This window comes from Bombus vancouverensis, unplaced genomic scaffold, assembly GCF_051014615.1.
Source record: "Bombus vancouverensis nearcticus unplaced genomic scaffold, iyBomVanc1_principal scaffold0037, whole genome shotgun sequence".
NCBI classification, from domain to species: Eukaryota; Metazoa; Arthropoda; class Insecta; order Hymenoptera; family Apidae; genus Bombus; species Bombus vancouverensis.
This window is the reverse complement of record NW_027468928.1, coordinates 542,580-614,668: the sequence shown is the minus strand read 5'-3', so window position 1 is coordinate 614,668 and position 72,089 is coordinate 542,580. Positions and strand designations below refer to the sequence as shown.

At 36.0% G+C, this 72,089-nt stretch overlaps 1 protein-coding gene and 5 long non-coding RNA genes across 8 annotated transcripts; 2 read left to right on the top strand and 4 right to left on the bottom strand.

Moving 5' to 3' along the window:
* Positions 1-12,285: 12,285 nt before the first annotated feature.
* LOC143304488 (uncharacterized) lies at positions 12,286-14,580 on the bottom strand. The gene is made up of 5 exons (XR_013061154.1): positions 14,089-14,580; positions 13,781-13,876; positions 13,426-13,704; positions 12,925-13,350; positions 12,286-12,762 (listed from the first exon to the last, which is right to left on the bottom strand). It is a non-coding gene; the product is annotated as an uncharacterized LOC143304488 (long non-coding RNA).
* A 7,407-nt stretch (positions 14,581-21,987) lies between these two features.
* LOC143304485 (uncharacterized) lies at positions 21,988-30,111 on the top strand. Its single transcript, XR_013061151.1, has 3 exons — positions 21,988-23,426; positions 24,619-25,731; positions 30,025-30,111. It is a non-coding gene; the product is annotated as an uncharacterized LOC143304485 (long non-coding RNA).
* A 31-nt stretch (positions 30,112-30,142) lies between these two features.
* Positions 30,143-31,080, bottom strand: LOC143304484 (uncharacterized). The gene is made up of 3 exons (XR_013061150.1): positions 30,752-31,080; positions 30,469-30,597; positions 30,143-30,221 (listed from the first exon to the last, which is right to left on the bottom strand). It is a non-coding gene; the product is annotated as an uncharacterized LOC143304484 (long non-coding RNA).
* A 694-nt stretch (positions 31,081-31,774) lies between these two features.
* Positions 31,775-47,287, bottom strand: LOC143304482 (omega-amidase NIT2-A-like). Of its 3 annotated transcripts, none has more exons than XR_013061147.1 (5): positions 47,143-47,287; positions 35,064-35,248; positions 34,494-34,662; positions 33,986-34,219; positions 31,775-33,834 (listed from the first exon to the last, which is right to left on the bottom strand). XR_013061147.1 is itself a non-coding variant. In XM_076626970.1 (4 exons), the coding sequence occupies exons 2-4, from the start codon at positions 35,145-35,147 to the stop codon at positions 34,086-34,088; spliced, it is 387 nt and encodes a 128-aa protein (XP_076483085.1). In that variant the 5' UTR covers positions 35,148-35,248; positions 47,143-47,287; the 3' UTR covers positions 31,775-34,085. The 3 variants fall into 3 exon arrangements, 1 of the variants encoding a protein (XP_076483085.1); XR_013061148.1 differs by having other exon boundaries at positions 31,775-32,245; XM_076626970.1 differs by having other exon boundaries at positions 31,775-34,219.
* On the bottom strand, positions 36,554-43,835 carry LOC143304490 (uncharacterized). Its single transcript, XR_013061156.1, has 2 exons — positions 38,558-43,835; positions 36,554-37,366 (listed from the first exon to the last, which is right to left on the bottom strand). It is a non-coding gene; the product is annotated as an uncharacterized LOC143304490 (long non-coding RNA).
* Positions 47,288-47,549: 262 nt separating the features above from the next.
* LOC143304483 (uncharacterized) lies at positions 47,550-49,705 on the top strand. Its single transcript, XR_013061149.1, has 6 exons — positions 47,550-47,889; positions 48,102-48,197; positions 48,274-48,552; positions 48,628-48,896; positions 48,980-49,076; positions 49,239-49,705. It is a non-coding gene; the product is annotated as an uncharacterized LOC143304483 (long non-coding RNA).
* The last annotated feature ends 22,384 nt before the right edge of the window (positions 49,706-72,089 follow it).

Genomic DNA, 72,089 nt, shown 5'->3' with positions numbered 1-72,089 from the left:
GGGAGTCTCCTACCATCGTGGTGGATAGATGACTGTGTGCGTGAGAAAAACCTAGCTTGTTTTATTACAGGGCTATTCGGATTTTCCTAATGGGTGCATACCCGCTTTCTCCGTGTTTTAAGTGCGACTAATAAACCCAAGGACCTCTCTAAAAACCGACTGTGTTTCGAGAATATTTTTAAGCTTTAGAAATTCTTCAAGACAAACGGATTGAAGACACATGGCGAAACAATACAGGGAAGTGAAAGTTATGGTGGGTCCTTATGTTTATTGAGGGTCGAAGTGACGTTACGCAGGTCGGTTGTTGTCCGGTCGCGCGGGCTGGCGTGCAGATGTTTTAGGCGGCGTAACACATTGCGTATTACAATATTGATGTTAAAATATTATTATAGAAAAACATGTTAGCAACTTAATTTTCTATTTGTTCGTTTCTCTGTTTTCCTTATTCTGTTTTTGGATTTGTGGTGGATGATTTAAATAATGACGTGACGAGTTGACACTTGATATTGTCAAATATATTTAAAATTATTCCAAATACAGAATTAATCGCACGGGAGACAAAGATTTTGTAACAAATCCTAGCGGCTGCCATTTGTCGTTCACGCGCTGTTGCCGATACCGGATGCGTTAATGTCACGTAAAATAACAAAATAAAAAAAGAAATTTGAGGTGTAAATAAAAAAAAGAAACTTTATTTTTTTTCTAACAACAATTCACTTTACAATCCACTTCCAAACCCTAGGCGTGACTTTCCAAGACTGAAGCTCTTATGATTTGACTTTCGATCGAATCCGATTACTTTCTTTTGTCATCCCTCAACATCCCCACCATGCATTTGCATTTGCTAGGCGTCCGCGACCGTTGCCACGTGCTGTTTCTTCTAGAACCTTCGGCGGAAGGACCGTTGGGATGTTGATGGTTCATTAGACACTTCAGCGATATTGCCGCCGATTGTCGCCGAGTGCCGCCACATCTTTATCTCCATCGTCAGTCCATCGGATTTGAAGTATGCCGGTCGTGACACTAACATTGTGGCGTCAGAGACGATGCGTTTTGACTCGCGAAAGGCGTTTTCGGTTTGCTTCGACCACTCGATTCGCCGCGAACAGCTCGTACGTATCTTTGTTCGCGGATCCGCGTAGTTTGTTGCACGGGTATACGTTTATATTGACACCGGTGTTCACAAGGAAAGAGATCCTTGGTGCCCTGTCCGTCACGAAAATGCGACGGGATACTAAAGCCATCGCCACATGCCGCGTTTACGGACGGCTGGTCTCGTTTCACTGGGTCCAGTTGCAAGGGGCCCGGCACTTCCTTGCGCGGTCTCGAAAGGTCTCGTGGTAATAGCAGAGACCAGACTTCTGCGGTCTGTCCTTCGAACTTGATATCAATCTTGCCTTCCGTATGTAGAATAACGATGTGAGGTGGATAGTGGGTGAAGGTGCCCACAAGAAATACTCTTGATGTTCAACAAAAAAGTTAATTAAATTATTAACAATCAACAGTCAACAATTTATGATCAACAATTAACGACTAACGATTAACTGTCAACAACAATTAACGATTAACGATGAACGATCAAAAACAATTAACGATTAACGATGAACAACAATTAACGATTAACGATTAACTATCAAGAGTCAATAATCACGTATCTCTAATTGTGTTTGCTTCGCTATGACGCTTATCCTTTCGCACTCCGCAGCTCGGGGCAGAACGAATCTTTGATTCGAAACCAAATGGATTCTTTTCTTTGTTGCCCCTCGATATCTCCACTACGCACGCGTTTATTAGATGTCCGCAACGGTTGCCGCGTATGCATTCTTCCGAATATTCGGCGAAAGAACTGTAGGGATATCAATGGTACATTAGGCGTGTCGGCCTTACGCTTTGAAGGTATAGCGCTTTGTGTCGCGAAGCCGTTGGAAAATTCCATGGTCGAGTGCCACCACAGATGCATGACGATTAGATACAAACGCTTCAAGTATTACAATTAATAGCTGATACAATTGCAACAAAACAGATGTCCTTTATGCAAGACTACTGAAATTACACAGCTACAATAAAATAAGGAATACGTCTGTACTATGGGAAACATAAATAAATATACACATAGTAGCTTATACAACATGTATGTGGAGGACGATTAAACGCGTTGTTGATTAATGACCAGACGAGTTGATACTTAGTGTAGTCAAATGTATTTAAAATTATTTGCAGTACAGAATTAGTCGTCGTTCGCTTAGTGTTGCTCGATATGTGTATACAAGGTAATGCTTACGTTCGTTCGATATTAATTCGCTATAAGAATGTTCGATACTAACTGTCTTAACGATCGTGTTCTTTTATTTATACTCGGGGGAGTATCGAAAACTTTAAATTCAACCTCGGTTGACGATTGCACGTAGCGGCAACATTGTTTTGCCCGGAGTTTGTTTATCGTTACGCTTTGCTTGTCACGTAAAAGTAATGGGAAAATAATAATAAAAAAATGTTGGGTTCTTGAACCAGAGTTCGAGATACCTCTATTCTATAATAGGATTACAAGTGTGCGATTAAACTGTTACCGAAAGACTGAAGCCTCGATCAAGAACCAGCCCTTCTAGATGTTCGTTTATCTTATGCCTACGTGCCGAATTCATAATCCTTTATTTTGGGAGTCGGTGTCGTGTGCAAGGCGGCTCAGGTTTCCTGAGTCGGTTGGAGATATTTGTTGACGTTACATTCCCCCAGTGTTAGAGTGCGGCTGGTCCTCCAGACTCTTATTTTCGGTGTAGTGCCTCCTTTTGTATGCCCTTTTGGAATCTTACATGCCTTGCTTCGAGGATGACTGAATTGGTGTCCTCAGGTAATTCTCGTAACGGTTGTATTTCAGGTGTGGAATATGTGTTTAAAGGTGCGCTAGGTGTCTCTATTGGTCTAGAGATATTGCTTATACCTGTGTCTTTTTTTTTCTTTGATTTTACAACATAATACGCGAATACATAATTTGGAAGGTAGGCATTTGCTTATAATATCGAATAATCCTATTTTGTTAAATATACATATGTTCCTAGTAATGCTAGATCAATATAACTAATAATTTATAAGACACTTAGTTCCTATTTCTTAAGACTTCTAATTCTATGTTCATAATTAAGAGAGTTTACTTTGTTGGAAATTTGATTGAGGTGCATTCTATACGATTATACATTATTAATGATTTTTGGAGCGTTTTCAATTTTTGTTAGGATTTCTTCTAGACTGTCAGTTAAGGGTAAAGCTATAGTTTTGAAATTTGTTTTGTAAGTTATATTGGTTTTTAAGTTATTGTTTTCATCAAAAAATTTATCTATATTTTTATTCATTAATTCTAAATTATCGTTATCCAGAGTTACAAATAGACTTCTAGAAATGGATCCAACAAAATTCAATGACCCTCTTCGGTAACAAGTGTGTGTCATAAATTTAATATGCATGATTACATTGTCTAAATTTCTTTTGCGAGCGCGTGTAATCATTTCATTGGAATACGGGCATTCACATAAAATGTTCTGTTAACATTAGTCTAAATCTTTTAATTTCGCTGAGTTTTGCATATATATCCTTAATGTCTAAACGTATAATTACGTTTACAGATTCGCTATATAAGTATGCATGAGCTAATTTTTCTTGATATATAGAACTACCATTAAGGGGTATAACGTTTAGCTTAGCTAACTATGAAGAAGGTGAAGATCGTCCTGGAAAGTAAGGTTTAATACGGTTACCATGTATTTTCCTAATCGAGTGATTTACTATTATTTCATAATAAGGGGTTTTTCACTTTCTCAATGGTGTATGGCCCTGGCCATTCAGTATCTATCTTGTGTTCTTTATGATCGTTATGAATTAATACTAAATGTCCTTCTTTAAAAATAGATTGAGGTTTGGCAATTTTAGAGAAGTTTCTAATAAATTTTCTATAGTATCCAGCTAGCCCAAGGAATGATTTTACATCTGTAGGATTTTTTGGTAGTTTGAAATTCTTTACTGCTTCTATCTTTTTAGGGTTAGGTTTTACTCCATCTGCTGTCACTACATGTCCTAGATATTCTAATTCAGGCTTTAAGAATTCACATTTATCTGGTTGTATTCTTAGGCCTACTTTCCCGAGTCTTTGGAATATAATGACTAAGTTTTTAGTATGTTCTTCTATCGATTGCCCGAATATAATGATATCATCGAGATAAACGAAACAATGATTGTTAATCAAACCTCTTAACGTGTTATCCATCATTCTTTGAAAGGTAGCAGGTGCGTTCTTGAGCCCGAATGGCATTCTATTATAGTGGAAGTGTTCTTGTGGTGTGCTAAATGTAGTGTATTTCTTTGAATTCTCGTCCATGGGTATTTGATGGAACCCTGAGGATAAGTCTAAAGAGGAGAAATATTTCTCATTTCCTAGCTGTGATAGTATATCGTCAATGTCAGGTAGTGGATACGCGTCTTGGTCTGTTAGTTCGTTTAACTTCCTAAAGTCAATCACTACTCGCCACTTTTGTTTCCCTGATGCGTCGATATTCTTTGGAACGACCCAGACAGGAGAGTTATAGGGAGAGTCGGAGGGTTCTATAATCTCTTTGTTTAACATTTCAGTCATCTGTTTATTTATTTCGGTTTTATGATGTTCGGGAGGACGGTAGGATTTTACGTTGATGATCTTGTTAGGTAGATGATACATTTACACTGTACACGTGAATGTGTGTGTAAGCGTCAGAGGGCGTCCAGGTCTCAGTAGAGACAAAAGACGATTGGAGGCTGTTAGAAGAATCTAGAGGAGGTGGTTGACAACAAGCGTGCGTGCAAGAAGGTTATCGAAGTCTTCAGAGTGTAATATATATATGTATAGCTGTTGTGTGCGAAATAAAGTAAACTATTTGTATTTTCGAATCCTCTCTATACCTTAACATGGTAGCAGAGCGTGGTTACTAGTTTTGCAAGCTATTTAGTGCGTGGTTTTTAGTCTTGCGAGTTTAGTAAGGGAAGAAACGTTCAAAGAATATAAAATAAAAGAAAAAATACTTCAAGCACGTAGGAACGCTTGAGTAAAGAATAGGAAATCAATTAAAATGGAGAGATCGGAAATTATGCTATCGATATTTGATGGTGAGGGTTACGGTATGTGGAAGAAAAGAATAACAATGTTTCTGAGATATAAAGAATGTGATATTGTTATAACTAGAGTGAAGACTGAAACAGACAATCCAGACTGGGATAAAAAGGATCTGAAGGCGATAAATATAATTTACAGTGCCTTCTCAAATAGACAATTAGAATATATTAGGGAAGAAAAAACAGCGTATGAAATAATGAAAAAGTTCGACGAAGTGTACTTGAAAGAATCGACGGCACTAGATCGTGTGCAGAAGGAGATTGGAGAAGATAAGTCTTGATAAATACAGTGATTCAGCATCGTTTTTTAGCGATCTTGAAAAATTAATAAATGAATTAAAAGGTGCAGGCGCAAAAGTGAGTGAGAGGGAAAAGCTGAATTACATGATAAATACGTGTTACGTCGCGTAACACTCTACCTAGCCCAGGCCACACACCGCGGGCAAGATGGCAACCAGATGTTTTCGGATACTCACTGCGTACCCTCAATAGTCTCAAGTATCTTCCATAAATCTTAGGAATTTCCTAGTCGAGGTCCTTCAAACTGAACAAACGTCTGTTTCCAAAGCATTTCTAAAGACCTTTGTCTACTACGGCTTGACAAGGGAAAGTTGGTTTTTCTCACGTATGATGCAACTTTCCTCCCACGAACCACTTTCTCTCGAGGGCGGTTAAGACCCTTCGTTTAACCAATTAACAACGAAGACTATTTCCCTCACTCCCTTAGTCAAAATCGTCACCAACAAATCCGATGGTCCCGTGCGCTAGACACACCCATCCTTAGCTTTCCTCCGCCACAGCATCGTCTCCGAACATCACTGATTTTACATCCTTCGAACAGTCAACATTCTTCGACCGGGTTTACACCCGAAGATCAGTCAGTCTCAATCAAGCATCTCGTCAAGCGGTCAGCAATTCGAATACATTGAGTCGACAAATCCATCAGTATACGCGATAATCCGTCTAGAGACTCAGGTCGCACTCATTCGTAGTCATCTCATAACAAATATTCATTTTGTGTTACACCGAAGTTGTTGGTTTGTGAAAATATATAATAACCTGTTAGCAACAGCGTTATCCTTCATTTAACTACCCTTATCATCCTAAACGAAATAAGGGATCGAGCGATTCGCGGCGTCGATTAGCAAATCGTAACGGGAATTTACGACTCCCGTTGGCGCGCTTCTTCGAGATCGCGTCTCCCCGCGAACGTGCGAAAACAATACGTTACCCGAAGAGTATAGCTACATAGCGGATATAATAGATGCAGTGAAAGAAGAGAAACAAACGGTAGCGTGTGTGAAGAATAAAATAGAAATAGCGGAAAAGAAAGATAAGTCTAATCGAGGAGAAATGAAAACTAACGCCTTTTCTGCAAAAAAGGAAGGATGCTTCAGATGTGGAAGATTAGGACACTTTGCGAGAGAGTGTCAAAATGGCGTCCAAGCGGGAAGCAGTAACGGCTATTGGCATGGGCCAACACGTGGTCGAAACAGAGGAAGAGAGAACAAAGGCAATATGAGCAGAGGACGTGGAAACTTTCATCGTCAATCAAGAACCGGCACGAGCGAGCATGGAAACTCAAGAGCAGGCATATGGATAGCAACGGCGCACGCAGCAAACAGCAGTGAGACGAATGAAATAAGTAAGAACGAAATAGTGTGGCTATTAGATAGCGGTTGTACCGATCACATAATTAATAATATAAATTATTTCGATAAATCTATCGACCTAAAAGAACCGGTAAATATATATTTAGGCGATAATAGACCGATAAAAGCGACAAGAGTTGGGAATGTTATAAGTTATTTTGAAGCATTCGGAAAACAAAATGAAATAAATATGAGGAAAGTATTTTACGCGAAAGAAATGTCCGCAAATTTGATTAGTTTAGGTAAACTAACAGACAATAAGAATACGGTTATTTTCAAAGGAAATATTGCGAAAGTAATAGATGAGGATAATAAACTTACAGCTTTAGCGGTCAAAGAGAATGGTACATATAAAATGAAAAGTATATTGAAAGGAAGAAGCACTTAGTAAACAGTGGCGAACGTAGTGATGAGTAAAAAGGAAAGATGGCATAGGATGCTAGGACACGTAAATTTTAGATACTTAAATATTTTGGGCAAGTAAAGAGCAACTAGTGACAGGCATACCGAATAAATTTGAAAAGGAATTGTTGAAATTTAAGGTGTATATAGAAAGTAAAATTCATAATTTATCTTTCAAAAATAATCGAACTCGGGCTAGGGAGATAATGGAAATTATTCATACGGACGTGTGCGGTATCTTTAAGACTACCGGATTAAATGAAGAGAAATATTTTATTTTATTTATCGATGATTATAGTAAAATAGCTAGGATCTATTGTATAAAATCAAAAGATAAGGTCTTTCATTCTCTCGTACAGTTTGTAAATGAAGTTGAGAACTTAACGGGCAAGATGTTAAAAATATTAAGATGCGATAATGGAAGAGAATACTTAAACAATCGAATTTATAAATTTGCTAGGGATAAAGGTATCATAATAAATAATTGTCCAACCTACGTACATGAATTAAACGGGACAGCGGAAAGGTATAATAGAACAGTGATGGACATGGCGCGTTGCTTGTTAACGGAAGCGAAAGTACATAAAAAGTACTGACCGGAAATAGTATGTACAGCGGCGTACTTGAAAAATCGAAGACTAGCAAACACTGCAGAGAGAAAGACACCTTTTGAAATATTCTTCGAGAGAAAACCAAGTGTTGAAAATTTGTATCTATATGGAAGTAAAGTTTTTGTAAGAAGGCCAGGACAAAAAAGAGTTTCTAAATGGGATAAGAAGGCAGATATGGGAATTCTGTTAGGATATAGTGAAGTAGGTTAGAGAGTCCTATTAGGTGTAAAAATAACAGTAGCGACATGTAGAGGTCGTAGAAACAGACAAAAAATGTATCGGTTTTGAGGAGAATTCATTCGATGCAGTTAGCGATGATAGTAAAGATAATTATTTATTGGACAGCATGAATAAGGAAGAGTTAGAAAGTAGAGAAGATGAAAATGATAATAGTTCTGAAAGCTTAAAGATTCCTAGGAGATCTACACGTAATAAGAAAACTCCAGTAAGGTATCCAGAAAAGGAAAACAGTAGTGAGATTCACGCAAATTATTGTAGAGTAGATATCCTTTGTACATTTGAGGAGGCGATTTGTTGTGAAAATAGTGAAGATTGGAAACAGGCTATGGATAAAGAAATAGAGTGTCTCTATAAAAACAAAACTTGGAAATTGGTAGAGAGGGTAAAAGGCAAAGAAGTATTAGATGTAAAATGGGTTTACACGAGAAAATCAGATGACAGGTATAAGGCTAGATTAGTGGTAAGAGGATTTCAACAAAGAAACGTAGTCGTTGATGACATATATTCTCTTCTCTTCTATCATATTGTTGTCAAAATGGATTAATCATTGAGCAAATGGATGTAAAAACTGCCTTTTTAAATGGCGAAGTAAGTTCGGAGGTATATGTAAATCAAGCAAAGGGATATGCAGACGGAACGAATAGAGTTTGTAAATTATCGAAAGCGCATTATGGGTTAAAAGAAAGTCCGAGGGACTGGTATGAGTGTTTTGATAGGTATGTGACGACATTGGATTTTAAGAAGAATAACATAGAGTTGTGCCTATATACTCATGGAGAGGGGGAAAATGTTGTTTATTTGCTAATATATGTAGACGATTTGTTAATCTGTAGTAAAAACAAAAAAAAGATACAAAATGTAAAGAAGCTATTACCTGATAAATTTAAAATGAAAGATTTAAGTGAAGTAAAAGAATATTTTGGAATAAATATAGAGTATGATTATATAAAAAATGAAATGAAACTAAGCCAAACGAAATACATTGAATCATTAGCGAACAAATATAAATTACAAAACAGCAAATTGTACTGTACACCAACGGAAACAAATTTAAAAATTGAAAACGCTGAGATAAATAGAAATGACATTGGATACAAGAACTTAATTGGTGCATTGCTGTATATTAGTACAAATACCAGACCCAATATAAGTTATAGTGTGAATTATCTTAAGTAGATTTCAAGATTGTTGTAGCGAGACACATTTTAAATATGCTTTGCGAATATTGAAATATTTGTACCGAAATATTGAAATATTTAATATTAAAGATTTAAGGTTACATTAGAAAAGGAATGAAAAGTGTGAAACGATAGATTGTTATGTGGACGCTGATTGGGCAGGAGATCATTTAGATAGAAAATCTACTTCTGGATATGTAATTAAATTGTGTGGAAATGTAATCGGTTGGAAATCTAAAAAACAAAGGTGTGTGACAAAAGCCTGGACGTATGCAGAGTATGTAGCTCTATCGGAAGCGGTGAGTGAATTAATGTCTATTAGAGAAATTATGAAGGTCTTCAATGTAAATCTAGACAATAACCCTGTAAAAATTTATGACGATAACTCTGGAGTGATAAGTATAGCAAAGTACGGAAATTTCACAAAAAATTCTAAACACATTGAAGTTCATTACCACTACGTTCACGAATGCTTAAAGGAAAATAAGATAAATATAATTTAAGTAGGTACAGACGAAAATACTACATAGGTTCTCTAAGAGGTTTTTCTATGTGCGATAGTCGAATCAAAGATTTGAATTTTTCGATTTGATCTACAGTGTTTATATTTTCAATAATGTTAGAAATTTGGACTGAAAACTTACCACCATTGATAAAGCATACTGGCGTTGGCTTTCCGTCGAAGTATACAATTTTTTGAACGATTTCTCCCGATGCGAGAGTTGGTTCTTGCTGCAGCAGAAGAGTATTATTATCTAATTTTAATGTTTTATTGGAGAGTTCGAATCGATATTGATTTAAACCGGGTAAGCCTAATATGCCGTCTTCTATGATAGGGAAATTATCATCTACTAAGGAAAATTCTATCTCTTTGTTGAATAAATTTAGTTTAATTTTGGAATTGGATTCGTATTTGGAATGTTCCATGGAGAATTTCTATGTGTCTGGTATTATTGTTCTTCCTGGGTAGCATCCTCGTTTAAGCAAGTTGATTCCTGCTCCCGAGTCAACGAAAAATCGCAATCCTCGTCGTCCTGGTAATTGTAGTCGTATTGTGGATAATCTTCCTGAGGTAGCATTGTTAATTCTGATTGTTCTTGAATGTGGTTTATTCCTGGGGGGGCTTTTGTTTGAGGCGGTATTCGAAAATTTTGGCATTGATTGGCAAGGTGTCCCAATCGATTACATTTGAAACATTTCGTTTGTGGCCTTTCGTTTAATGGTCGATTTTCAAGCTTTGTAAAATTATTCATTCTTGGTTGAATGTTTTGTGTGGGTGGAGTTTGTTATTCATGTTACTTGTAATCGTGAAGCGGTTACCTACTGGACGAGACGTCTGGTTACGATAAGATGGTGGAGTGGTTGTTTGTCGTGTCATCCGTCTGCGAGCGTTGTCTTCGCGAAAGTATTTTTCCACGTCCATTGCCTTTTTTTCTGCATCGATGATGTTTGGGGGGGGGGGATTAGCCAATAGCACGTGTCCTATTTCTGAACGAAGGCCTCTTACATAGTCAATCACAGAAACCATGTATAGTCGATCGTTCATCGCTCATCGAGTTAGTTCGTCTTTATATTCATTGGTAATGCTGTATTGAAGTTTGTTGAAAACACGTCGAAATCTAATGTTATAATTTTGCACGCTTTCGGTTATTCCTTGCTTCATCACTCTTAACTGATCTTGGTGTTCTCTTACTGATGCTTGAGTAGCTACGTTACGTCTTAATCCTTCGTACAGAGTTTCGAATTCGTTAATATGGATATTGCGGATTGTCATTGCGGCTTTTCCTACAATTTTCTCTATTTTGATCATTTTTAATAATAACGTTTGTTCGCTACACATCATTCTCATTTCTTTTATTTCACGAATAAAATCTTCTACACTTATATCGTTTTCTCCGTTTAGTATCGGAGATACTAAACAGCTTTTAGATTTCCAGAGTTTGCAGCTGTTGGATTGGATGGTTGGACATATGTTGGTGGCTTTTGTGGCATAGGTGGAGGTGGATTAGTATCGTGTTTTAATACTGATATATTATCGTCATCGTCAGTCATCATAGAACCGAATTCAGTTGATTTTACGTTTATTTGTGGTAGTTTAACACGAGAGAGGTTTCTACTTAATATTTCCATTTCGTTAGCGCGTTTTCTATTTTCTTCGTTCGCTAATTTTAAAGCATTCTTTATTTCGTTAAATTGTTGTCGAAATTCTTCGTTCAAAGAAAGGTATTGTAATCAGTCGGAATTAACATAAAACTCGTCATTTCATGATAATACTGTGCATTCTGAATATGCTATGATTTGGTTTAAAATAATAAATAGTCCATTCTTGCATACTATTGCTCCAGCTTTACTTGTATTTTCGATATTGGTATAAATAGAAAGACAATTAATGTCGTTCGAGTCTATTTTCGGATCATTTATATTACGTTTAATCCATATAGTTATTATATGAGACATAGTATCGTAAAATTTGGAAGAATAAAACGTTCGTACAGGATGTACATTTTATAAGAACTCCAACAAATCTGCGTGTGCACCTAAAATACAAACTGATAGTGATTGTTCATAAGTTTATATACATTATCTAATGTCAATCGAAGGTATCAATTCTTTTTCTCCATAAGAGTACTTTTTCATTTATATGTGTTCAAAAATACATGTGCTCAACCGTGAAGCATATGTCACCTACAACGAAAAAGAGTTTTCCTATACTTAATATTTCCTTTATATACCTATGAAAGTCTATTCTTCGCGTAGTATGAAATTATGAATAAATCTGGAATATTGTTCAATCTGAAAAGAAAAATAACTTATTGACATCATTCATTGATACGAGATTCAGAATGTTTGTTTTGTCTTGCAGAGAAAGAAGGCAGCCCTTTCTTTTAATGTGAAATAGAAAGCGAAAATTTGAAAACAGATTTTTTGGAAATTTACTTACAAATATCGTTTTCAATATCGTGATTTTCTTCCCAATGGTACTGTACTTTCAAATTTTCCAGTATCCCTCTAAAAACAAAAAGTCGAACCTCGTTATTATTAACGTAGGCATTACAAGGAAGAGAAGTATTAGAAAGCAGCTCCTTTTTATTATGGATTTCTTTATAATCATGTAAATAAGAAATTCCGGAAATTTTTTCCTCAAGAATTTAATTCTTGTGTTTTGATTGATAATTATTACACTGCATACTAACATTTCGCATACTGTTCGCATCTAACAATTTCCTAATAATAACTACTTCAAAATTACATATGTTCTTGCACGAATTCAAAAGTACGTATGATACAATTACAATTGATTCTAAAATAATAATTATTTGAAGATATTAAGATACTAATTAAACGTTTCACTATATTTCAAAATCTGGAACAACAAATTTTTATTTATAAAAAATGAAACTGTCTTTATATATTCTTTGTCATGATGCTATTTCTTATTACCATGTCGACATTTTTTAAAATTCATTTTGTTATCTCTACGCAATATGAAAATTCATATACTGCTTAATATTTTTTACATATTATCCATCCACCGCATGATATCTCCTGAAAAATCAAAATATTAATGTTATATTATTACAATGCTTCTTAAATTTCAATTTTTGACAAATTTGAAATCCAATATATTTTGCACAATTATTATTTATCAAAAAATTCTAAGTTAGTAACTTTCTTTTCAAATGGCAAATAACATATACATTGACTTACCTGTAAGTTTTTGTTCCCAATCATCATTTCCTCTTATAGAACATCATTATTGTTCTCATAATTACTACCAGTGTCATAGATATTGTAGTGGCTACAACTGAATTAATAGAAAATGATAAATAACTGTGTATAACAATGACACATAACTTTTACTTACATATCAGTCGATAAGGGATTACTGTGATATCCTGTTGATGTTTCTTAAGGCACTTGATTAGGTGCGATACGGTATCATTCCTTATGGTATACTGTAGATAAGTATTTTAGAAAATGACAAGAATAAATCTAAATTATTCAGAGGTTCCAGTTTCGACTTAGACATAAATACAGGACCATTTGCAAAGAAGAAAGGGTGCGTTTCTACAGCCTCGTTATAGTAACCATGAATACCAATCTCTGAATTACTGGTTACTAAACATAAATATCCTATAAAATTTAATATATTTCTTTAATTTTTAATACATACATGAGTTAGTAGTTCTAAATTATGAATCATCCTACCTGTGATATTACACTTTTCCTTATAATATCATCACTCAAGTGAACAACATTAAGATCATGTAAACCATGTCATCCTATCTTACTGTGAAGATACTTAGTTATGTTATCTAACATTATAAAAATATCATCAAATTCAAGTCCTTTTATTCACATCACATGGCCACGACGATCTGGTTCTTCGTTATATAATGTTCTAAAATTTGTCGTACATATAGGATGTACAAACCGTGATATCAAGGTATCAGTTCTTCCTTCCCAAGGGACAGTTTCATTAAAATTCTGATAGAATTAAAAATTAATTATTAATATTCTAACAATCATATATGTTAAATACATTATAGTCAACGATATATACCTGAGCGAATGTAGGGGTGATTCCTTGATAATTATAAATGTCATCAGCCCACATCATTGTGCCACTTCTTTGTACTCCAGCCTCTGGATTAACAGCCTAAACAAACATACAAAATTTTATAGAAGCTGCACAAAATATAGTATATATGCGCAATATTGAAGCGTTCAAGGGGATATAAAGGTAATGTACATCGCATACACGTGTACTCTCATGCAACAAAATACAATTAGATTTAATAGTATAAGCTCTTTTATTCATCATAATAGATTGGAAATTTAAGTGTCTTACGAGGGTGAGTAAAAAGTTACCCGCTCTGACGGTGTAGAATTTATTTTAAGCAATTGTCAAAAAAGACATACATCATTTTTTGACATAATCACTCAATTTCTGTATACACTTTGTCCATTTGCTGAAGGACCTTCGTATTTTCTGATTAAAAAATGTTTTGGGCTGAGCTGCGAACCACGAATGCATCGTCGTCTTCACCTTTTCATCAGCTTTCTCGGCATCCATCTCGCACAAACTTTTTAAAACCCAAATCTGTCGTGCACTATTGCATAAGCAGAGCCGTGGCTGATTTGCAAATGATTTGCCACATTATCCAGCGTCACTCGTCTATTCCATAGAGCATAAGTTCATGAGCACGTTCAATGTTGTCATCGTGGATGTGGACGGGCGTCCAGCTGTTTTTTCATAACACTTGTGCGATCTTCTTTGAACTTTTGTGCCCATTCAAACACACTTCGTGACAAAACACTTTCTCCATAATGTGCATTAAATCTTTGATAAATATAGGCATCAAACATAACCTCCGACCACAAGAAACGAATCACAGCATCCTGCACTGTTTTCCTGCAAATCGCCATTGCAAAGCGCCATTACTCGCGCAACGGTCACAAACGAATTGACGTAACACAATGAAACCTGCGCAGCAGCACTGAACAGATATTGACGTCATACGAAGAGTGCAGATGGATCAATACGGTCGACAGAAGTTTTAACTATCTGGAGTGCGGATAAATTTTTACCGAGAGTCGTATAGGAATCTATAATCTGTAAGTACACCTTTGGCTGAATGGAAATTTCTCTTACATGTAGTCAAAAATGCAGAAACAGTGTATTGAATTGGAAAGTGATAAAAAATAAGTGAAGTTTCGAGGTTGCATGTGCTTGCATGAGTACACAGGACGTTCTTAGCGAATAAAAAATAATTTTGAAAGACACGAGACTTATCTTGTATTTCATGCACTCTCTGTGTCCGAATTTCCAGAAGCTCTCTATCTTATGAAGTGTTTTAGATTAGCCGGAAAATTTTGTATGTACATACAAGAAGTATACGATCTAAGTGGAATATTCCATTATTCTCTTGATACAACAGAAACGAAATTTACAGAACTTCTCAGAAAGTTGGTTTATTATTACCAAATTAATAGAATTAATATACGTTTATCATCTTTACATACCTAAGTCGTGGAGGTTTATCGTGCGTAAAAAATTAGTGTCGTTTCAAAGTTACATTTCGTACATTTTAAGCCTATAATTTGTAACGTACAAAACAATGTAAATTTGAGCTGTTTCTTATCTCCACAATAAGAAAATCCAACTTTACGTTTTTTACACAATGATATTTATGGAACAGTAATATCATATTATTGCATCGCTTGGAGAATGAAGTCAAGGTACGATGTGACCCTAGTGTAAACGCTGGGATACCCAGCTGTGCCGCACTTATAAGCCTAAGACACAATACCTATTAAATACGAGGTTCATTCATGTTGTATCAGCAGTGGTCCGCCGCGGTCAGCCTGAAAGGATCGTTAAATTTTTAATCAAAGATACTGAAATATATCGATCGAATTGTATTGAAATTATACTTATATACAGTAATAATCTTCTATTGATTTGTGTATTGAAATACTCCAATTTATAATGTACATGTTATATGTATTTTGAGCAAAACTAAGATTAGAAGGAAATTAGATTAAATACCATAATGAGGTGTGAGAAGTAGGCAAAATTATTGAATTGTGTTTATCTATTATTTCTAATGTTTAAGACGTCGATTTGATGTTAATTCGAATTGACGTGTCTTCAGATACCGTATAGTTTGTAGTAACTCTGTAACTTAATTACCGTACAAGAATCCTCTCCACCCTGAGCATGTTCGGCGCATATTATACCATCAGTGATATCAGGTGCATTAGGAAATTTGGAATAAGCTATTTTGCATTCGGCGTTCTTAATCACTGGCATTTGTACTTCCATTAATGCATTACGTCGTGGTCGTCCTACGAAGAAAATAAGAAAGATATTTAAGACTGGAACTGTTTAATTTTATTATAAAATTGATATCACTTACTATATCTTAATGCTCCCCATCCAGCAACAAGGGGGTTATAGCCGACGAAGTTGCTCTTTCGTAGGGGCTCTTTCGTACAAATGGGATATACGTACCCTGAAAAATAAAAGAATAAATGAAAATGCAGGAAACGAATGACCAAAAGTATGAGAAAGAATTGTACATGCTTTATGACACAATATATGTGTACAGTAAGAAATTTCAGGATATGATACTTCAGTAATACTCAATAGCATATATATATATATATATATATTTGAGGACTTACTCGAAAATGGCAATTCCTCCACCAATCTAAGAATGGCAATATTATGATTGTGTATGTTTTCTATTCCATCCATATGTGCATAATGTGCTGCGGTCAAAACATGCCTAGCCGATATCAGGGAACCTCCGCACTTCCATAGTGGTTTGTCTGGGTTTCGGGGATTACGAAAACCTAATGCAGCGATCCATGGCCAAGCGCCTAAAATGCAATAGTCATAGTTGTGAATATACATAATTTTTTCTCACATAACGAGTAACAACGATTATTACCTATTCGATATTCGATCATACAGCAGACGATAAGTACATACGTACAAATACTCTGAAATACAGATTTGATAAAGACAGAAATTAAATTTTTATTCCAGTGGAATGCAAATTATCAAATAATTCTATATAATTTCTATTTGAACTATACTGAACTATAAAGTTCAAACGTGTAATTTCTGCCCTAACAGTTTTTGATCTCTATCCATATTATTACTCCTATATCAATTCTTTATTTCAAGCAAAAAGATACTCTTCCTAACATGAAGTAAAAGAAAGAAATAATTCAAGTTAATAAGTAAAGTTACTACCGATGAAATCATAGCATTATTATTTAGTCTAATTGAAATGTACATTGATGTGCTGTTTAATGCCTTTAAAGTTCATTCTTTGCAGTAAATGGCTTATTATTAATCGGAAAGAAAGACATAAAACGTGCCTTCTTGATTGTCCGGTGTGGTACGTACATTCTGGATCAAACAATTTTAAAACATTTATACAGTTCAAAGATGCGTAAGAAAGCGACACCGATTACTCAACTTTCGAAGTAAAAAGCCGATCAAGTCCACCGGATTGCCCTACAGACACGTATTAATCCGTAAGAGTTAGTCATCATGTTGATAATAATTATCTAAAGAAACTTTTCACGTGAAAATATAAAATTTTAATTGATTAGATATTGTGTTAGCCATACTTAAGAAAGAAAATGAAAATGAATGAAATGAAAGAAAAGGACTACCTTCAACCTCATTTTTTAAATAAACACTTTGTCAGTTTTGCGGTAAATAAATTCTTAGGAATTCAGGACAGTTTTTAGTGAATCATTTTGTTTCGACCGTTCGCGGAGAGACGCGATCGCGAGATAGCACGTCAACGAGAGTTGTAAGTTCCCGTTACGATTAAATAATCGACGCCACGAACTGATCGATCCCCTTATTTCGATTATGATAATAAGGGTAGTTCAATGAAATTCCACAGAATTAACACAAATAAATTAATGTTTATTTCAACAACTTATTAACTAGAAAGATATAAAAGGAACAAAAAAAATGTAACTGCGTTTTGGTTGATAAGTAATGCGCGACATACCACATGTGTTGACGGTTCGACTTCTCGAAAAGTTCTGAACGCCTTTCGATTTTTTTCGTTTTTTCTGGAAGGCGACCCCCACTACGTTCGGATCACGCCACATTCTTTTACGCGAGGTAAAATACGGGCCACGAGTCGACGTTTCTGGAAGTCGCCCTGCTTAATGAACCATGCGCTTGCCAGTACAATGTTTGTTTGCCGGGCAGACGCGACGATCCGTCTGCGACATTATAGTGCCGCGATCGATAGTTAAGAATATGACCTATGGTAAGCCGCATGGCGTAACATTCTCCCCCCGTTGAGAGGGTACCGATCAAACTAGCGAGGTGTGGCTGAAATTCCCATCTTATTTCGTCTCGGTGGCTAGTTGTTCGGGTTTCTCGAGATCGGGTTGAATTGGCAGTGGGACAAGCCTTTTGACGCCCCGATCCAAAATGCTCTTTGCCGTCTGAACTGTAGCTGTCCGGATGACACCATCGGCGCCTGGATGAACCTTGATAACTCGGCCCAGAGGCCAATGCATGGAGGGAACGTTGTCCTCTCTGAGGATGACGATTGTGCCCTTTTGGATGCTGTGTCCACCCTTGCTCCATTTATTGCGGTTGGTTAGCTCGTTCAAATACTCCTTATGCCAGCGGTTCCAAAAATGTTGTTTAAGCTGTTGGATATGCTGCCATTTGGAGAGTCGGTTCGATGGAATGTCTCTGAAATCTCGATCACGTAAGCACATTAATGAATCGCCAATGAGGAAATGTCCGGGAGTGAGGGCTAGGAGATCATTTGGATCGGTGGAGATAGGAGTTAGCGGGCGGGAATTGAGGACTGCTTCTATTTCTATGATAAGAGTATTACGGTGTTAAGCTCATATGTTTCTGTTTCTCCACTCGCGCTGCGCCATAATATCCTTTGATATTTCCGATCCTCTGGTCGTACGAGGAATTGCCGATACATTTTCTCGATGTCGCCAGTCAGTACGTACTGATGAGCGCGGAATCTAATTAATATACAAAATAAATCTTCCTGTAACTTGGGTCCTGTGTAAAGTGTATCGTTTAGGGAGGTTCCGGCAGTGCTTGGTGCCGATCCGTCGAAAACTACACGGAGTTTGGTGGTTTGACTCGATGCTTTGGTCACGCCATGATGGGGTAAATAGTATCCGTTGTCGTCGGAGTGGTTGACATTGACCTTCGTCATGTGTCCCAATGCCAGGTATTCCTGTATTACCGTTCGATATTCTGATTCGAAGCGTTTGTCGTGCTGGAATCGGCGATTGAGTGAGGCGAGTCGTTTAATTGCCAGCGTTTTAGAGGATCCGAGTGACTGAAGTTGATCATTGAAAGGTAGAGCGACGATGTATCGTCCTTCGCTGGTGCGTCGGGTGTGGGCTTGGAAGTGTTCTTCGCATCGTCGATCTGCCCTCTGAGATATGTTTAATTGAGGGTCCTTCATCGATTTCCCAAAACCGCGAGGGGTCTGCTTGTAAAGTCGTCGTGGATGTGTGAAATATGTTTGTCGCGGTTTGGGAAGTTGGACTCCCCAACTATAATTATTTTACTACAGAATCCTCAAAAACATGATGTATGTATATATATCCTGAAATATTATCAGTCTGTTGTCAAGTTATAGAACATTATGGAAATTGCCAGTTAAAGTCATAAAAAACAAAAAATAGGGAAGTTCGTTAAAATATGTGATTTTCCAATCAAGATATAGAATTTATTCGAGTAATATAGATTACGGTAGAGATGGTGACGGTAACAATGAGTGGACTGATTCTTCGTGCGAAAACAAATTAGAAGCGCAGAGCGATGTATTGTTTCAGCGAATATCGATTTTAAAGCACGGTTTTAAAGTACGTGTGCGTTTGACTAGGTGTGTTAATTAATATTGCTGTCTGATTTTCGATATGTAAATACAATATCTACATATCTTTAAACTTATGATAATTGGACTAACAATTTTTTTAAATTTAAATTAAACTTATGATAATTGAACAAACAATTTTTTTAAATTTATATTAATATTTATCCTTTTAAATGCAACAATTTTTTTTAATAATAACTTCACTCGTAAGTCAGCTGCGCACATATTTGATCGTTCTTTAAAGCTTGAATCTCTGCGAAGAGAAAAAATCTTTCAACCAACAAGAACTGGTTCTACGTTTTCTATCCATTTCCTTCCAGATAAATCTCTCTATCTAAAATCCTTATTTCCGTATTTCCTTGAAAAGGTTAAAGTCGTTTTGTATAAAATCCAATGTAGAGAAGAAGGAAGATCCGCAAAAGATTCTTTCAGCTTTCCCTATGTTTGAGCTCGAATCAAAGCAATCCTATTCCCAATAGGGTGACTATGCGTTTAACTTCTCATAGAATCTCTCTGATTCCGTGTGATACCTTCGGTGTTTTTGAAGTATGTAATTGATATCGTAACGTCAACGCTTTGCAGTGCGAATTCAATTTTGAGTTGCAATTTCCCTGTTTGCGTGGCAAAATCATAAAATCGATAGCGCACGTTTCGATAAACACGTTTTCTTTGCTGATGCCGCACTGTAAATATAAATATTTGAATAAATATCGCGAATTTCATGTTGCTAAAAGATTTATACTATTTATTCGTAAATAACTGTTGGATATGTTTAAGTTGAAACCACTGCATTAGGTCTTTTTTCTTGTTTAAAATTATTTGTATTGGTAAATTGAATGAAAGTTCTAACATGTAATTTGTTCTTCTTTTATAAATAGTTTACAGAGGATAAAGCGTGGGTAACTCAAGACTGTCGCGATCATGACACTATACATACTTATGTATAGCACGTATACTAAGCTAACTCAAATAGCAAGTCAGAGAAATGGAAACTTAGGAAAATCTAAAGGAAGATAAAACGTTCGAGCCTTGACAGGAATATGAGATGCTAAGTAATCTTCCTAAGTAATCTCCTCCAGCTTTTTCTATTTTGATCAATAATTATTAGTACATGTTAGGAAAACAAATAGAATTTTTGTTCTCAAGCGAGGTATAATTTAAATTTTGTATGTACACAAAAATGTTAAATATCTGTAATAAACATGGTACAATCAATTTTTTTACATAAAATTATATTGTATAGGCTATTGTTATTTAAACATTTTAAATTGGATGAAGGAAAAAAATGACGCAAATAAAACGTAGAACATTTTAATTAAAGAGACTAATATAGAGATTTATCTACTTAACTGTGATTAAATCATCTCCACTTAACGCTCTACCTCTTCTATTAATTATGCTTCGTTAAACTATGATTACAGAGAATGGGTTTTTTGATAAAATGACATTCTGACAAATATATATAGATCGATATATATAGATATAGATAGACAAATATATAGATTCTTACAACAGTAGTTACGAATGAACAGTAGTTATTGTATCAATTCCGTTCTTCAGAAGCTTCATTTGTGAAAAGACAATTCGCCAGAATATGGATTCACTGTAGTTATAGCTATAGGATTTCAATCTAGTTGACAGACTTGCTTTACGTAGAGAATATCTGTCTCTTGTTCTACCTTATCGCGATTCTCTCCTCATCTTATACGCTTTGTCGAACAAAGTAATATTGGCATATATCTCGGCTCTGGTTACAATCATTAGTTTCCGCCTAAACGGTTAGAATCACATAGCTCGCGCTCTACTCTCGTTTATTCACCATTCAGGCCATATGGTCGCATGCGACGAGTTTTATGTTAATTCCGACCGATTACAATACCTTTCTTTCGTTTACAAGGAACGACGAGACTGGCAGTTGCGTGATTTGCAATGCAAAAGCCGCGATATCTGCACGATAACCTAACCTCAACCGATTTTGTTGTACTATTCTTATGTGGACTTCGTTTGTACCACTTTCGTAACAAAAATAGAATACGTAGAACACAGCATTCCGTTATGCGATATTGTCGACTCCTAACATCCGAAAAATCAGAGATAATTTTTTCCCTACAGTTGTACATTTGTGTGAAAAATTACGAACGTAAAGTTGTTTGGTGCATGCACAGTCCTCCCCTACCCTGCATTTGCGTGGACATGCTAGAAAGATTCACTTTTCCACGGTGAAACTGTATGTATTATAATTTCATTTTTACAAAGGTCGAACATCCTACTATGCATAAATTTAATATTAATATAAGCAGGTTTCCTGTTAAGTATTACATCTGACGTATAAGCACACGTGTGTACGAGCCTTGGTTTAAATGTCTTATAGTAGACACCGAAAAGATTATTCAGTTGGATATCTGACTCAACATCAATATTTTACTAGGAGATAACATGTTAAGAACACGTTGGTGGATGGCATGGGAGATGATGAATGAAGACATACTTCTGTGAGATACATAAAATAGTAGTCAGAACGTATTTTGGCGCTTGGGGACAGCAACAGCTGGTGATACTGTCATACACCTCCATTTATAAACTTTCGAAAATCGATGTGACCTTCAAACTTTAGTGTATTCTGTTTCACAGCACAAAATGTTTCCGAAACGTACGTTTATTGTTACAATGAACTTGACTAATGGCTCTGAAATACTATCCTTGAAAAAACAATGGGGGAATTAGAGCAAAAAAAAGAAGGAAATAAACAAAGACCTTGTTGGTTCGTAAAAATAAAATATGCTACAGGAAAAACTTTTTCCAACTGATTGAGATGCGACAAGCTTTAAAAGCTATGACGCGAATCGAGCGTTTGTCTACAAGAGCGCATTTTCGGTGGATATATAGATATACATGTATATGTGACGAAATATACTAAAGCAATATTGACCCTTTGTCGCTGAAAGTATCAAACTACAAAACTTCCTTTCAAATTTTCAGAATAAGGAAATCAGGATCATGATAAATAATTGGAACATAATTAAAAATAATATATCTTCTCTATAAGATAATGAATACATTGGTTCATTTAATTTTTATGGATATTCAAACGCTTCTGTGAAATAAAACGTCAAGATTATAGAGTATAAAATTCATAGCTATGAAATAACTAAAACTCTGATGTATTATTAAAAATATACGTTAGGTTCTATGTAGTGATACATACAAAGATTACATGTACAAACCCATAATTAACACAATGCTACCGCAACCATTCTGCAATCTACCTTGCCCAAAACACTCTTCCAGTCACCTCCAAACTCTTCAATTCTCTCCACCTAACCACCCACAAACCATTCACAAACATGCAATTCTCGATGAAAGAAGAACTTGTCGTCAGTTGTCCTTAACATCTCGTTCATTCATTTGGTCCCTATCCCCCTATTTCCTCCCACTGCGATGATCGCACTACATTTTTCCACGTCTCTATTCTATTCTCTGGATGACCTGAATTCTCGAGCAGTCGAGTGACGATTGATCTGTACAATTGATCGATTTCTGTTTACTACAGCCATGCAGGAAATTTCGTCTTGGAAAGCGATGTTGTGATTTCGAATGCTTGGACCATGTAAAAAACATTACCGGAACCGGTGAAATTTATGTCCTTGAGGATGAGAAATCCTCCAGCTCCTCGACTCACCAACAAACGTGATGAGCTCAATGGTGCTGTTGCGGCTATTTGAATTTTTCAACAAGGATCCAGATGGCGCCGTGGACGAAATTCAATCATTATAAACGTCAACGATCAACATCAGCCATCAGGTAATTTCATATTGGTGACTTATTTCTTCTGTGTTATTTCTTCTAATTTTATTGTTAGTTCTTCCATTTGTATTCCAAAAGATTGAACTCTTTTTACGTGCGTGTGTGTTTTTCTTTTTTTTGTAACTCGTCGAGTTGCAATTCTAATTTTTGCACTTCCTCCTTCATGTCCTCTATGTGCTTCTCGAACTCTTGTGTCGTCCTGTCTTTGTCGGAACATTCTACTTGAAGATCAGCGAGTTGATGCTCGGGATCGTAATTCAATTTTTGGTCATTTTATTGCTGTCATTTTATCAACTTCTTTCTTCTTCTTTCTTTTTTTTTTTTTTTTTTTTTGAACTTAAAATCTTGATTTAAGGTTTGTGTTTCACTATATGATTTATTATTATTAACTAGTTCAACATTATTTTCAGTAGATTTTTTTTTCGCGTGATTTTTATACTTATTTAAATAGTTTAACATGAGCAAATGCATCGTACGTCAGATATAGAATTTTTAATAAATTGTCGCCTTTACAACTCGAGTTACCTCTGAACGAGTCGCATGATTGATCAATAAGCCGTGAGTAATTATGCAAATTCAGTATTTTTTTCATCTATCTATCTGAATATTATAACAAAGACTTTACATTGAATATTTTATTAAAATTGTAAGTTTTTCATAAACGCTTCAAAATCCACAGTCTATTGATCAACTCCTCTATCCTTTCTCTTTCTCCTCACTAAAATAGATAAATTCCTAATGTAGTTTGTGGATAATATATTTTTTTTTTTTTTCTAAAGCAAATCACATTTATCATCTGATATATTTTTTGAAATAATTTCTGTCTGTACATTTTCTTCTTTCCCCTTACTCCTCTTTCTCTTTCTAATGAATTCTTTTTATTCCGTAAAATAGTTTTTGTATATTCAATTTTGTTAAGTGCAATCCTTATTTCTGATAACTTACTTTTATTAGATAATTCTTGTGAATCTTCTACTACATCTTCCATATCATTTTGAGTGCGGCTTCTACCTTCAGTAAATTTAATATCTTGAACCGTATCATTAATTTCAATAGCTCTTTCGGTATCAAGTAAATCGCACTTATTATTTAATATACCTTTTGAATTGACTTCTGTCTCTGTAGTTTCTTCTTTTGTATCTTCTTCGAGTTTTCTTCGTTCTTCTAATCCACCCTTCTCATTTTCTAGGATCTTCCTTGTTGTTACGCCGCCTAAAACATCTGCACGCCAGCCCGCGCCAGCTCGCGCCACCGGACAACAACCAGCCTGCGTAACGTCACTTCGACCCTCAATAAACCTAAGGACCCACCATAACTTTCACTTCCCTGTATTGTTTCGCCATGTGTCTTCAATCCGTTTGTCTTGAAGAATTTCTAAAGCTTAAAAATATTCTCGAAACACAGTCGGTTTTTAGAGAGGTCCTTGGGTTTATTAGGCGTACTTAAAACACGGAGAAAGCGGGTATGCACCCATTAGGAAAATCCGAATAGCCCTCTAATAAAACAAGCTATGTTTTCCTCACGCACACGGTCATCTATCCACCACGATGGTAGGAGACTTGTTTCTCATCCCTTCGAGCAGTAGTGCAGGTCATGACCAATCGACACTGCGGTTCGTTACCCTCACTTTTCCTAACGAAAGTGGGAACAACGAATCCGCGTTCTTTAGGCACAGGGGCACACCCACACCGAACTTTTCTTCCGTATTAGAAAAAGAGCGACAGACAGTCTAAAAACTAACGCCTAACGCGGCAGTCTACACATAGCGCGAGAGTCGCATACTTCACGAAAATCTTTTGTCGGTTCTCGGTGTTGTCGAACATACATCTTCTCTCCTAAATATATTATAGTGCTAAGTCCATTAATACATTAATTTCCATTATAAGAGCCCTGCTCTAGCGTACATATCTATCACATCTTCGTGCGACAAGTTGTTAACTATTTATTTCTCTACGTCAGTGTAATCTAAGTGTTGGAAATATATAATTTATAATTCAGTGAATCACAGTGTTATACAAACTCAATCACCCCTATTATCTCAACGGAAATCAGTCGCTGCTTTAATAGTCTCCTTTAACAGTTTTCTTAACTTGATTTCGTTCTGCTTCTGCATAGCGTCTAGTATGGCCCGAATACTTGGATCCACACCAGTAGCCATAGCCAAGCCGGTGAAAATTATCCTTTGTTCCGTGGTATATATAGGGTAAAACGAATGGTAGACCGCAGCATAGTGGTTTCCAACGATCCACACTTGTTCTAATTCCTCACTCAACGTCTTTCGTGTCCATTGACGTAGAAAAAGGTAAGTTATTGTAATATCGGAATATATTAAAGGTGTAATTTTGTCCGATTAATTATAATTTATTAATAATGGATTGAAAATACAGATATTAGTTAGACAGAGAAACGATGTTTGATTAACAGGAAAACTAAATGCAACGCTCGTATTTTTTATATTTGGTAACTCTCTCTCTCTCTCTCTCTCTCTCTCACTGGCAACTCTAACACTCGACAATTCTAACGACTCTATGCTTCGACGTCTCGATCAACTCTGACCCTCGCCAATGCATTCCTGCTCGGTCGTGCTCGCTCTTGCTCTCGTCCTCTCACACACACACACACACACACGCGCACGCACACACGCACACGCACACGCACACGCACACGCACACGCACACGCACACACTTTCTGGCTCACATGCTCTGGCCTCTCGATTGCCACTCCTTGAAATATGAAACCGTACTTCTGTTTTGACGCTGTTTATCTTTTCTCGCGTCACTGTTACTAGGCGCTCTTGGATGTAAACAAACTACAAAAAGACGACGTACACGGTGTTTTCTAATTTCAGCCGATCTTCAATCAAAGCTATTCTACGATATTACAGAATTATATTTCCCCCTTTTTAATTAATTATATGTCGGAGAAGCAGGGGGGATAGGGTTGTCGGTATTTGAGGAGTCTTCGTTGAAGGTAGCCATCGTTGCGGTGTAACGAAGATACGATTTATTGACACAGGTATGAATAACACAGGTTTGACAATCTACCACGGCGGTGAGACGTCCGCGGCACTAGTGACAGTGGTCTCCGGTTCAATAACGAATCCGCGGCCAACGGGATGACAGATGGGCGTTCTCGCTGAATCTAAGTCTGACTCGTAAAAATAATTGCTGAGCGTAAAGACGTTACTCTTTGGTCGACGGGAGCGCGTAAAAGAATGCCCGTCCCGTCCCGATGATGCCACAGAGGAAAACTATAATGGGGTGTGTCTAAGGACACGAGATCATCGGATTCGTCGAGGAAAGCCTTCGTTTAGGAAGTAAGGGAAATTGACGTTGCTGCTAATTGGTCAATCTCCATATCGGTGGTTAGAAAAAGATGCTAGCCGCCCTCGAGGGAAAGTTGCTAGTGGGAGACGCCGCTCGTTGAAAAATAGGTCTCCCCTATCTTCCCGTAGTTAGGACAAAGACTGTTTGTCTGTTTGAAGGACTTTAGTTAACTAAACCTTAAGATTTATAACGGGCCCTCGGGCTAGCCGAACATGTACTGTGGAGACGCATCGACATCTGGCAATCATCTTACTCGAAGAATAGGGTCTGCGTGTGGCGAGCCACGGGACAGAAACCGTTGGAATGTTTACTGTCGCGTGTCGCCACGAATATTTCTTTTAAGGAGAGCTATAGAATTACTCCATACCTTTGTTAGGCAAAGCGTTCATCCCTTGACCGCGGCTACGTTGGGCGACAGACTGTCACCTCGAGCCAAAGCTCACCGTCACTAATCTCGAACAATTACAATCGGATTGAATAACTACAATAGTTTAGTTACAGTTATAGTGGCCTTTAGATTGCAATGTTGCGGGGCTATCCCAAGGTTCCGGTGTCCTTTCATCTCCGACATATATTTAACTATATATATTAACTATATATTTTCCCTAGGAACAGTAAGATTTTAACGATACAACTTTATTAAGAGATCTTAATGTCATAAACGGTATCGAAACTTCGTAATTAATATTGTTAAGGAAGAAAATATTGGTAATCTCCTCGAACGACGAGCGCTTGATATTCACAATTAGAACTCGATATCTTAGCTTCTTATAATATCCTAATAAAATGTTATTTATCGATTACAATTGTCCTGTCGTATTTTATTGTGTTTGCTTTATAAATGTGAACTTTATTCAAAAAGAGTTCATCGATATAACGGTATTGAAGAGAACTACTCGAGAAACTATATCTAGCCCTTGGATGGAGGGATTGCTTGCTTCTTACAATCGAATAATTGGAGTGTAACTAGAAACACGAACGGTAGTTTAGCAATGGAGAAGAACTTTAGAACGACAGCAATTTTCTTCTTGTTTCTTTGAGAAAGGCACCGTTCATTTTATGTTTGCGAGAATGGGGTTGTTGGACGAATTTGATTAAAAAGGAAAGATCTTTAACAAATATTCTTCCCATTGATACATTCCTATATTTTTGATTTAATTATTTGAAAATGCAATTTTGCATATACCTATGTGCTATTATATACTATAATCGCAGGCGTTTCTTTAAAATGATGTACTATTGAAACAAGGCAAAGTATCGTCGAATTCTTCTAGATTCAATTTCTCAAAAGAATGGCTCTATTGATTAACCAAACATAGTTCCCATAAGCATATACGTACTTCTCAGAAAAGATAGTTATATCTAGATCAATATTACTCCCCACAGTGACCTATATGTCAAAGAAAAAAAAGACACATCAAGTATTAAATCATACTACTATTACGTCCACTATCTCTACAAATCCTCCACTCTTGGAAAAGTCTATCTTATTCAAACGTAACGTAACTCAAATTAAATCTTTTCCATCATCATAAATACGAAACATTTATAAAATTATCATCTTCGATTATTTACTCAACATCTAGCTAACAAAATCTTCTCCATCGCCGTACCCCTTAATCCCGACCGCGTACAATTAACGTATGAATAGTTAATTTATTGAAATTTAAACGACCATTTTACGCTACTTGTACTCGAATGATTTTAGGATCTTGCTGTATCTCTTGCACAGTGTTATACTGACAGGCGAGAAACATAGAAACGTAACTTCCGATCCACTGATTTACCCTAAACAGACGATGATAGGTTATACGGTGCACGCAATACAGAAGCGTTTCCGATGCAATTCGAAGGTGCGTTGTTACAATGGAGTTCATCGATCCATAATGACTATTTCCCCGCCAACTACAGCCTGTAATAACGGAATAGCCAATAAAGTATATCCTGTCGATTTAATCGTTACCCCCACGGTGCACCGCGCGCACGGAGATCGGATCGGTGATTTTCACGTGATGTTTCGCAAATCGTGAGGCGCTCGCGTGATTCGCGCGTTTTAAGCGTTCCCGCTCTTCCCGTCCGATAGAAAGAGAAAGGGAACAGGGGTGGAAGGAAGAGGGAAGATACGTGATGCGGGTTCAACCTGCCGCGGGAACCTTTAAAGAAGGTCGGTGCAACGGGGGAGATGTAATTTTAATAAGTTGGAGAACAAGTCATTGTAAAAGATGGATATTCAGATGTTGGAGATGCAGCAGATTTACGACTCGCTGGAATTAAGTTAGTTAAGGTGTTGAAAACCTAACGTCTTTTCAAAGGCGTTTGCCGCGTTTCTTTTCAAATCAAAATACATACATACGATACGTACAATGTATGCGCCTAAAGTTTTAAAGTTAATTTCTATTCAAGGAATGGACTGTTTTATTATAGGTTTAGGAAATTGAAAAGAAGCAATTGCTTGTTTCTAAGGAAGAATCGCGAGAAGTACAGTTAGAAACTGTATTGTGAATCACTTTTCCTGGTTTCCGTAACGAGGAAGTGAAAAAAAAAAACGCAGACAAGTCAGCGTTTACCGTAGCTAAATGGAAGATACGCAGGTACGAGTCGTTACAGTTTTGTCGTTGCAACGATTCCCGCTGCGTAATTTGATAATGAACAGTTGAAAAATAGCAGCGTTGTGTCCGTACTCTTTAATATCCCATTATATGGAAGTTAACGACCGGAAAATACACCGCTCAACTACTTGAAGGAAGTAGCTCATGAGCAAGTCTTTTGTATCCTCGCAATGGTATAATTCCTGTAACGTCTCGTTCTCGGAGGATTTATTTCGTTGATTTGTACTTGTTTATTGCTTTTGTGTTTTCATGAATGGAGCATGTCGCATGCGAATCGTAATATGGTTTTAATGGCGTTTCGACTTCAATGATATCAGCGGCTGATTGCGCTTCCCGTAAGAAGCTTCCAATCATTATGTATTTTAGGAACAACAAATAAGGATATTTAGAGAACGAATTAATTATTCAATTGTTCGCGCAAGAAATACCTGTCTCTTTTTCGAAAGTTATAAATGCTGTTTTCAAAGAGTTCCTTAGCTCACCATAAACCAGATAAGAATCTTTGGTTCCGTCTAGAAAAAGAAACCTTCAGATCAAACCGAAAGGGGTTCGGATTATATTTTCTAATCGTATTTGTATATTTCTTTTTACGGTCAGCTTGTCATCCACGTACAATCGAACAGAGAGTCCATTAATTATTTCCCTTCGACTTGTTTCAGGGGGAGCATCTCTGAAGCCATGCCGGCTGACGAGTTCGCTGGAAATCGAAACAGAAGCAAACCAAGACTGCAACCACCTTAACGAACCGCTATTATCACTGGCAAGGTCATCGGGCAGATCTAATCATGCTCACGCCGACCATGCTTCCTGTGCACTCGTTCCTCTTTCTTAACGACGTCAACCAGAAGATCGGGTGCTAAGAAATTCGAAATCGAGTTGATTGAAAATCTCAAGGAATATTAAAAAAAATACGAATAAACAATTTGATATAGAAATCATCCATTTTGGGCAAAGAAAAGAAACAATCAGAAAAAGGAATAACCACAGAAGCTCTGAATTTCATTGCTTCCTAATGGTACTTCCTTGGATATTTTTACATTCTGGAGGCGTGAACGAACTCTGAAAAACAGAAACGACTTCTATCGGATGATCGAAAGAACTACCTGGACACTGAGTATAATTATTCACACGTGCGGATGCCATTTCCGGCATGTTTCTCCATGAAGAAGGTCAGCTTCAGTTTTTGCCACTTGTAGATAGAAGTTGAAGTGGCGGACGTCTTAACGAGGTTGCTAGAATGTCAAAGAAATAGATGAGGGAAATATTATGAAGATATATTTATGAATATCTAATTGAGCATTTAATTAAGAACTTAATCGAAAGACCAAAATAAGTTGGTTCTTGAGACCAAGTACCTATCTAAGTATAATAGTCTTTTGTACTTACGGTTTAGTAAGAGGACTCGAGTAAAACGATTACTCGTTAAAAGGAACAATAGAATAATCATGCCTCCGCAGACGGTGGTCTCTGCTTTCATGCCTCATCGCGGAGAATCTCAGCGAAAAAAGTGTCCCGAAGCGTGAGCTGAAAGGTGGCTATCTAGGCTGCCTAGTGAATGCCGTCGCCATGGTGGAGCTGGCGTGTAGCAACTCCCTAAGTCCAGGAACCTAATCCTGCGTCAGAAAGACAAAATTCGCTACGGAGAAAAGTAAACAAAAATATATATATAGGGAAGAAGCGACAAAGATTAAAGATCGTTAAGAATTACAGGTAATTTAATGATAAAAGGGAGAAAGAATTGTGTAAAAATTCTACTGGAAAAGAAAAGAAAGATTAAGCCTCCAACGAGAAAGACGTGCTCAGAAGCGAGTCCTGCGTAGCGCCATGTAGAGGGGCAGGAAGAAAATATTGGTAATCTCATCGAACGACGAGCGCTTGATATTCACAATTAGAACTCGATATTTTAGCTTCTTATAATATCCTAATAAACTGTCATTTATCGATTACAATTGTCCTGTCGTATTTTATTGTGTTTGCTTTATAAATGTGAACTTTATTCAAAAAGAGTTCATCGATATAACGGTATTGAAGAGAACTACTCGAGAAACTATATAGAGGATTTAATTAATGTGTGGTTCAACGTATGTATCACTATATGTAACAATAATATTGACTGTATATGTACGTGTGTAATAAAAGATTTCCGGTTTACAATGTTTACGATACTGATATAAAAATACCATATAGAGGATTTAATTAACGTGTATATCTACGTATATATCATTATATGTAACAGTAACATTATGTGCATATGCGTATAATATTGGTTAAATGTTAAATGTTAATATTGGTTAAATGCGTTAAAGTGAAATGTTATTTACCTATTCAAGATAGCAAAGTAGACATACCATATAGAGGATTTACTACTGTTAACACTCGGTATTCTCGTATTCAAAGTATTTAACCAAATAATTTGGGAATCCAGCGGACGAGCTTGTATTTAATATGATTATATTTAATATAACAACTTTACTCAATATACGCGTAGGATTTTAAATGTCATGAGGGTTGCAGCGGACTCAATTTTAATGTACCTCGATATCTTAGCTTCTTATAATATCCTAATAAAATGTCATTTATCGATTACAATTGTCCTGTCGTATTTTATAGTGTTTGCTTTATAAATGTGAACTTTATTCAAAAAGAGTTCATCGATGATTATCCATTACAGGTTGTTAATAAACCTGAATTATGCACAAAGGAATTGCCGTTAATAACTTAAGATTCTCTGCCCGTCGTACAGGGTACACATAGTAATTATTCTCGACGATCGTAACGTTTAAGTCCAATTCGAGCTTATAGTCCCATGCGAGTTAAACAACGACAATAGTTTGAATTTCTATTTGTTCGTTTGTCGTCTGTTTATACCCGGAGCACCTGCTGTAAACCAATACAAAATTTATTAGATCTATAAATAACACATATAAAACTTATTAATTTATAATTAATATAAAATAGGAGAGCACGAAACTTCCTATTTTATGGATATGTTAAATCTTTGTAAAAAATACCATATCATTAGTATCATTTTAATCGTTCTAAAGGATTTAGCCGCATAAAGCTGTGACCCTTGGAAGAATCGATGTTCACGCGTGACAAATTGAAATTGTGCGAAGGTTCCGGTACGAACATCACAAGCCGAACATCGATACCAGGGGCACAGGCACATGTTCTGGGTTCATTATATATTTATAAAAGGCTGACGATTCAGTAGATGGTCCGGGTAAATTTAAATTGTAAATGAACGCATTGCTGGTTTCAAGTAAAAGCCTGGATAAGAGCGGATATGGTATGAGAGTCTGTCGTGGAAAGGGGAACAGGCCGCTTTTATTTGTAAAGTTTGAATCTCCTCGATATTGAAGATGTTGAAGCTGCAAGTATGTATTTCATTTTAATCCATTCGAGACCGAGATTTAATTGTAAAACGATACCTAGGTGTCGGTACGATCTGAATGTTTAGTTGGAATGATTCTGTGTTTTACTCTCTCCAGGGTATCCTTTTCATACTTTGATTTTAAATCGATGACAATCTTAAATAGTATGCCTCATATTTTTAAAATATAAAATTATATACTATGTTATTCTATAATGTATTATGTACAGTTCATATATATATATAATAATTCTATATTGAAAAAAATATGAAATTAACATGATATATACATTACTACATAAGTTATATATAAAATATGTATATTATACCCTTGCCTACTGACTGATATGAATTTCTTTCGGTCTCGAATGCGTTAAAAGAGAGCGCAAAGAAGTCGAAATTACTTATTGTAATTAGTAAAACGACCTGAGAGGCAGACAGATACAAGAAAGAAGGAATATTATATTAGCGGCATTATCATGTTTTTGCTCTCTTTAAGTCTTTCATCGAGACAGACAATCTACAGGTATTAATCGACCAATTTCTCCAAGCTGATAACTTCGAATTGATGTTTATATATAAGAAGTGTTATGTGTTAATCTGTCTAAATGTTTAAAAGGTGTTATAAATTAAATGTTGTTAAACGATACGTAATTGCCTTTTGATCGTAAATTTTACTATCAAGGGGTCTTTTATGTATGCGTAATCATTGTGAATTATAACAATTTATGTGATCGATATTAAAGGTGTTTAAAAGCATGTATTTTTTTCTATATTATTATTCTCCTATATTATTATCCTATATTATTATAGCATTCCTATATTATTATAATATCCAATTACATGTTGATACACAAGATATACAGATTATTATTTATAACGTTTTGGTTTTCTTAATTGAGTCATTCATTTAGTACAAATGATAAGAAATTAGTAATAATTCACAAAAAAAAGATATGGTAGTAGAAATATTATAAAAAAACATTTTCTGTTTTAGTGTAGAGTTACTCCTTCTTACAGACAGTGTCGTACAAATCTGTACGTCTCTGAGAAAATGTAGGTATCTGAGCCCTTACTTCCTCAACAACTTTTACATCTGATAGAAAAAAGAAACATACGAAGTAATAAGTAATGCTTACTAATAAATTCAACAAATACAGAGGAAGATGGCTAAATCGATAAATTAACGAGACTAAAAATTAATTACATCATGGATCTCTCGCTTTTAATTTTAAGCTGTAAATTACCGATATCGGTGACTGCCATATTCTCTTGAGTTTCCAAATCGTAAAGAATCTTTCCCCAGGGATTGGTCAACTGTGTATGTCCCCATGCGACGTAACTTGCTTAAGGAACACGAGCCGGTGATATGCAGGCAACGTATAATTGATTATCATTCGCTCTGGAACGCTGAAGTAATGACCAGTGCAGTGGTCCAGTGGTCATATTGAATGCCGCTGGATATATCAGCATTTGGCAACCTAACCCAGAGAAGCAGGAAATATGAAGCCACCGAATACCAATTAACTTCGTAGTTGCACGGTTCACATTCCATCATTTCTGAATATGCGAGGACAGTCCTCTTATTGTGCTTTTAATTCTTTTATTTGTTTCATTTTCAGCAAATATACTGGTTTTTTAAATTAAGCTTCTTTTTATACAGAGTTACAGATTATATTAATTTTATATAGAATATATTTAAGAAAGATATTTAATTTTTTGCTAGTTAAGTATTGATCGATTAAGTTACTGTACCTTTGTTCCGATAAATGCGTGCCATTTCCTCGAATCTAATATCATAGCAAATGCCAATACCTATTTTGCAGCCCTTCACATCGAACGTCGTTAGGGAGTTACCAGGACTGAGTGAATCACTCTCTCGAAAAGTAATCTTATTAGGAATGTCGATGTCGAATAGATGTACCTAATAACATAAAAATGTGGTCGCTAATTATATTGCTGCAACTTTTGTAATTTAATATCAAAGTTACCAACTCCTAAACTTTAATTATTTTTTATTTAATAACTGACAGCGTTTTTATCACTTTCTTTTATTAAAAAATCTTATCATTTAATAATGTTTAAAAAGGAGAAAAAATAAGTATAATAATATTTTAAGTATGTGAAAAATTTATACAACAACAAACACATTACAACAAAAATGGGCGTTTCCCGTATCATAACGTATTTTATAAACCGCAAATTATAGAATTGGTTATAGTATACGTATGTACATATGTATATTTCTAAATTATTCCTAGATAGAGTCACTTTCTTCACCCCGATATTTTCAAATTCAAAGCCATAAAGGAATATATTACTTACCTTTCGGTGTCTTGCTATCAAAGTTCCATCGGGACCCCAAATAGTACAGGTATTGTACAATTTATCGCCCTCTATTTCAGGCATCGTACCACCAACTACATAGATGTTGTTTTCTTTAGCTGCGTTCGATGAAGCAACGCTCGTTTCACCATCAGGAATACTCTCGCCGTATTTAGGAAAGTACTCTGCATTGCAATATTTCAATTAATGAAAAATAACTGTCTTTTGTTCCAACCATAAATTAAATTGAAATGTTTGTCAGTTTTTTATTTTCTAAATTATCAAAATAACTAAGTTTTATATTTCGACTTAATTAAATATGCAATTTCTTAGCTAATAGTATATATAATAAATTGTTTCTACAGGTTCAAAATGAAAAATGAATATTTAGAAATATTTAATTACGACAATGCTATTTGTGTTAGCATCAGTGGCTTGTTACTCAACGACTTTGCTAGTATAAGTACCCAATTATTAGTATCTTAAAAAATATATTTATACAAAAATCACGATAATCATGAAAATGGGGAAATCCTATATTCTCGAATCAATTCACAATTTATTTTGTATATTAATTAGATTCCGCGCTCATCAGTACGTACTGACTGGCGACATCGAGAAAATGTATCGGCAATTCCTCGTACGACCAGAGGATCGGAAATATCAAAGGATATTATGGCGCAGCGCGAGTGGAGAAACAGAAACATATGAGCTTAACACCGTAATACTCTTATCATAGAAATAGAAGCAGTCCTCAATTCCCGCCCGCTAACTCCTATCTCCACCGATCCAAATGATCTCCTAGCCCTAGTGTGTGTGTGTGTGTGTGTGTGTGTGTGTGTGTGTGTGTGTGTGTGTGTGTGTGTGTGAGAGGACGAGAGCAAGAGCGAGCACGACCGAGCAGGAATGCATTGGCGAGGGTCAGAGTTGATCGAGACGTCGAAGCATAGAGTCGTTAGAATTGTCGAGTGTTATAGAGTTGCCAGTGAGAGAGAGAGAGAGAGAGAGAGAGAGAGAGAGAGAGAGAGTTACCAAATATAAAAAATACGAGCGTTGCATTTAGTTTTCCTGTTAATCAAACATCGTTTCTCTGTCTAACTAATATCTGTATTTTCAATCCATTATTAATAAATTATAATTAATCGGACAAAATTACACCTTTAATATATTCCGATATTACAATAACTTACCTTTTTCTACGTCAATGGACACGAAAGACGTTGAGTGAGGAATTAGAACAAGTGTGGATCGTTGGAAACCACTATGCTGCGGTCTACCATTCGTTTTACCCTATATATACCACGGAACAAAGGATAATTTTCACCGGCTTGGCTATGGCTACTGGTGTGGATCCAAGTATTCGGGCCATACTAGACGCTATGCAGAAGCAGAACGAAATCAAGTTAAGAAAACTGTTAAAGGAGACTATTAAAGCAGCGACTGATTTCCGTTGAGATAATAGGGGTGATTGAGTTTGTATAACACTGTGATTCACTGAATTATAAATTATATATTTCCAACACTTAGATTACACTGACGTAGAGAAATAAATAGTTAACAACTTGTCGCACGAAGATGTGATAGATATGTACGCTAGAGCAGGGCTCTTATAATGGAAATTAATGTATTAATGGACTTAGCACTATAATATATTTAGGAGAGAAGATGTATGTTCGACAACACCGAGAACCGACAAAAGATTTTCGTGAAGTATGCGACTCTCGCGCTATGTGTAGACTGCCGCGTTAGGCGTTAGTTTTTAGACTGTCTGTCGCTCTTTTTCTAATACGGAAGAAAAGTTCGGTGTGGGTGTGCCCCTGTGCCTAAAGAACGCGGATTCGTTGTTCCCACTTTCGTTAGGAAAAGTGAGGGTAACGAACCGCGGTGTCGATTGGTCATGACCTGCACTACTGCTCGAAGGGATGAGTAGCAAGTCTCCTACCATCGTGGTGGATAGATGACTGTGTGCGTGAGGAAAACATAGCTTGTTTTATTAGAGGGCTATTCGGATTTTCCTAATGGGTGCATACCCGCTTTCTCCGTGTTTTAAGTACGCCTAATAAACCCAAGGACCTCTCTAAAAACCGACTGTGTTACGAGAATATTTTTAAGCTTTAGAAATTCTTCAAGACAAACGGATTGAAGACACATGGCGAAACAATACAGGGAAGTGAAAGTTATGGTGGGTCCTTAGGTTTATTGAGGGTCGAAGTGACGTTACGCAGGCTGGTTGTTGTCCGGTGGCGCGAGCTGGCGCGGGCTGGCGTGCAGATGTTTTAGGCGGCGTAACAACAAGGAAGATCCTAGAAAATGAGAAGGGTGGATTAGAAGAACGAAGAAAACTCGAAGAAGATACAAAAGAAGAAACTACGGAGACAGAAGTCAATTCAAAAGGTATATTAAATAATAAGTGCGATTTACTTGATACCGAAAGAGCTATTGAAATTAATGATACGGTTCAAGATATTAAATTTACTGAAGGTAGAAGCCGCACTCAAAATGATATGGAAGATGTAGTAGAAGATTCACAAGAATTATCTAATAAAAGTAAGTTATCAGAAATAAGGATTGCACTTAACAAAATTGAATATACAAAAACTATTTTACGGAATAAAAAGAATTCATTAGAAAGAGAAAGAGGAGTAAGGGGAAAGAAGAAAATGTACAGACAGAAATTATTTCAAAAAATATATCAGATGATAAATGTGATTTGCTTTAGAAAAAAAAAAAATATATTATCCACAAACTACATTAGGAATTTATCTATTTTAGTGAGGAGAAAGAGAAAGGATAGAGGAGTTGATCAATAGACTGTGGATTTTGAAGCGTTTATGAAAAACTTACAATTTTAATAAAATATTCAATGTAAAGTCTTTGTTATAATATTCAGATAGATAGATGAAAAAAATACTGAATTTGCATAATTACTCATGGCTTATTGATCAATCATGCGACTCGTTCAGAGGTAACTCGAGTTGTAAAGGCGACAATTTATTAAAAATTCTATATCTGACGTACGATGCATTTGCTCATGTTAAACTATTTAAATAAGTATAAAAATCACGCGAAAAAAAAATCTACTGAAAATAATGTTGAACTAGTTAATAATAATAAATCATATAGTGAAACACAAACCTTAAATCAAGATTTTAAGTTCAAAAAAAAAAAAAAAAAAAAAAGAAAGAAGAAGAAAGAAGTTGATAAAATGACAGCAATAAAATGACCAAAAATTGAATTACGATCCCGAGCATCAACTCGCTGATCTTCAAGTAGAATGTTCCGACAAAGACAGGACGACACAAGAGTTCGAGAAGCACATAGAGGACATGAAGGAGGAAGTGCAAAAATTAGAATTGCAACTCGACGAGTTACAAAAAAAAGAAAAACACACACGCACGTAAAAAGAGTTCAATCTTTTGGAATACAAATGGAAGAACTAACAATAAAATTAGAAGAAATAACACAGAAGAAATAAGTCACCAATATGAAATTACCTGATGGCTGATGTTGATCGTTGACGTTTATAATGATTGAATTTCGTCCACGGCGCCATCTGGATCCTTGTTGAAAAATTCAAATAGCCGCAACAGCACCATTGAGCTCATCACGTTTGTTGGTGAGTCGAGGAGCTGGAGGATTTCTCATCCTCAAGGACATAAATTTCACCGGTTCCGGTAATGTTTTTTACATGGTCCAAGCATTCGAAATCACAACATCGCTTTCCAAGACGAAATTTCCTGCATGGCTGTAGTAAACAGAAATCGATCAATTGTACAGATCAATCGTCACTCGACTGCTCGAGAATTCAGGTCATCCAGAGAATAGAATAGAGACGTGGAAAAATGTAGTGCGATCATCGCAGTGGGAGGAAATAGGGGGATAGGGACCAAATGAATGAACGAGATGTTAAGGACAACTGACGACAAGTTCTTCTTTTGTCGAGAATTGCATGTTTGTGAATGGTTTGTGGGTGGTTAGGTGGAGAGAATTGAAGAGTTTGGAGGTGACTGGAAGAGTGTTTTGGGCAAGGTAGATTGCAGAATGGTTGCGGTAGCATTGTGTTAATTATGGGTTTGTACATGTAATCTTTGTATGTATCACTACATAGAACCTAACGTATATTTTTAATAATACATCAGAGTTTTAGTTATTTCATAGCTATGAATTTTATACTCTATAATCTTGACGTTTTATTTCACAGAAGCGTTTGAATATCCATAAAAATTAAATGAACCAATGTATTCATTATCTTATAGAGAAGATATATTATTTTTAATTATGTTCCAATTATTTATCATGATCCTGATTTCCTTATTCTGAAAATTTGAAAGGAAGTTTTGTAGTTTGATACTTTCAGCGACAAAGGGTCAATATTGCTTTAGTATATTTCGTCACATATACATGTATATCTATATATCCACCGAAAATGCGCTCTTGTAGACAAACGCTCGATTCGCGTCATAGCTTTTAAAGCTTGTCGCATCTCAATCAGTTGGAAAAAGTTTTTCCTGTAGCATATTTTATTTTTACGAACCAACAAGGTCTTTGTTTATTTCCTTCTTTTTTTTGCTCCAATTCCCCCATTGTTTTTTCAAGGATAGTATTTCAGAGCCATTAGTCAAGTTCATTGTAACAATAAACGTACGTTTCGGAAACATTTTGTGCTGTGAAACAGAATACACTAAAGTTTGAAGGTCACATCGATTTTCGAAAGTTTATAAATGGAGGTGTATGACAGTATCACCAGCTGTTGCTGTCCCCAAGCGCCAAAATACGTTCTGACTACTATTTTATGTATCTCACAGAAGTATGTCTTCATTCATCATCTCCCATGCCATCCACCAACGTGTTCTTAACATGTTATCTCCTAGTAAAATATTGATGTTGAGTCAGATATCCAACTGAATAATCTTTTCGGTGTCTACTATAAGACATTTAAAACCAAGGCTCGTACACACGTGTGCTTATACGTCAGATGTAATACTTAACAGGAAACCTGCTTATATTAATATTAAATTTATGCATAGTAGGATGTTCGACCTTTGTAAAAATGAAATTATAATACATACAGTTTCACCGTGGAAAAGTGAATCTTTCTAGCATGTCCACGCAAATGCAGGGTAGGGGAGGACTGTGCATGCACCAAACAACTTTACGTTCGTAATTTTTCACACAAATGTACAACTGTAGGGAAAAAATTATCTCTGATTTTTCGGATGTTAGGAATCGACAATATCGCATAACGGAATGCTGTGTTCTACGTATTCTATTTTTGTTAGGAAAGTGGTACAAACGAAGTCCACATAAGAATAGTACAACAAAATCGGTTGAGGTTAGGTTATCCTGCAGATATCGCGGCTTTTGCATTGGAAATCACGCAACTGCCAGTCTCGTCGTTCCTTGTAAACGAAAGAAAGGTATTGTAATCGGTCGGAATTAACATAAAACTAGTCGCATGCGACCATATGGCCTGAATGTTCAATAAACGAGAGTAGAGCGCGAGCTATGTGATTCTAACCGTTTAGGCGGAAACTAATGATTGTAACCAGAGCCGAGATATATGCCAATATTACTTTGTTCGACAAAGCGTATAAGATGAGGAGAGAATCGCGATAAGGTAGAACAAGAGACAGATATTCTCTACGTAAAGCAAGTCTGTCAACTAGATTGAAATCCTATAGCTATAACTACAGTGAATCTATATTCTGGCGAATTGTTTTTTCACAAATGAAGCTTCTGAAGAACGGAATTGATACAATAACTACTGTTCATTCGTAACTACTGTTGTAAGAATCTATATATTTGTCTATCTATATCTATATATATCGATCTATATATATTTGTCAGAATGTCATTTTATCAAAAAACCCATTCTCTGTAATCATAGTTTAACGAAGCATAATTAATAGAAGAGGTAGAGCGTTAAGTGGAGATGATTTAATCACAGTTAAGTAGATAAATCTCTATATTAGTCTCTTTAATTAAAATGTTCTACGTTTTATTTGCGTCATTTTTTTCCTTCATCCAATTTAAAATGTTTAAATAACAATAGCCTATACAATATAATTTTATGTAAAAAAATTGATTGTACCATGTTTATTACAGATATTTAACATTTTTGTGTACATACAAAATTTAAATTATACCTCGCTTGAGAACAAAAATTCTATTTGTTTTCCTAACATGTACTAATAATTATTGATCAAAATAGAAAAAGCTGGAGGAGATTACTTAGGAAGATTACTTAGCATCTCATATTCCTGTCAAGGCTCGAACGTTTTATCTTCCTTTAGATTTTCCTAAGTTTCCATTTCTCTGACTTGCTATTTGAGTTAGCTTAGTATACGTGCTATACATAAGTATGTATAGTGTCATGATCGCGACAGTCTTGAGTTACCCACGCTTTATCCTCTGTAAACTATTTATAAAAGAAGAACAAATTACATGTTAGAACTTTCATTCAATTTACCAATACAAATAATTTTAAACAAGAAAAAAGACCTAATGCAGTTGTTTCAACTTAAACATATCCAACAGTTATTTACGAATAAATAGTATAAATCTTTTAGCAACATGAAATTCGCGATATTTATTCAAATATTTATATTTACAGTGCGGCATCAGCAAAGAAAACGTGTTTATCGAAACGTGCGCTATCGATTTTATGATTTTGCCACGCAAACAGGGAAATTGCAACTCAAAATTGAATTCGCACTGCAAAGCGTTGACGTTACGATATCAATTACATACTTCAAAAACACCGAAGGTATCACACGGAATCAGAGAGATTCTATGAGAAGTTAAACGCATAGTCACCCTATTGGGAATAGGATTGCTTTGATTCGAGCTCAAACATAGGAAAAGCTGAAAGAATCTTTTGCGGATCTTCCTTCTTCTCTACATTGGATTTTATACAAAACGACTTTAACCTTTTCAAGGAAATACGGAAATAAGGATTTTAGATAGAGAGATTTATCTGGAAGGAAATGGATAGAAAACGTAGAACCAGTTCTTGTTGGTTGAAAGATTTTTTCTCTTCGCAGAGATTCAAGCTTTAAAGAACGATCAAATATGTGCGCAGCTGACTTACGAGTGAAGTTATTATTAAAAAAAATTGTTGCATTTAAAAGGATAAATATTAATATAAATTTAAAAAAATTGTTTGTTCAATTATCATAAGTTTAATTTAAATTTAAAAAAATTGTTAGTCCAATTATCATAAGTTTAAAGATATGTAGATATTGTATTTACATATCGAAAATCAGACAGCAATATTAATTAACACACCTAGTCAAACGCACACGTACTTTAAAACCGTGCTTTAAAATCGATATTCGCTGAAACAATACATCGCTCTGCGCTTCTAATTTGTTTTCGCACGAAGAATCAGTCCACTCATTGTTACCGTCACCATCTCTACCGTAATCTATATTACTCGAATAAATTCTATATCTTGATTGGAAAATCACATATTTTAACGAACTTCCCTATTTTTTGTTTTTTATGACTTTAACTGGCAATTTCCATAATGTTCTATAACTTGACAACAGACTGATAATATTTCAGGATATATATACATACATCATGTTTTTGAGGATTCTGTAGTAAAATAATTATAGTTGGGGAGTCCAACTTCCCAAACCGCGACAAACATATTTCACACATCCACGACGACTTTACAAGCAGACCCCTCGCGGTTTTGGGAAATCGATGAAGGACCCTCAATTAAACATATCTCAGAGGGCAGATCGACGATGCGAAGAACACTTCCAAGCCCACACCCGACGCACCAGCGAAGGACGATACATCGTCGCTCTACCTTTCAATGATCAGCTTCAGTCACTCGGATCCTCTAAAACGCTGGCAATTAAACGACTCGCCTCACTCAATCGCCGATTCCAGCACGACAAACGCTTCGAATCAGAATATCGAACGGTAATACAGGAATACCTGGCATTGGGACACATGACGAAGGTCAATGTCAACCACTCCGACGACAACGGATACTATTTACCCCATCATGGCGTGACCAAAGCATCGAGTCAAACCACCAAACTCCGTGTCGTTTTCGACGGATCGGCACCAAGCACTGCCGGAACCTCCCTAAACGATACACTTTACACAGGACCCAAGTTACAGGAAGATTTATTTTGTATATTAATTAGATTCCGCGCTCATCAGTACGTACTCACTGGCGACATCGAGAAAATGTATCGGCAATTCCTCGTACGACCAGAGGATCGGAAATATCAAAGGATATTATGGCGCAGCGCGAGTGGAGAAACAGAAACATATGAGCTTAACACCGTAATACTCTTATCATAGAAATAGAAGCAGTCCTCAATTCCCGCCCGCTAACTCCTATCTCCACCGATCCAAATGATCTCCTAGCCCTCACTTCCGGACATTTCCTCATTGGCGATTCATTAATGTGCTTACGTGATCGAGATTTCAGAGACATTCCATCGAACCGACTCTCCAAATGGCAGCATATCCAACAGCTTAAACAACATTTTTGGAACCGCTGGCATAAGGAGTATTTGAACGAGCTAACCAACCGCAATAAATGGAGCAAGGGTGGACACAGCATCCAAAAGGGCACAATCGTCATCCTCAGAGAGGACAACGTTCCCTCCATGCATTGGCCTCTGGGCCGAGTTATCAAGGTTCATCCAGGCGCCGATGGTGTCATCCGGACAGCTACAGTTCAGACGGCAAAGAGCATTTTGGATCGGGGCGTCAAAAGGCTTGTCCCACTGCCAATTCAACCCGATCTCGAGAAACCCGAACAACTAGCCACCGAGACGAAATAAGATGGGAATTTCAGCCACACCTCGCTAGTTTGATCGGTACCCTCTCAACGGGGGGAGAATGTTACGCCATGCGGCTTACCATAGGTCATATTCTTAACTATCGATCGCGGCACTATAATGTCGCAGACGGATCGTCGCGTCTGCCCGGCAAACAAACATTGTACTGGCAAGCGCATGGTTCATTAAGCAGGGCGACTTCCAGAAACGTCGACTCGTGGCCCGTATTTTACCTCGCGTAAAAGAATGTGGCGTGATCCGAACGTAGTGGGGGTCGCCTTCCAGAAAAAACGAAAAAAATCGAAAGGCGTTCAGAACTTTTCGAGAAGTCGAACCGTCAACACATGTGGTATGTCGCGCATTACTTATCAACCAAAACGCAGTTACATTTTTTTTGTTCCTTTTATATCTTTCTAGTTAATAAGTTGTTGAAATAAACATTAATTTATTTGTGTTAATTCTGTGGAATTTCATTGAACTACCCTTATTATCATAATCGAAATAAGGGGATCGATCAGTTCGTGGCGTCGATTATTTAATCGTAACGGGAACTTACAACTCTCGTTGACGTGCTATCTCGCGATCGCGTCTCTCCGCGAACGGTCGAAACAAAATGATTCACTAAAAACTGTCCTGAATTCCTAAGAATTTATTTACCGCAAAACTGACAAAGTGTTTATTTAAAAAATGAGGTTGAAGGTAGTCCTTTTCTTTCATTTCATTCATTTTCATTTTCTTTCTTAAGTATGGCTAACACAATATCTAATCAATTAAAATTTTATATTTTCACGTGAAAAGTTTCTTTAGATAATTATTATCAACATGATGACTAACTCTTACGGATTAATACGTGTCTGTAGGGCAATCCGGTGGACTTGATCGGCTTTTTACTTCGAAAGTTGAGTAATCGGTGTCGCTTTCTTACGCATCTTTGAACTGTATAAATGTTTTAAAATTGTTTGATCCAGAATGTACGTACCACACCGGACAATCAAGAAGGCACGTTTTATGTCTTTCTTTCCGATTAATAATAAGCCATTTACTGCAAAGAATGAACTTTAAAGGCATTAAACAGCACATCAATGTACATTTCAATTAGACTAAATAATAATGCTATGATTTTATCGGTAGTAACTTTACTTATTAACTTGAATTATTTCTTTCTTTTACTTCATGTTAGGAAGAGTATCTTTTTGCTTGAAATAAAAAATTGATATAGGAGTAATAATATGGATAGAGATCAAAAACTGTTAGGGCAGAAATTACACGTTTGAACTTTATAGTTCAGTATAGTTCAAATAGAAATTATATAGAATTATTTGATAATTTGCATTCCACTGGAATAAAAATTTAATTTCTGTCTTTATCAAATCTCTATTTCAGAGTATTTGTACGTATGTACTTATCGTCTGCTGTATGATCGAATATCGAATAGGTAATAATCGTTGTTACTCGTTATGTGAGAAAAAATTATGTATATTCACAACTATGACTATTGCATTTTAGGCGCTTGGCCATGGATCGCTGCATTAGGTTTTCGTAATCCCCGAAACCCAGACAAACCACTATGGAAGTGCGGAGGTTCCCTGATATCGGCTAGGCATGTTTTGACCGCAGCACATTATGCACATATGGATGGAATAGAAAACATACACAATCATAATATTGCCATTCTTAGATTGGTGGAGGAATTGCCATTTTCGAGTAAGTCCTCAAATATATATATATATATATATGCTATTGAGTATTACTGAAGTATCATATCCTGAAATTTCTTACTGTACACATATATTGTGTCATAAAGCATGTACAATTCTTTCTCATACTTTTGGTCATTCGTTTCCTGCATTTTCATTTATTCTTTTATTTTTCAGGGTACGTATATCCCATTTGTACGAAAGAGCCCCTACGAAAGAGCAACTTCGTCGGCTATAACCCCCTTGTTGCTGGATGGGGAGCATTAAGATATAGTAAGTGATATCAATTTTGTAATAAAATTAAACAGTTCCAGTCTTAAATATCTTTCTTATTTTCTTCGTAGGACGACCACGACGTAATGCATTAATGGAAGTACAAATGCCAGTGATTAAGAACGCCGAATGCAAAATAGCTTATTCCAAATTTCCTAATGCACCTGATATCACTGATGGTATAATATGCGCCGAACATGCTCAGGGTGGAGAGGATTCTTGTACGGTAATTAAGTTACAGAGTTACTACAAACTATACGGTATCTGAAGACACGTTAATTCGAATTAACATCAAATCGACGTCTTAAACATTAGAAATAATAGATAAACACAATTTAATAGTCTTGCCCACTTCTCACACCTCATTATGGTATTTCATCTAATTTCCTTCTAATCTTAGTTTTGCTCAAAATACATATAACATGTACATTATAAATTGGAGTACTTCAATACACAAATCAATAGAAGATTATTACTGTATATAAGTATAATTTCAATACAATTCGATCGATATATTTCAGTATCTTTGATTAAAAATTTAACGATCCTTTCAGGCTGACCGCGGCGGACCACTGCTGATACAACATGAATGAACCTCGTATTTAATAGGTATTGTGTCTTATGCTTATAAGTGCGGCACAGCTGGGTATCCCAGCGTTTACACTAGGGTCACATCGTACCTTGACTTCATTCTCCAAGCGATGCAATAATATGATATTACTGTTCCATAAATATCATTGTGTAAAAAAAGTTGGATTTTCTTATTGTGGAGATAAGAAACAGCTCAAATTTACATTGTTTTGTACGTTACAAATTATAGGCTTAAAATGTACGAAATGTAACTTTGAAACGACACTAATTTTTTACGCACGATAAACCTCCACGACTTAGGTATGTAAAGATGATAAACGTATATTAATTCTATTAATTTGGTAATAATAAACCAACTTTCTGAGAAGTTCTGTAAATTTCGTTTCTGTTGTATCAAGAGAATAATGGAATATTCCACTTAGATCGTATACTTCTTGTATGTACATACAAAATTTTCCGGCTAATCTAAAACACTTCATAAGATAGAGAGCTTCTGGAAATTCGGACACAGAGAGTGCATGAAATACAAGATAAGTCTCGTGTCTTTCAAAATTATTTTTTATTCGCTAAAAACGTCCTGTGTACTCATGCAAGCACATGCAACCTCGAAACTTCACTTATTTTTTATCACTTTCCAATTCAATACACTGTTTCTGCATTTTTGACTATATGTAAGAGAAATTTCCATTCAGCCAAAGGTGTACTTACAGATTATAGATTCCTATACGACTCTCGGTAAAAATTTATCCGCACTCCAGATAGTTAAAACTTCTGTCGACCGTATTGATCCATCTGCACTCTTCGTATGACGTCAATATCTGTTCAGTGCTGCTGCGCAGGTTTCATTGTGTTACGTCAATTCGTTTGTGACCGTTGCGCGAGTAATGGCGCTTTGCAATGGCGATTTGCAGGAAAACAGTGCAGGATGCTGTGATTCGTTTCTTGTGGTCGGAGGTTATGTTTGATGCCTATATTTATCAAAGATTTAATGCACATTATGGAGAAAGTGTTTTGTCACGAAGTGTGTTTGAATGGGCACAAAAGTTCAAAGAAGATCGCACAAGTGTTATGAAAAAACAGCTGGACGCCCGTCCACATCCACGATGACAACATTGAACGTGCTCATGAACTTATGCTCTATGGAATAGACGAGTGACGCTGGATAATGTGGCAAATCATTTGCAAATCAGCCACGGCTCTGCTTATGCAATAGTGCACGACAGATTTGGGTTTTAAAAAGTTTGTGCGAGATGGATGCCGAGAAAGCTGATGAAAAGGTGAAGACGACGATGCATTCGTGGTTCGCAGCTCAGCCCAAAACATTTTTTAATCAGAAAATACGAAGGTCCTTCAGCAAATGGACAAAGTGTATACAGAAATTGAGTGATTATGTCAAAAAATGATGTATGTCTTTTTTGACAATTGCTTAAAATAAATTCTACACCGTCAGAGCGGGTAACTTTTTACTCACCCTCGTAAGACACTTAAATTTCCAATCTATTATGATGAATAAAAGAGCTTATACTATTAAATCTAATTGTATTTTGTTGCATGAGAGTACACGTGTATGCGATGTACATTACCTTTATATCCCCTTGAACGCTTCAATATTGCGCATATATACTATATTTTGTGCAGCTTCTATAAAATTTTGTATGTTTGTTTAGGCTGTTAATCGAGAGGCTGGAGTACAAAGAAGTGGCACAATGATGTGGGCTGATGACATTTATAATTATCAAGGAATCACCCCTACATTCGCTCAGGTATATATCGTTGACTATAATGTATTTAACATATATGATTGTTAGAATATTAATAATTAATTTTTAATTCTATCAGAATTTTAATGAAACTGTCCCTTGGGAAGGAAGAACTGATACCTTGATATCACGGTTTGTACATCCTATATGTACGACAAATTTTAGAACATTATATAACGAAGAACCAGATCGTCGTGGCCATGTGATGTGAATAAAAGGACTTGAATTTGATGATATTTTTATAATGTTAGATAACATAACTAAGTATCTTCACAGTAAGATAGGATGACATGGTTTACATGATCTTAATGTTGTTCACTTGAGTGATGATATTATAAGGAAAAGTGTAATATCACAGGTAGGATGATTCATAATTTAGAACTACTAACTCATGTATGTATTAAAAATTAAAGAAATATATTAAATTTTATAGGATATTTATGTTTAGTAACCAGTAATTCAGAGATTGGTATTCATGGTTACTATAACGAGGCTGTAGAAACGCACCCTTTCTTCTTTGCAAATGGTCCTGTATTTATGTCTAAGTCGAAACTGGAACCTCTGAATAATTTAGATTTATTCTTGTCATTTTCTAAAATACTTATCTACAGTATACCATAAGGAATGATACCGTATCGCACCTAATCAAGTGCCTTAAGAAACATCAACAGGATATCACAGTAATCCCTTATCGACTGATATGTAAGTAAAAGTTATGTGTCATTGTTATACACAGTTATGTGTTAGTGTTATACACAGTTATTTATCATTTTCTATTAATTCAGTTGTAGCCACTACAATATCTATGACACCGGTAGTAATTATAAGATCAATAATGATGTTCTATAAGAGGAAATGATGATTAGGAACAAAAACTTACAGGTAAGTCAAAGTATATGTTATTTGCCATTTGAAAAGAAAGTTACTAACTTAGAATTTTTTGATAAATAATAATTGTGCAAAATATATTGGATTTCAAATTTGTCAAAAATTGAAATTTAAGAAGCATTGTAATAATATAACATTAATATTTTGATTTTTCAGGAGATATCATGCGGTGGATGGATAATATGTAAAAAATATTAAGCAGTATATGAATTTTCATATTGCGTAGAGATAACAAAATGAATTTTAAAAAATGTCGACATGGTAATAAGAAATAGCATCATGACAAAGAATATATAAAGACAGTTTCATTTTTTATAAATAAAAATTTGTTGTTCCAGATTTTGAAATATAGTGAAACGTTTAATTAGTATCTTAATATCTTTAAATAATTATTATTTTAGAATCAATTGTAATTGTATCATACGTACTTTTGAATTCGTGCAAGAACATATGTAATTTTGAAGTAGTTATTATTAGGAAATTGTTAGACGCGAACAGTATGCGAAAAGTTAGTATGCAGTGTAATAATTATCAATCAAAACACAAGAATTAAATTCTTGAGGAAAAAATTTCCGGAATTTCTTATTTACATGATTATAAAGAAATCCATAATAAAAAGGAGCTGCTTTCTAATACTTCTTTTCCTTGTAGTGCCTACGTTAATAATAACGAGGTTCGACTTTTTGTTTTCAGAGGGATACTGGAAAATTTGAAAGTACAGTACCATTGGGAAGAAAATCACGATATTGAAAACGATATTTGCAAGTAAATTTCCAAAAAATCTGTTTTCAAATTTTCGCTTTCTATTTCACATTAAAAGAAAGGGCTGCCTTCTTTCTCTGCAAGACAAAACAAACATTCTGAATCTCGTATCAATGAATGATGTCAATAAGTTATTTTTCTTTTCAGATTGAACAATATTCCAGATTTATTCATAATTTCATACTACGCGAAGAATAGACTTTCATAGGTATATAAAGGAAATATTAAGTATAGGAAAACTCTTTTTCGTTGTAGGTGACATATGCTTCACGGTTGAACACGTGTATTTTTGAACACATATAAATGAAAAAGTACTCTTATGGAGAAAAAGAATTGATACCTTCGATTGACATTAGATAATGTATATAAACTTATGAACAATCACTATCGGTTTGTATTTTAGGTGCACACGCAGATTTGTTGGAGTTCTTATAAAATGTACATCCTGTACGAACGTTTTATTCTTCCAAATTTTACGATACTATGTCTCATATAATAACTATATGGATTAAACGTAATATAAATAATCCGAAAATAGACTCGAACGACATTAATTGTCTTTCTATTTATATCAATATCGAAAATACAAGTAAAGCTGGAACAATAGTATGCAAGAATGGACTATTTATTATTTTAAACCAAATCATAGCATATTCAGAATGCACAGTATTATCATGAAATGTAAATGAATCAGTTGTAAACGAACGATTTTACTGTAAAATCGTTGCCTCCTTTTTTTCATCTGAAATATAGCAGCAATGAGTACATTCTTTTAATATATAATAAAACGAGATATCTTTATAAAGTTACATATGTCATCACTGGTAACTGTTATCTCGTATGACACCAAATATACCGTTAGTATGGAATGATATTTTTATGAAGATATACTTTAATGATAGATTTTATGAATGAAACGTTATATAAGAAAAATTATCTCTTGTTATTCTATGATGTGTAGTAGCTAACGAAGATTAATTTTACAAAGTATTGGAGCAAAAGAGAATTAAAAAATTAAAAAGATCTAAATAAGATTGTTCGTGTGGCTTAATTATCTCAATTCTGGTACACCACTTGTTACATTCTAACTAATTAGCGCTAAACAATAACTTGCAAATATTAAAGATATTAACACCTTAATATTAACACCTAAAGGTTTTCAGGAAATTTTATAATATTTGATTATTGTATATCTAGTCATTGATTGATAAAATTTCTTGTATAAGCATAGATCGAGGTTGACGTCATACGCAGATTGCATATCATTGACAGGTATCGTTTTAATTTATTTTATGGCTAGAATCATTTGAATATTATACGAATAATTATTTCCATTCGAACGATTAATAAATCACGTACCTATAAAAGATATATTATGAAAAAGACGTGACGAAACAAAAAAATATTGGAAATTCCGTTGTCATTAGATCAATTATTTTTGCAATGATTTTTATTTCCATGTAATTACATATGAAATGGGTAATTCATTAACATCTCCTCGAATCGAATATAATTCGTTACACTTCACAACGATTCAAATAATGGACGGGAAATATATAATAAGTTTCCTGTCCTTGCGTTAAAATAGTACTGTACAAATCAGATGATACAGGAAATACCCAAAAAACCCAATTACATCCACATTGCATGACAGCACACTTGCAATGGATTTTTGTGATTTCAATGTCACAGACAATGACACAACTAATCAGAACACGTTCGAGGCTATAGACATTGAAATTACCGCGTGTTTAATACGTTTAAAGCATAAATCTAAATTTCACGCGATTATTTCTTTGTACATTGTGAAACTCTTAAATTATCTTAATCGAATAAATAATCCTAATGTAATAAAACATCTTGAAATAGACCTAGATATCTGAAACAGAAACTCGAAGGATAAGAAATCCTAAAAGGTACTAATCCTAAAATAACAAACTCCTAAATAATAAACAAGTGATAAAACCTGTTATAAATAATAAAGCTTACCTGGAATAATCAAATCCTAACTAATCGAAAATAAAACAAGGCAAGCAATTCTTAATCTTTCAAGTAATTTTTCCGAAAACACAGAAAGATAGAGAAATTAAAAAGACGCAGCACAAATTGCAGCACAATGAAAGTTTCAGAGCGATGAATACGATCGTATTAAACTAAATAATTTTCAAAAGTGAAATTACACTGAAACGTATATCGATGATATTTGTCATTTCTACGATCTGTTTCGCTTGATCGTGCTTCTTTTCTGATGTAAATTCAATTTATAATACGAACTAAGTTTCCTTTATTATTATTAGTCCTGCGTCTTTTTAATTCGTCACTTTTTTTATTTCAGAACAATGACGGGCTCCAAGATGCTGTTCGGATGTTTGGCGTTAATTGCTTTTCTGCATCCATTAGTTCATGTTTGTACTTCGAGTAGTACAGCTCAAGGTTTGTACTTCGAGTTGTCTTTTTCCATGCACTTCAAATTCCAATACGATCTGGTCACGTGGCCTTCGTACAATTTCGAAATTTTACCTGTTTGGTAATCGTCAATGAAAAAAGAAGTTATGCGTGACCTCAACACATTGAAACAATTTTTATGATTTTTTATTTGCCGGTTGGTCAGCAAGTTAATGGAAACATTTCACTTAACTATTCGCGTTAATTTCTTCGGTTTAACTTTTGGGAAATGCTTCGTTAGCTTCGGGAATATTCCAACGATTCGTTTTACGATAAGCATGATAAATATTACATCACGGTAATGTAATATCGGAATATATTAAAGGTGTAATTTTGTCCGATTAATTATAATTTATTAATAATGGATTGAAAATACAGATATTAGTTAGACAGAGAAACGATGTTTGATTAACAGGAAAACTAAATGCAACGCTCGTATTTACAACAAATAACTTGACAACTATTTGGTAACTCTCTCTCTCTCTCTCTCTCTCTCTCTCTCTCACTAGCAACTCTAACACTCGACAACACTCGCAACTCAATTCTAACGACTCTATACTTCGACGTCTCGATCAACTCTGATTCTCGCAACACGCACACTTTTCGATTCGCCTTGGATAGCGAAACCGTCCTTCTTCTAACGCGTTTTTAAAACGCGATAGCGCTATCACTTTCTAAAAGCGTCGTCTTTACATTTCCGATGGCCACGGGCACATCCGACTGCCAGATATACAATTTATTATAAGAGTATCATTACCATACTTTTCATGAAAAGAGCAATTTTTCTTGATAACTATACTCTGTAACATAGATTGAAGTCGCTGATTTGATCCCTCTGATATCGTTGTCTTATGAGAGTCTCGCCTGGTCTTGATTGGTTCTGTTGACTCTTATCGTTATGAAAAATCGATTCGTTGTGTACCTTTTTTGTATAGAGAATTATTTTGTGGTAGAATATAATGTTGTAATATTTGTGGTCTTTACTTTACTAATTTTGTCACTGAGCCGCTCTTTGGTTCGTTGAGCGATTCATATTCCGCATATATTCCGTACTTGCTTCGCTTGGTACTTTTATAATTTTCGCAGTTACAATAAAAAATTTAATTCTTAACAGATTAAAGATTTAACCTCTTGCTTTATAGTGTACAATAATTTTTTTTTTTTTTTTTTTTTTTTTTTGTATAGGTTATGTGATCCATAGTTTGAGTAAGTAGTACATATATATATATATATATATATATATATATATATATATTTACGTGACAAGCTTTCATTTCAATCTATATTTAAGATTAATATTTTATCAGTTTCTGTTCGTAACAACATCGAAGTAGTCAATAAGTTTGAAGAGTATAATTAAGGAAGTTATGAAGCAAGAGGTTAAGAACAAATTCTGAAAGAGGTTATGTACAACTCAGTAGTACTGCTTTACATTACTTTGCGAATTACTTTTCAAGCATAAAAATAGTTTAACAGCCACTTATAGTTACTTCCTTACCATTACATTCATTAAATTCGTTTGATTTTGTAAACAAAATAACCACGCTGACCAGTCTCTCATTTAAAATAGAATTATTTTGTCATATATCCAACAGTTTACTTTCTCTTCGTAAATATTATTAATAATTTTATCAATTTCGTATACTTCCATCCTTCGTATAAGTGACAATGAATCAGAAGAGTTTCATAGCAATATTGAACAACATACAGTCAACTACAACACCATTAGATAACAGCAATACAATAGATTATAATTTTCTACGTGTCATTGATTCATCATCATCATTTTCCATTTTTTTAGCATATGTAAAAACCATCCAATTTAAAATGTTTAAATAACAATAGCCTATACAATATAATTTTATGTAAAAAAATTGATTATACCGTGCTTTAAAACCGTGCTTTAAAATCGATATTCGCTGAAACAATACATCGCTCTGCGCTTCCAATTTGTTTTCGCACGAAGAATCAGTCCACTCATTGTTACCGTCACCATCTCTACCGTAATCTATATTACTCGAATAAATTCTATATCTTGATTGGAAAATCACATATTTTAACGAACTTCCTTATTTTTTGTTTTTTATGACTTTAATTGGCAATTTCCATAATGTTCTATAACTTGACAATAGACTGATAATATTTCAGGATATATATATACATACATCATGTTTTTGAGGATTCTGTAGTAAAATATATTATAATAAATTATAGGAAAAACAAACTATTTAAGAAAAAATTACCACCTTCGAGTAATAAATTATAGAAGGTTACCAATGTAATTTAAAACTTAAAACTTAAAAATAATCTATTACACGTAACAAAGAAAAGGATTTCTTCGCAAACGGTAACTCGAAAATTACAGCCATTGCTGTAGAAACATAGTTTTACAGGGAGAAGAATTTCGCTAGAAACTCTCGACGATGTCACATCAAGCGAAAATTCAATAAAGCGATTACTAACCATACTACCAGCGGCAATCGTGTTACGGCAATTCGTAAATAAGTTAGTCTTCTATTTGCAGAAACGTCTCTGGCAATATCGTCACACTCTTGATTACGTCGGCGCTATCAAATGGTCTTTGGAAGAAAGTTTTCCATTATCTACTTTTGCCCATGGCGTCGTTCCAACAAATGAATTCGAGTTCTGAATCGCTTTGTCTCGTATTACGACTTTATAACGGTGTTTCTTTAAACTTTAAACGATCGTAATAAATGTATTTACCCTGAATCATTTATAAACTGAACCGGAATATAAAATTTTATTCCGCAAAAATCATAAAGTTGAAAGTTAGGAACGAATAACAAATGAATAACGTAGTTTCATTAAAAGGCACGTGGTTAAGGTACGCCAATCCGCGTAATAACTTTGACACTCCAATTATTATAAAATATGTATCCTTAAGGGATTTTTTTGCGCGAATGCAAAATACTTTTCATACGTGCAACTGAATAAATGGGGCGTGATTTTCAATATTTCTTTTTGTAGAATTTTTAAACAAAGTAACTTTTTCACAAATGTTTTCGCTAACATTTTTACAACGTAAATGTCTTCTTTTGTAATTAATAATTTCAACATTTCTCTGAACTTTCTTCGTTGCGATAAAAAAAATATACAAAGCTTATGACGTGCTTGTTTAAAAATATTTATACGGAACAAGACTTTGAATTTGTCAGACCAATCGTCCTAACGAACGAATAAATTAAACGACTCGTAACAAAAAATTATTCCTGTCATTGTTGAGTGGCGGAAACCATTTATAACACGTCCCATACAGCGTAGATCGCATACACGTCTTAGGGTGTATTTTTGGTACTTATATATACTCTATATATATTCTTACTCTATATATACTTATATGTACTCTATATATATTCTCTATCTTAGATATACCATAAAATATTTCGTGAAATCGCGTATTCGTGTCTAATGTCAGGGATTCTCTTTCCATAAGTCTGCGTTCTCTATATTATCTTTCTTCCTTATCAGTAGGCATTCTCACAATTTGATTAATACTGCTCGTACAGGAATGTTAGGTTTTTGACGTTGTAAAATTTCACGTGAAATAATAATGCCTATATATCGACTAATTTATCAATTAATTAAATCCGTGTATATCAAGTTTTCTATAATTTAGTACTTTCGTGTAACTACAGAAATTTGATGCAATATAAAACTTGATTAAAACAGCGATTCATTAGGAAACGAGAATAATGATGCAAATATTTTTTGTAGCCATTATATAGGATTTCGATCGCATAATTAATCAGTATCAACTTACCAGTCTTTAACGGAAGAACAGAAAGAAGGGTAGGCGGTACACGGACCGCAATTATCATCATTTTCATGTAGACTGTCAAAATGCCGTACATCTTCGTTAGTCGTCAGAAGTAGCGATGAGAAGCGTAAGAGAAGTGCACTAGCCAGAAGTATCTGCGACAGAAATCAGAATACACTCGTTTTCGCATGGTTGGATCAATTTCGCGTAGGACTAACCTGATTGAACCTAAAGCGGGATAATTGTGTTAGGGAAGTGATACATTTACACTGTACATGAGAGTGTGTGTGTAAGGGCCAGAGGGCGTCAAGGCCTTAGTGGAGACAAAAGACTGTTGCCAGATGTTAGAAGAATCTAGGATAGTCGGTTGGCAACAAGCGTGCGTGCAAGACGTTCTTCAGAGTGTAATATAGATGTATAACTGTTGTGTGGGAAATATAGTCAATTATTTGTATTCCCAAATCCTCGAATTTCCTTAACACGAATAGATGTACCTAATAACATAAAAATGTAATCGCTAATTATATTGCTGCAACTTTTGTAATTTAATATCAAAGTTACCAACTCCTAAACTTTAATTATTTTTTATTTAATAACTGACAGCGTTTTTATCACTTTCTTTTATTAAAAAATCTTATCATTTAATAATGTTTAAAAAGGAGAAAAAATAAGTATTTTCGTATGTGAAAAATTTATACAACAACAAACACATTACAACAAAAATGGGCGTTTCCCGTATCATAACGTATTTTATAAACCGTAAATTATAGAATTGGTTATAGTATACGTATGTACATATGTATATTCCTAAATTATTCCTAGATAGAGTCACTTTCTTCACCCCAATATTTTCAAATTCAAAGCCATAAAGGAATATATTACTTACCTTTCGGTGTTTTGCTATCAAAGTTCCATCGGGACCCCAAATAGTACAGGTATTGTACAATTTATCGCCCTCTATTTCAGGCATCGTACCACCAACTACATAGATGTTGTTTTCTTTAGCTGCGTTCGATGAAGCAACGCTCGTTTCACCATCAGGAATACTCTCGGCGTATTTTGGAAAGTACTCTGCATTGCAATATTTCAATTAATGAAAAATAACTGTCTTTTGTTCCAACCATAAATTAAGTGGAAATGTTTGTCAGTTTTTTATTTTTTAAATTATTAAAATAACTAAGTTTTATATTTCGACTTAATTAAATATGCAATTACTTAGCTAATAGTATATATAATAAATTGTTTCTACAGGTTCAAAATGAAAAATGAATATTTAGAAATATTTAATTACGACAATGCTATTTGTGTTAGCATCAGTGGCTTGTTACTCAACGACTTTGCTAGTACTTTTTGAAACATAAAGTTAGTTTTCAATTAACACTTATACTAGAGGCGGAAATATAAATGCAAAATAATTGATAATACTAATTTATAAGTACCTAATTATTAGTATGTTAAAAAATATATTTATACAAAAATCACGATAATCATGAAAATGGGGAAATCCTATATTCTCGAATCAATTCACAATTTATTTTGTATATTAATTAGATTCCGCGCTCATCAGCACGTACTCACTGGCGACATCGAGAAAATGTATCGGCAATTCCTCGTACGACCAGAGGATCGGAAATATCAAAGGATATTATGGCGCAGCGCGAGTGGAGAAACAGAAACATATGAGCTTAACACCGTAATACTCTTATCAGAGAAATAGAAGCAGTCCTCAATTCCCGCCCGCTAACTCCTATCTCCACCGATCCAAATGATCTCCTAGCCCTCACTCCCGGACATTTCCTCATTGGCGATTCATTAATGTGCTTACGTGATCGAGATTTCAGAGACATTCCATCGAACCGACTCTCCAAATGGCAGCATATCCAACAGCTTAAACAACATTTTTGAAACCGCTGGCATAAGGAGTATTTGAACGAGCTAACCAACCGCAATAAATGGAGCAAGGGTGGGCACAGCATCCAAAAGGGCACAATCGTCATCCTCAGAGAGGACAACGTTCCCTCCATGCATTGGCCTCTGGGCCGAGTTATCAAGGTTCATCCAGGCGCCGATGGTGTCATCCGGACAGCTACAGTTCAGACGGCAAAGAGCATTTTGGATCGGGGCGTCAAAAGGCTTGTCCCACTGCCAATTTAACCCGATCTCGAGAAACCCGAACAACTAGCCACCGAGACGAAATAAGATGGGAACTTCAACCACACCTCGCTAGTTTGATCGGTACCCTCTCAACGGGGGGAGAATGTTACGCCATGCGGCTTACCATAGGTCATATTCTTAACTATCGATCGCGGCACTATAATGTCGCAGACGGATCGTCGCGTCTGCCCGGCAAACAAACATTGTAGTGGCAACCGCGTGGTTCATTAAGCAGGGCGACTTCCAGAAACGTCGACTCGTGGCCCGTATTTTACCTCGCGTAAAAGAATGTGGCGTGATCCGAACGTAGTGGGGGTCGCCTTCCAGAAAAAACGAAAAAAATCGAAAGGCGTTCAGAACTTTTCGAGAAGTCGAACCGTCAACACATGTGGTATGTCGCGCATTACTTATCAACCAAAACGCAGTTACATTTTTTTTGTTCCATTTATATCTTTCTAGTTAATAAGTTGTTGAAATAAACATTAATTTATTTGTGTTAATTCTGTGGAATTTCATTGAACTACCCTTATTATCATAATCGAAATAAGGGGATCGATCAGTTCGTGGCGTCGATTATTTAATCGTAACGGGAACTTACAACTCTCGTTGACGTGCTATCTCGCGATCGCGTCTCTCCGCGAACGGTCGAAACGCCTATTTTTTAACGAACGACGTCTCCCACTAGAGACTTTCTCTCGAGAGCGGCTAGCATCCTTTTCTAACCACCGATATACAAATTGACCAATTAACAGCAATGCCAATTTCCCTTACTTTCTGAACGAAGGTTGTCCTCGACGAATCCGATTTTTCCTCTGCAATATTTTTAAAGCTACACATTTCGAATTTTCCAATTATGCCGAAACAATTGCGTGAACCACTCTATATATTCCATACAATAAACTATTTTTTGCGTTTTAAAGTAGTTGAATATTTTATTAAAATACTCTGAGCAATTCTCAGGTTTCTGTGAAAACAAGATAACCCAAATGTAGTTGTGTTTCCTTCAGAATTATGCAGATTTTATTTGAAATATGTGAGGTGTAAGTGACTCCGACGTGATCGAACTAATGAGATTTCAATGATCGTGATTCCGGGCGCGCTAACGATATGTCAAACAAGAATAAAACAGTTACGACCAGTGAAGTAGTCCGCGTGCCTTTGACAATGCCCTAGAAGATAGTGCTATGGTTCTCCTTACTAGAGAGATAGCTCGCGGCGGCGAGCATCGCGGGCGATGAAGAAAAATCTACCGCTGGCTGTAGATGTCGCTGCTAGGGTACTGCTGTATTTTCTTTTCATTTAAGAATCGTGGAAGAAAAATCGGACTACGGTCGCCGGGATTTAAGAACCCAGATCCCGAACGTTCGTAACTTGAGGCGCTAACCACTGCGCTGCCGTTGTCTGGTATTAGTTAGTGTCGAGTTGTCGTATTTGTGCTGTCGAGTGCCGCCACATATGTATGCATTTATGAACTGAGTGGTTTACAAGTAATTACAATCGATATACATTACAAGTAATTACAATTTATTACAAATGACTCGCTGTGCATATTACTATAACAGTCAGTACTAATTCTATAGATCAGCAGCATTATAACTTTCCAATAAACAACCGAAAATCACGTCGTTGAATAATAAATGCATTCACTGTAGAACGAAATTATTACTACGAATATAAGAGAAACGATTTAAAAACCATGTATTTTTTCATTTAAATTATTTGCATTTGCAAAGGGAGATACAAAATTTTAACAACGTTGCAAATTATAAAGACACAAATTACAGTTTCGTGTTTAAGTTATTGTTCAGAGTTTGTTGGAATACAACGATATTAATCGCATACAGATGAGGTGATTGATCGAACGGATTCTTTCCTTCGTTATTCAGCGATATCCTCATTAGCGTGCGTTCGTGAGATGTACCACGGCGGCTAGCACGTGCATGCTCTTTCGAGAATTCGGCGGAAGAAGCGTAGGAATATGGATGGAACATTCCCGATGGGCACGTCGAGAAGCTACTAGAAGGTTCTGTGGCACATGTGACGCCACACAGACACCCACACAGGTCACACTCATTACTGCATAGAGAGTGGGGTTCAAAACCTTTTCAAGGGCCATGGGTCACTAAGCCAGTCAGTCTGTGAATAACTAGCCAACTGTCTACATTCCAGAACACACACACTTATAATTCCTGTAATAATTGTTTAATAAATATCACATTATATTGTTTCAACACAAACATTGTGTCTTCCACAGATTATTAATCTTAATTCCAAGATTAAATTCTAACAGAGCTTCCTAATAATTATGGTACAATTGGTAAAATGATGATTTTACATGAAAAAAGTAAAAAATATATTAGATAATCGAAATAACGCGATATAAATATAATTGAAATAACATCAGTAAGAACGGATGTTTTAAGCTTTCGATTTTGAGAAAACAGGGTATGAATACGTTTAGTTAAAAAGCAATCCGTGTTTATTCGAGCATTCGCGGAGAGACGCGATCGCGAGAAAGCACGTCAACGGGAGTAGTAAATTCCCGTTGCAATTAGATAACCGACGCCACGAACTGATCGATCCCCTGATTTCTGTTACGATAATAGGGGTGGTTCAATGAATTTAACACTGTATTAACAGGTTAATATAGCTTGTATATTTAAAAATAATGAATGTAATAATAAGAACGTCACAAATTATTTAGCGATAAATACAGTTGATATGTTATAGGAATTCAACCCGACATTGCGATATCTCTCAATGAATTCGTTAGACTAAGCAATTTATAACGTTTGACTCTTCAGAAGGGACCGATTACTCTTCGATCCTTTTCGTTGTCTTCTCTGAGATACGACCCCCACTACGCTCGGATCACGCCACCGTTCGCGCCTATGATCACGTATACCAGCTTCTTTCTTTATGCGGATAAAATAACGCACCGAAGGCGAATAGATGTTTCTGGAACTCGCTGCTTGACGACAACTATGCGTTTATCGCTACTTTGTGTATATCTCGACGGTCATGTAAGACGATCTGTTTGCGACGGTTAGGAACACGGCCTATAGTAAGCCTTGGGGCGTAATAAACGGAGAGAATAGAATAATCTTCTTTTTCTGTGGGATGTTAGAGACTGATGTGTACAAATCGAAACCGCTGAGGAGAATATCGAAAGGCGAGTGTCACAAATAAGTGAAGAGATATTATTAAGCGTCTTTAAAAACATGTTACGAAGAAATAATAAATGTACTGAATATCAAGGCGGTCATATTTAACAATATTTGTAATTATTTTTATGCATATTAATTGTAAGTTATCGATCCTTATCAGGAGCACGAAATTACACAATTAACAATTATCGAGATCGTCAAACTTTAAAACGACGAAATTTTCGGCTCTCTCGTTAAGTACCGAAAGAACTGAGTTACAGTTAAAGGTACGCGAAATTACATTAGAGAAATTAATGCAACGTGTTACGCCATGCAGCTTACCATAGATCATATTCTTAACTGTCGATCGCGGCACTATAATGTCGCAGACGGATCGTCGCGGCTGCCCGGCAAACAAACATTGTAGTGGCAAGCGCATGGTTCATTAAGCAGGGCGACCTCCAGAAACGTCGATTCGTGGCCGTTATTTTACCTCGCGTAAAAGAATGTGGCGTGATCCGAACGTAGTGGGGGTCGCCTTCCAGAAAAAACGGAAAAAATCGAAAGGCGTGCAGAACTTTTCGAGAAGCCGAACCGTCAACACATCTCTTATATCGCGCATTACTTATCAAGCAAAACGCAGTTACATTTCTTTTTGTTGTTCTCTTTATGTCTTCCTAGTTGATAATTTGTTAAAATAAACGTTAATTTATTTGTGTTAATTCTGTGGAATTCATTGAACTACCCTTATTATCCTAATCGAAATAAGGGAATCGATCAGTTCGTGGCGTCGATTATTTAATCGTAACGGGAACTTACAACTCTCGTTGACGTGCTATCTCGCGATCGCGTCTCTCCGCGAACGATCGAAACACAACGTTCAAACGACAATTGATAGTCCTGACGAAATAAACGTCGCTCAGAGAGTCGAAAATTTGTCTCTTCAAATTTTAAGCGGATACGAGTTATCCCCACTACTTCGCGGAACTGATCACTGCAAGTAGTTTCCGGTGTTTTCTTTGTCTGCTCCAGCGATAACGCAATTACTCATAAATTGCCAAAATAAGAAAAACGAAGTTTTCATATTTTTTATTTCATTGTTATAAAACGATTTAATTGGATTTTCGAGAATCTCACGATCAAAATGATATTGGACGATAGCTAAACTCTGGAAATGCGCAACGTTCGGTCAACTGCACAGAAGACCATGCCTAAGTCCGACACAATTCTTTGAAGTTACAATGAATGTTGATACTAAATCCGTCGTTTAGAGATACCTTGGCTTCTTATGACACTAAGTTAAACAACTTCCGTTATTTGCTGACTAGTCCAAATGGATCCAGACACTGGTTCAATTATATTTCTTTTGACTTTATTTGTCTAGATATAAAATCTGTAAGGTATCTCGTTGTATCTCAATTGCTTCTCTTCTTTCTTATTCCTACATTCACCGTATTCACAAAACAACGATCCAAAGACAAGTAACAGCGGTCAGTTTGTGAAAAGTGCTCGTTAACAAATCTTAAATTACAACGAAACGAAATTGTTCAACACCTTAAAATTGAAAATTACCGAACTAAGTAGGAAAAAGGCCACAATGTTTGTAGAACCTCGATAAGTGTTCGCCGAGACAGTTTCGACATCTGGACTACGTCGGACAGTTTACGACGGATATCCGTCACATAAAAGGGGTAGAAAATAACGTAGCCGATACTCTATCTCGCATCGAAGCGATCGGAACACCAATAGATCACCATACGCTAGCTGCAGCGCAAGAAAAGGATAGCGAGCTACGCAAAATTATCAACGCTGGCTCGAGCGCGTTGCAGCTGAGAAAAGTACGATTTCCCGATCACAACGTCGAGTTATACTGCGATATTAAAACCGAGACCGTGCGACCGTACGTACCGGAACCGTTACGCCGCACCGTATTCCAAGCGCTACATGGACTTTCCCACCCGGGGATGCGAGCTACGCGAAAATTGGTAGCGACGCGCTTCGTCTGGCCGTCGGTAAATAAAGATTGCCGAACGTGGACACGACAATGCATACCGTGTCAGCGCAACAAAGTCACCAGACACGTATCCTCGCCCGTCGGAACGTTCGGAACGCTAGCGGGCCGGTTCGAGCATATACACGTAGATATCATCACAATGCAATATTCGCAAGGATACCGTTATTGCCTTACGTGTATCGATCGTTTTTCGCGTTGGCCTGAAGCCATACCTATCGCCGATATGGAAGCGTCAACCGTGGCTTCGGCCCTCCTTTCTACCTGGATATCTCGTTTCGGCGTACCCTTGAAAATTACGACTGATCAAGGACGTCAATTCGAATCGCGTTTATTCGAGGAATTATGCCGGTTGCTCGGCGTCAAACATTTGCGTACAACGGCCTACCATCCAGCGTCTAACGGGATGGTAGAACGCCTACACAGACAATTAAAGGCGGCGATCAAATGCCACGACACGAGCAACTGGGTCGGAATTCTCCCGATCGTCTTATTAGGTATAAGAACCGCGATAAAGGAGGACCTAAACGCAACGGCGGCCGAAATGATTTATGGCACCGGCATACGTCTGCCGGCGGAATTCTTTTTGCCAACTAGTCAACGGGCCAACTTGGAATACACGCGAAAATTTTGGCAAAAATTTCCTAAAGGAATTATAATCTATGAGATAAATGAAATAAAAATATAAAAACCAACCGATATTAAAAGAAGAATGATTATTTTACAAGATAATACGAAACTGTGTAAGGGATTACATATGTAACATATTGTCCCGATGTACACATATCTGCGAAGCGACTTACTACCCTGTATATTCCAGAAACTTCTTAGTTTGCCCCAGCCTTAGCAATTTGAAACTATTTTATTAAAATTAAGAATTTTCCACATTAGATCGAACGCACTTCTAATAGGTACCAAACAGTATATATATATATATATATATATATATATATATATAGCAAGATTTCACATATCTCTAAATTATTCACAGAAAATTAATACGGCACATAAATTAGACTTCGGATTGTAAATATTAAGAATAAATAACCGATACAGTCTCACAAAAATAGAAGGATAAAGATAGAGATAAGGGATCAAAAACAACAGTTATTTTTCAAATTTGTATGAAAAGCCCTTAAGAAAATAAGTTCCTCCTTAAATTGAAAACAGTTATATGTATAGAAATCAAACTTGCGATAAAAGTAAAAAAGATAGAAAATAAGAAAATTGTATTTGTTTTTATGACTCACTTTTACATGTAGTATAATTACCACCGCTATTTTAGCATAGAACGCTATTTTCAAACACGAATTGTTCCAACTCGATAGTCCCTTGCTTTACTGTAAACGGAAAATTCTTTCGTGTTCTCAACCAAATTTATCAAATTCCGGCAATGACACATGCTATGTGATTGTCAGTAGAACATGGAGAAATGTTTCCAGTAAAGTTTCGAGCGACTTATCGGCGATTTTCAGGAGACACGACGCGACGATATCGCGTGTACAGTGCTTCTATCGGTGTTGATACGCTTTAATACATAGTGCAAGAGAACACTAATAAGATTTCCCAGTGGGCCTGTAAATCCTTATAGATCACTCAAAAATATATCATATTGTTTGTTTCAACTACTAGCAATTTGAAACGTCGTCTACATATATTTAGAAAGTTAGCAAAGACATATATTTGTTCCTGAGCATGATTTCTATCAGTTGAGCGTTGTAGCAAAATGTCCGATACAATTTAATGTTGAATTTGTCTTTTTTTTAGGCTAGCTTGATTGGATTACAGGTAGATTTAAACGATCCGTGTGTTGCATCTCCAAGGCATCTTCGACTCATCGATACGCAGTGATACCCGGCAAACTTCTAGTGGACAAGCGACGTTGCTTGCAGGCAGTTTATATACATGTTTTGGCATGTGTTGTCGGCAGGCAATGTCTACAGATACCTGTAGTCTGCCCGTACGCGCCTTAAGTTTCACTGACAGACATTGTCCGCCGATTACTACGACATCTGTCTGTGGACAATAGGCCGTCAGTGTGGAGTTATCTTTACCCGAATAATTTAAGAAATATAAAATAAACTTCAACGAAAAGTTGCTAGCTTCGATATCTTACTAATACAATGTTATCGAAATTGAATAAACCTCGTTACTGTATTTAAAAGGAAATTGCATTTATATTTCAAGTTTATAGAGACAACAACAACAACCAAACAAAGAATCGCAACGAAGAAATAAACGGATACAACAAACAGAACACTGGATCGAAGATAGAACAATAAACAAGATAGAACCGAGAAAACAACAGTAACGAAGAACCGGGGCGTAGAAAAAAGCACGAAGCGTGCGAGCTGGAGAGGAAACCTGTGATCGTCGGTGCAAGCGGTAAGCCTACAAAATGGTTGCCGAGCAGGAATAATCGGCTGGAGAGCCAACCTGCTGGGACCGAGCTATATGGTGGCAGGTATCGCGTGGCGCCAGCTAAGCGAGCTGCCGCCCGAAAGGGTAGGTTTAACTTGTCCAATGATCCGCAAGGAGAGGGCAAGTCGCGCGCCGACCATCTATGCGCGCCATTCCCAAGTCGAACGCGGACATCTAAATGCGAAGCCAGTATGCGTTTTTACTGCAGGTATGGCGCGGTCGACCAAAAGGTCGGGCCCTCAAACGCACACATTACTTGTACAATTCGAGTGCTGCAGATACGGAAAAGCAATTTATAATTTATCGTAATTTATCGTAATGCGAATTTTGGCGCGTCGTCATAAATAGATTTTTATTTAAAACGAAATTGTTAAATATCCTTTTGTATCAATTCACATAACGTTAATAAATCAATATTAGACATATTACTCATAAATTGTACATATCTTTGTGCATATACGCATAGTTTTCGTGCATATCTCAATATTTGTATATTTTATGTGTATAACTTTCATATGCTTTTCGCAAATTTTACATTCATAAACGTCTGCAATCTACACGTTACGTTTTTCGTTGTATTTACAAGTACGGACATTAGATATTCTATTACATTCTTTTATTATAATCTTTTGATATATTTATAGTTGTTTAATTATTAGGTCATCCCATAAGTTCGTGCCGTTTTTCGAGAGGTTATATATGTTAAGATCGTTTACATACCTTTCAGTTTCATGAAAAAATGTAATCCCCCTCTCGTTGTACAACTTCTTCCCATTTTTCTGGTAGGTTCCGTCTCGATAAAAGTTCTCTTGTTTTTCTTTAAAATAATTTTCTATGCTATTTTTGAGAGTGTCAATATTTTCAAATTTTTTAGCTACTAAAAAGTGTTGTAATGCTCTGAACAGGTGGTAATCAGATGAGGCAATGTCTGGGGAATATGGGGGATGTGGTAAAATTTTTCAATTAAACTCAGACAATTTTTTTGTAACGCTTTTCGCGACATGCGGTTTAGCATTGTCGTGATGGAAGATAACGTTGTTCCTATTCACTAAACCTGGCCGTTTTTCAGCTAGTGCTTCCCTTAATTTTTCTAACTGAGCGCAATATTTGTCTGAATTAATGGTATCACCACTAGATAAAAGTTCAAAATAGAGTATTCCTTTATAATCCCACCATACACACAAAAGAACTTTACGTGGACGTAACCCTGGTTTTGCACAGCGTTCAGGTGGCTGATTTCGTTGGGATCAGCTACGTTTCCGTTCAGGGTTTTCGAAAAGTATCCACTTTTCATCACCAGTTACCAGGGGCGTTTAAGGAATGGTTCGCGTTTATTACGTGCAATTAATGACATGCACGCTGTCGTTCGTTCAAGACGGTTCCGTTCCGTAAGTTCATGGGGCACCCAAACGTTCAACTTTGACACCATCCCCATTTCTTTTAAACACCTATGAATCGTTGTCTTAGGTATTTTCAGGACATTTGACATCTCTTGAACTGTCAAACTTGGTGATTTTTCAACAAGATCCCGAATTTTATCTCCGTCTGTCTGAGGAGGACGCCCGGAGCGTACCTCCTCTTCTAAACAGAAATTCCCAGCTCTAAAACGTTGGAAACACTTCCTACAGGTGCGAGATGAAAGCGTATTTTCTCCGTAAACAGCACATATGTTTTTCCTGGCAATTGTTACCGAACTTTCTTTCCGAAATTCATATAACATGAGATGTCGAAAATGGATACGCATTTCACTCGTGATTTTTTACTGTTAGAAGTCACTGTGTTCACTATATTACGATCTTATGCCCACGAAGATCTACTCTAGCCTGTTCTCGATCAGCTAAGCTCAAGTGCATTGGTCCCGTATGGCCGTATGTTTAGAAATCGACACATGAAATATATACACAAAAGTGTATAAATATATACACAAAAACTTATGGGATCACCTAATATGTAAACGATTTTGAACTATTTAATTTAATAAAGACCTTAGATCGATGGATTTTAATTGCTGTCACATAATCGTTAATTCATTACTTTTCCTCCAACTGTCACGAATTTTCACAAAGCGTGTATTTCGGATCGTTAATCTCATACGGATGTAAACTTCATTTTCTTAATAATCTTGGTCAATCATGTATCACATTTTCTATAAAATCTATAAGATCAGCAAGTGCTCTAATACTTGTGAACAATCATATATCTTAATTCGTGCCTTTTGTATTAATACAGAAGCTTCATGCGAGAAAGAATTTTCGATATAAATGTTCTCAATGTTGTAAATCGAGTTCTGCCAGAGCAACCGAGCCAAACGGACGTGTAAAACAGTGCTTCAGAAAAAGTGCGGCAAGTGGGGAAGAGAAAGTTACGAACGGCAACGCCCATAGCTAAATGGTGGAAACTCGTGTCTTCTACTAAGAAGACTACAAGCAAAACTAAAATGAAAAAGCACATCCCACCGATAAAAATAATTAACAAAGACGAACAATACTACATAAATAAAACAACAAACATATCAAAACCAAGCCAACCAATAAACGAAGAACAGGAATGCTCAGCTACAAACGAAGTTGATATGGAAACAATACCAAACAATGAAGAGAATATTACCAATAACGAATTAACCCAACAAGATGAAAGCTGGAAGGTGGCAAGTTATAACAAGAAACGAAAAATAACAGGAAATTCAGATACAGAAAAGCAGCGATGGCTGCAAGAATTACCATTAAGAAACTCCTTCAGCTCACTTACGGAAGAAATAGACGACCCAACAACCAAAAACACAACTAAATCAACGCAAACTACGAAACCACCACCAATATTTGTCGACGCCCAGATAATAGACCCGCTTATTGATCGACTAAACGATATAGTTGGGAAGGAAAACTACACAATAAAACAAACAAAATTAGAACAAGTAAAAATTCAAATAAACACCCCAGAAAATTATAGGAAAGTGATAAAAGAATTAAAAGAAAAAACGCTGTGTACCACACATACCAGCTGAAAACGGAAAGGAGCTACGAAATAGTTATAAGAGGACTACATTCAAAAACTAACACAAAAAAAATTAAGTGACGAATTAGCAAAAATTGGTCATCAAACAAGAGCAATAAACAATATGACAAGATACGATACGAAGCATTTAACAACACATTGTCCATACGTAGGGAAAATAAATGAAGTAAAATGTTACAACTGTAATGGAAACCACCCAGCCAGCTATAAAGGATGCGAAATCAGAAAACAATCACAACGTAAACAGTTTCCACCACTTGGCAATAGATCAATCAACAACTACCAACCACAACAAAGTATAACGGATAATTAAGCAACATTGAAAGCACAAAATGAACCAAAAGCTATAAACGGAAACACCGATCCCCAAGGAAACCGCAGCTACGCGCAAGTAACCCAAAACATTAGACAAACAACGCCCACAAACAAACAGAATCAAAGCAACAACACCGAAGACGATACAGAAATCAAAGAAATGCTCAGACAATCCATTAAAGGTACAGAGATATTAAGAAAAATGGTAAGTGAGAAAAACACAATACTAAGGCAACAAGTACAACAAACAACTTGCTAAGTAAAAAATAAAAATGGACATGCTTAGAATAGCAGCCTGGAACTCTAACGTACTACAACAAAGGGCCCTAGAAACTAAAACATTCCTGTATAATAATAATATCGACATACTACTCGTATCGGAAACACACTTCACTATAAAAAATTACATAAAAATACCGTACTACACAATATATGATACCAAGCATCCCTCAGGAAAATCACACGGAGGGACCGCAGTAATAACAAGAAACGACATTAAACACCACTAACACAGCCAAGCTAGTAAGGAATATATACAAGCAACCACCGTTACTGTACAAACTAGCAGCAACCATTTACAGTTGTCAGCAGTATATGTACTACCGCGACACAAAATGACATCACAAACGTGGGAAGAGTACTTTCAACACTTAGGTGACAAGTATATCGCAACGGGAGACTACAATGCAAACCCACGCTATGGGGATCAAGAATTACCACACCTCGAGGTAGAACCCTGGAAAAATACATTAACAACAACCTCAATATATTATCCACAGGAAGACATACTGGCCGACAGACCTGAGCAAAATACCTGGCCTACTCGATTTTGCAGTTACAAAGGGACTAAACGCAAATAAACTAAAAATAACACCCAGCCTCATTGCATACAGCCCAATTGCTTACAGAAACAAATTAATACTTTATAGCAATCCAGGGACACTATGCAACAGAACAACCAAATGGCAAATTTTTAAAGAAATAATCGAGAGCAAAACCAGTTCCAGCATCCCATTGGAAACACCCGAACACGTCGAACAGGCAGTAACACCATTGACAGAAACTATCCAAGAAGCATCATGGACAACCACTATACCTGAACCAACCAACAGACAAACAAAAATAATTCCATCAGACATACTTGAAAAAATTAGAGAAAAAAGAAAAGCGAAAGCAAAATGGCAAAAACATAGAACACGAGAAAACAAAAAACACCTAAACAAACTTGCAAAGGAAATAAAAAACAAAATAAAAGTGCACAACAATAACGAATTCACAAAATTCATAGAGTCACTCTCTGCTCACGAGAACTCCAACTACTCCCTATGGAAAGCCACGAAAAAAAAAGAAACCAATAAAACTAGTCCCAGCAATCAGGACGGCAGACAACACATGGGCAAGAAGCAACGAAGAGCAAGCTGAAGAATTTTCCAACCACCTTTGAAACACATTTATACCACATAATATCAACAACAGCAACCCCAAATGTCATACGGACGAGGACGCGTTTACCACTAGTACCTCAACTGACAACCACTATACCATACCTAAAACAACAGCACAAGAAATTAGAAACGTAATCGAGAAAACAAAAAACAATAAAGCACCACGAATCGATCTAATCAATGGTAAAATCTTGAAAAACCTTCCGCCAAAAGCGATAACACTAATGACAATAATATTCAATGCAATACTAAGAATCCAATACTTTCCTAAACTGTGGAAACTAGCACAGGACATAATGTTACCCAAACCAGGCAAAGAACCACACCAAACTGCATCTTACAGACCAATATCACTACTTCCTGTGTTTTCCAAAATACTAGAGGAAATAATATGCAACCGCATAAAACCAATAATATTGTTAAGGAAATTCGAGGATTTGGGAATACAAATTATTGGCTATATTTCCCATACAACAGTTATACATCTATATTCCTCTCTAAGAACGTCTTGCACGCACGCTGGTTGCCAACCGACTCTACTCTTCGGTGTCTCGATTAACTCTAACGACTCTACTCTTCGACGACTCGATTAGCTCTGTCTCTCGCAACACACACACTTTTCGACTCGCACACTCTGACCTTTCGGTCGTCCCACCTTGAAACCGTCCTTCTGATCTAACGTTGTCTATTGTTTTTCTTCTAACATCTGGCAACAGTCTTTTGTTTCCACTGAGTCCTTGACGCCCTCTAACCCTTACACACACACTCTCATGTACAGTGTAAATGTATCACTTCCCTAACAAATATAGAAGGAAAAATTAATACCAGATCACCAATTTCGATTCAGAAACATACACTCCACTATAGAGCAAATGCACAGGCTCATTAAAGAAATAATACTAGCATTAGAAAACAAACAATACTGTACAGCCCTCTCTATGGACATAGATAAAGCATTTGACAAAATAAACCACGAAAGCCTACTACAAACAATCAGGAAACAATTTCCGGAGCAAATATACCAATTAATAAAATCTTACTTAAGCAGCAGAACCTTCGTAATAAAAATCAAGGACACATACTCTGAAGTTAAAGACATAAAGGCAGGGGTTCCGCGAGGAAGCGTCTTAGGATCAATACTATACACAAAACATACTAACAACTACCAATAGCAAAATACTGACACTCACGGACGACACAGCTGTACTAGTCAGGCACACTAATCCAGAAACAGCAGTCAAATTACTACAAGAACATATCACAAAAATAGAAAAGTGGCTGCAAGATAAACAAATAAAAGCAAACCCCGATAAATGTAACCATATTACACTCACACTGCGAAAACAGACACCATCAAACATCCTACTGAACGGCACGCACATACCGCAAACAAGGCAAGTCAAATACCTAGGACTAGACCACCTAGAAACACAACTCACATAGAAACAGCATACTAAATCAATAATAGACAAAATACAGACAACAAGGAGACAAATGCATTGGCTAACAAGTCGA

Bases quoted from the DNA above. Each gene is read 5' to 3' on its own strand.
- LOC143304482 (XM_076626970.1), bottom strand. From the start codon at position 35,147: ATGCCTGAAATAGAGGGCGATAAATTGTACAATACCTGTACTATTTGG. The intron at 34,663-35,063 runs GTAAGTAATATA...TTATGTTATTAG, and splicing joins TGATAGCAAGACACCGAAAG to GTACATCTATTCGACATCGA. The intron at 34,220-34,493 runs GTACAGTAACTT...TCTCTGGGTTAG, and splicing joins ACGCATTTATCGGAACAAAG to GTTGCCAAATGCTGATATAT.